Raw genomic sequence first — 62,752 nt, 5'->3', positions numbered from 1 at the left:
ACCTCCTCCTGCCTCTCACTGTAGGGCTGGGCACTGGCTGGCAGGATGCCTGCCCTGATATCTGCATGAGCCCCCTTGGCTCCCATTGTTTCATCTCCTTCTGGAGCAGCCTGGCTCCTGCTGCTCCCTGACAGCCGGTACTCTGTAAGGCAAGATGATCACGGTGATGTGCCTTTTCTAGTGCTTCCAGTAGCATTCAAAATGCTACCAGGACGTGGGGGCCTGGGTGAGAATAGGGGCCAGCAAATCATGGGGGTAGTGGCCCAGGACGTACAGGAAGGAGTGGTGGAAGAAGTGGAGACCAACTTCAGGTGAGACCCCTGGGTTTGGTTTTGAGATATATGACAGAAAAGTGGAGGATGTGCATCTGCTTGGAAAGGCAAACTTGCTTATTAAAAATAATTTGGGAGTTCATGTTATACAAAACTGAGGCTGCTGCTCAGATTGTCTTTTTGTGGGTTTGGGTTGTTTTTTGGTTTGTTTTTTTTTGTGGTTGTTGGGTTTTTTTCCTGCCATCTATCTCATTGACATAACTGACACTTCCTTCACTGAAAGTTTGCACAGTTCAGAGAAAATAAAGTTTGGAAATAATCTGATCTGCATCATCTTGATGAGTAGCACAGATTTGCTTCTGACCTCAAGCTTTCTATTGATCTCTCTCAAAGCCCAAATGATCTTCACTGGCCTGGTTTTCCTTGTCCGAGGCATGTGATGTCTCCCACATTCCTCACTGTTCCCATGTCTTTTGGGAGATCTCCTTCAGCATGTAGTTGCAGTTCCTGCAGAGCACAAGTAGTGCAGCAGAACAAGAGCCATCATGCTGCTTCTTGTGCAGCCATCTTCAGTGGAGTTGTCTGGACAATCTCGATAAAAATAAACGGTGTAGCCCTGACTTGAAAGATTCTTTGCAATTCTCTATCTCACAGTCCTGTTAAATCTGCTCTAAACTTAGACATGAGGATAAAAACAGCGATGAAACACCTCCATGCATTTCCAAATCGCTGGAAAACGTTGCTTCTTTTTCTCAGTCTCACTACTTTTTTCATCCTCTGGTTAGGTAATGTAAGGCTGTTCAGCTCCAAAGGAGGTAGCTCTTGTTTAGGCTTAAATATTTGACTTAGCTGATTATGTTTGTCAGTGGTAGAACTGCTGTCAGGTAAGGTCAGATTAAATTGCTCCTGCATCTCCCTGGTGTCTGGTTTCTCAGAGGGTTAAAAAATGCTGGCACAGTTTAATCTTCTGGAGGCTCAAATCTAGTGAAAACAGTTTGGTTTATGTTTGTGAACCGCTTGCTAAATTTGCTGTTAAACATACAGGAGGAGTCAATCACATTGCTAGAAACGTATAAAATTGTGATGTAACCTCGATGAAAACAGGTAAGCATTTTTAGAGTTACTTTTACTGCTGTGGAAATAATTTATATTCAGGTCTAGTTCCGGCTACATTAAATGGTAAAGCTCTGAGGAGAGACTGCAAGAAATGACTTGTATCTTGTAAATATAAACATCTGCACAGAGTCTAGTTTTTTTCAGGCGGAAAGGCAAGTATTTACTGTTATATTACTGTAAGAGTTGTTGCTAGGAGTGCATCTGTGCACTTGTGTTTTCTTTTTCTTTGCATCATTTTCTTTTCTCTCGTGTGCAGCTTTGGGACCCACCCTTTAGCAGCCCTTCCTTTTAAAGAAATTCAGATAATGTGTTCATCAACTGTTTGAAAAACACAAGGCTCCAGTAATAGCTCTCCTAGGGCTAGAGGTGTGGTTGGAAAATAAAATTCATAAGCAGCAGAGAGAGAAAGGATTTTCCTATGTGGGTTGTGGAGACAGAGAAAAGAACAGGGAACAGATCATCTCCAGAGCACCATGTCATCAGTATTCTCCCGCAGAGCCCTGAGGAGAGCCCAGTGCTTCTGATAAAACTCATGTTTTAACTCTTCAATTGTCTGCTGTTTAACTTAGCTGGCAAAGGAGCTCTGTGGACCATTTACACTGATTTGTAAATAACTAATTTGTAGCACTGAGGCCATTCCAGCAGATGACAGCAAGTGTTGTGCCAGTATTTATATATTGCTTTTTTTTTTTTTTTGGCACTTAATTCAATTAAGTAATGTGCCAACACTTCAGGTCCTAGGTACCTGGCCTTGGAAACACAGCTCCAGAATTTAAAAATCACTGTAAATGGTCCAGAGAATTCATTTGCCAGCCTGTGCTTTTCCATCAGTGCATGGAGTTTGCCACAGGTCTGTGACAGCTCAAAATAGGGTCTGTGTACCCTAGTACTTTGTTGGCAGAAGAACTATCTGGAACTTTTCTGCCAGTAATGTATATTCATTCATTCAGGATTCACAGCTATAATCTTTCCAAGGTATGTCTTGCAGTTGTTTGTCAGAAAGAATGAGCAAAGTTATTCTAAAAAACATTGCAGTGACCACATCTGTTCTTACCCACTTGCCTGCTGGTCTGGGGCCATGTCACCCTCCCACAGAGTGAAATATTTGGTGTTTATGTTAGAGGAGTCAGGCCAGATCCATCAGCCCAAGAGAGGTGAGGCGGGTGCAACTCCACCCTCCCAGGTCCAACTGAAGGGAGGTCAAGTATGTAATCCCAGCCTAACCCAGCTCCTCCTGTTGTTTTGCCATTAGGGATGAACCATCCACTCCCCTCTCCCTGGCTCCCTGGGCACACCACCCTCTCACCTAGTACAGCTGATGACATTTAAGTCAGGACCTCCTCCTGTCTTTCCAGCCACTGTCACCCAGGCATGTGGACTCTCCAAGCCATGGCTTGACTAGAGGCTGGCACAGATGCCCCCACACATGCATACATGCAAAATAGGGAGTCCTTCTCTCAGAAAAAAAAGTTATAAAGGAATTCAATAAGAAGAAGGGAACGGGCTGTGCATGACAGATAAGCACATTGCCCAGCAAACTCTTCACACACACAACTGGGTCTTTCTATCCCCTTATCCATTTCTTTCTATTTCTTGTTCCTTCCCAAATCATCTACATCTCTCTCTTTGCCTTTGATTCCTCCCCTAAGCATCCCATAAGAAGCCCTATGCAATTCTGAAATGCTCTTCCATTGCATCCTGTAGCAAGTCCTATATCCGTAGGCTGCAACCTAAAGTTGCTGTGCTGTTGACTCATCTTGATAGGCTTCAAGTCTGCACCCTGGAGCTGAGGCTTCCCCGGGACGGCCCTGGGAGGGGCTTGGACAGGTTTTCCTTTATTCTGAGTTCCTATCTGAGCGTTCTTTCTTGTCTGCCATTGTGTCCCTGTGCGCCTTTGGACTTGTGGAAATGGACTGTTGATGGGCTTTTGAGACAGGTGTGGGAGGAGCCAAGGCAGGATGTTTGCTGGGCTACTCCCATGGCATTGTCTCTCTGCACTCCTCTCTGTGTGTGAAGACAAGTTTCTGTCACAGCTGATGTCTTTCTCAGCCTGGTTATGGAGGTTTTAAACCTACAGAAGAATTTGTAGGTTTAAAAGAGTTTGTCTCTTTGGAGACAAACAAAGTGGAAACTTTGCCTCTCTGGTCCAGTAACTATATTGTTTCATATGTAATGCATAGACATTTCAGGGATCAGAATCTGCAGGTTTCCTCTTCCCCAGGTGAATGATTTAACCAGTATGCTACAGCTGCCAGCTTTCTCTAAGTCCCACTCCCTTTGACCTAGTGAATCTTTGAATCTTGGGTTTCTTTTTTTTAACAGTGCCACAACTGCAAAAGGACTTCAGGGTGCCTTACACCTCAGCTATGTGCTTAAGGATGTAACTTAGATCAACTAGGAGTCAGGAGGCCTTTTCACAAAAGGTAAGCCATATCACCCTGTCTTTGCAGGGCTTTGCTGAGTGTTAGACCCATTGTGAATGTCCTGGACCAGGCCTCAGATGTGGTATCAGCATCTTTTCTCCAGGTTTCACAGGGAACTCTAGTGAGAGCTGATATGCTTCTGTCTGCTCTCCAGAAACAGTAGCATTTGTGCTGGGAGCTGCAGTGCAGCAGGTCATGGAGTTGTGGGATGCATGGGACTTGCTGGGTGAGTGCTGTGACCCTGCTGAGCACCACCTTCCAGAACCACTGAAGCTGATACAAGCCACAGGGTAACCAGCTGCCCAGGTGTGGTACAGCTGCATCCCCTCTATGCCATAATTTTCAAATATCCTTAAAGCCATGCCTCCAGGGAAACCATCACATTGTTCCAGTATCCTGGACAAATACTGGGAAATCCTTAATATCTGATAAGAGAAGGAACAACCTAAACATATGCAAGCCTTGGCTTGAGTGTTTGTTAGACATCTGTGTGCTCAGTACTATCTGGGTATGCAGAGAAGGAGAACTGTAAGCGTGTACTTTGACAGTACATGTGTGCTTTCATTCTCAAACTGCTTCTCAGTGAGGGTTTTTTTAGATTGCAGTTCTAAATGTTAGGTACCAAAATTTTTCCAAAGTCTTGTTTTAGATCTGGCCCCAAGTAGGATGCCCTGAGTAATTACAGACCTGTCAGAGTGACAGGGATCCCAGGCAAAAGAATGGAACCGCTGACACAGGAGTTGCTTCAATAATGAATTAAAGAAAAGTAACGTAATTAATGCCAATCAGCGTGGGTTTGCAGCAAATAGATTCTGTCACATTGGTCTGTAATTGCATCAAAAAGATATTAAGTGTGGTTACTAAAGGTAATGCATTCAGACACGTGAGGCATGTGACTTGACCACACAACATTGAATCNTTCTGAGTTCCTATCTGAGCGTTCTTTCTTGTCTGCCATTGTGTCCCTGTGCGCCTTTGGACTTGTGGAAATGGGCTGTTGATGGGCTTTTGAGACAGGTGTGGGAGGAGCCAAGGCAGGGTGTTTGCTGGGCTACTCCCATGGCATTGTCTCTCTGCACTCCTCTCTGTGTGTGAAGACAAGTTTCTGTCACAGCTGATGTCTTTCTCAGCCTGGTTATGGAGGTTTTAAACCTACAGAAGAATTTGTAGGTTTAAAAGAGTTTGTCTCTTTGGAGACAAACAAAGTGGAAACTTTGCCTCTCTGGTCCAGTAACTATATTGTTTCATATGTAATGCATAGACATTTCAGGGATCAGAATCTGCAGGTTTCCTCTTCCCCAGGTGAATGATTTAACCAGTATGCTACAGCTGCCAGCTTTCTCTAAGTCCCACTCCCTTTGACCTAGTGAATCTTTGAATCTTGGGTTTCTTTTTTTTAACAGTGCCACAACTGCAAAAGGACTTCAGGGTGCCTTACACCTCAGCTATGTGCTTAAGGATGTAACTTAGATCAACTAGGAGTCAGGAGGCCTTTTCACAAAAGGTAAGCCATATCACCCTGTATTTGCAGGGCTTTGCTGAGTGTTAGACCCATTGTGAATGTCCTGGACCAGGCCTCAGACGTGGTATCAGCATCTTTTCTCCAGGTTTCACAGGGAACTCTAGTGAGAGCTGATATGCTTCTGTCTGCTCTCCAGAAACAGTAGCATTTGTGCTGGGAGCTGCAGTGCAGCAGGTCATGGAGTTGTGGGATGCATGGGACTTGCTGGGTGAGTGCTGTGACCCTGCTGAGCACCACCCTCCAGAACCACTGAAGCTGATACAAGCCACAGGGTAACCAGCTGCCCAGGTGTGGTACAGCTGCATCCCCTCTATGCCATAAATTTCAAATATCCTTAAAGCCATGCCTCCAGGGAAACCATCACATTGTTCCAGTATCCTGGACAAATACTGGGAAATCCTTAATATCTGATAAGAGAAGGAACAACCCAAATATATGCAAGCCTTGGCTTGAGTGTTTGTTAGACATCTGTGTGCTCAGTACTATCTGGGTGTGCGGAGAAGGAGAACTGTAAGCGTGTACTTTGACAGTACATGTGTGCTTTCATTCTCAAACTGCTTCTCAGTGAGGGTTTTTTTAGACTGCAGTTCTAAATGTTAGGTACCAAAATGTTTCCAAAGTCTTGTTTTAGATCTGGCCCCAAGTAGGATGCCCTGAGTAATTACAGACCTGTCAGAGTGACAGGGATCCCAGGCAAAAGAATGGAACCGCTGACACAGGAGTTGCTTCAATAATGAATTAAAGAAAAGTAACGTAATTAATGCCAATCAGCGTGGGTTTGCAGCAAATAGATTCTGTCACATTGGTCTGTAATTGCATCAAAAAGATATTAAGTGTGGTTACTAAAGGTAATGCATTCAGACACGTGAGGCATGTGACTTGACCACACAACATTGAATCAAGGATATAGATTTATGATACAGAGACCATCCAGTCTCCAGATAATGCATTTGCTTAGGATGTCTCAAAATGTAATTTTAAATGAGGAATTGCAATCCCACTTTTTCACGAGATCTTTCTTAGGTCATTTCTTGGCTGCATACTACTAAATATTTGTTGGTACCTTTGAAGGAAACATACAGTCATCACAGTTACTTGCAAATAATACAAAGATTGAGGGAATAGTGAATAACGTAGGTGATAGAGTGGGATCCCCACCAAAGAGGAGATCCCTATGTGATGCTGTGTCAAGAGGACTAACAAACAGCATGATCCTTGGAAGGAGAAACAAAGAAGTATTAAGCAGGGATGATGCTGATGCTGTAGTACTTCTGCTTTCATCCTTTTAGCAACTGAGCCTGAGATGGTCTCTCTATTTCTGGTGTTAGCTCAAGAATATAGAAAAATAACAGTCTGTTGAACTTCCAGAGAGGATGTTAAGGGTGCTTTGATCATAGTCTGTCATTACCTCTGTTCAGAAATTGCCTTAAGAGTGCCCTGTCTTTGAGCTTGGCAGTACTAGAAGGTGAAGTTAGATGAAATTAGGGGCAGGGTGAGGTCCCTTCCATCCCAAAGTAATCTGTGATTCTTTTTGTAACAAAACAGGGTGCAGTTCAAACTACATGGATGTAGTGTGGCAAAGTGATGTGGCCTGTTTTATTAAAAAAGCTGGATTAGACAGTCACAGCAGTCTGGGTTATGAACTCCAGGTCCCTGAAGGTATTTTTGCTGCCCACGGTTTCTCTACAGCCAAAACCTTAGAGGGTTTAACAACTTGTTATCTCCTTGGTTATCTGTAGATTCGCAAGCAGAGTTTTCTTATTCCTATACTGTGTATTTTTGCTTATAGTGACACAGAGGATTGTGAGCTGGGATGATTCACTTGTGATCGTGGTGTGCCTATATAATAACTTCACAAAACATTATTGCTGACATGTCCTTAGTGTTTGACTTAAATAAAATTTCAGGTTCCCCCTGAAGTGTAGGAAAGTTATGCTGTGATTTTTGGAATCTAAAAAAAGGATCAGGAGCAACACAGGAAATTTAGACAGAGAAGTAAATACTATAGAAAGATGCTGTTCTCTTGGTTTCTTTCTAATGCTGAATTTGTATTACAGAACTGAAGGCTCATTGCAATGAGAAAGTCAAATTTCTCCATTAAATATTCTAAACACTTCTTGGTGCAAACACCATGGTTAAAAACAAAAGCAGTTTGTATATCCATATCCCTCACTCCTGACGTTAAGGGAAGTAAAAGCTCTGTATTACTGTGCTATCAAATGTGGCAAGGCAGCTCGAAAAAAACCCAGCATATCCAGAGTGCATATATTTCAGTGATGTCTTGCTGTGAAGCTATCAACGATTAAAAAGAGATTCCAGTGTGACAAAGCAAACGAGGAAAAGTTTTAGTTAGTAGCTATGCTGAAGAGACTCACTAAATGCTGTGAATTGATGGTGTGTCACCTAATAACTTCTGTAGTGTGCTGGTCTCAGTACTAAATCAAGAAAAGCAGTGTCTACTGGCTGAATGTAGTATGACATCCCAGAAAGCTGCTGAAATCACTGTTTCTATGGAAATTTCTACAGGGGAAATCCAGGGGGCTGAATGGCAAGAAAATCTTCATGCGGCACAGTGGGTTTTCAGGGATGTTTCTGAGATGGGTCATTCTGAGTGAGGTGCTGGTGTAAATCATTCCACGTGCTGGTAATTTAAAAAGCTGACTCTGCTTATCAACAGAGGAAATGACCACAAAAGACTGGTACTGGAAGATGAAAGGAGGGAGGGAGGAATGAAGTACTTGGCAAAGAGAGAAAAAAGCCAGCAGCTGCTACAGCCTGAATAAAAAAGCGAGTTTGTTTGTTTCCCTATTGTTCGACCGAATTTGTTCCCGATCCCATTGCTTAGAGAACTCCTTCGGGTGGAATCAAGGTATGTGATGTCAAACAGTGTTGAGGTGTGGTATTCTTCAGATTCAATCTGGGGCTAAATTATGCAGGACAAGCAGGGAGAAGTTACTGAGGGAGGTGAAGGTTTAAGTCTACCGGTATGTTGTTTTTCAAGGGACAGAGAATCCCTGCTGGGCCGTGGCTCGAAGCCATCTGGCTAATTGCATAGGAATTTCCCCACCGTTTGAGGGTGAACTGGGGCTAACTGCAGTCATACAGCCTTCTGTCTCCAAGAACCGGCTAAAAGGAAAGACAACATCCCAACATTAACTATTAAGCCAGCTCAGATGTTGCAATACTCAGATCAAAGGTCCTCAGAGATCTGGAACATCTATTCCGGGCTTGGGCATCCATCACACGTGGATGTATACAAATGACAGCTCACATTAAATGAAAAAGGACCGTACAGTGAGTTTATGAGAATTTCAAAGCAGATATAAATCCAACGTTACATGCAAAACAATGGTGCTTCCGTGTATTGAAAATCTTTCCTTCCTTTGTCGTGAGTCAAAAGTTTAGCACAACTGATGTATGCCAAACTTATTTGCAAAAGCTGGAGGGGATTAAAAAAAAACCCAACAAAGCAGCAAAAAAAACCCCTAGGAGTAGCTAACAATAGTGACGCATAAGGGATTGTACTGCTCCCAGAGTTAAACAGATGAGATAATATCCACATCAACATTGTCTCAGGAAACTCTGGATCAGACTCCTGACCAGTTAAGTCACAAAAAGGCAACGAATCAGGATTTTGAGGGTTATCAGGAAAAATGGCTAAGGGAGGGAGAGAAAAATAACGTTATATTCACATTTTAGGAGTCTTAATTCAGCCCATACAGACCTTCATGGATTGTATCCTACAGATATATAGCAATGGCGAGGCAGGCCCTCAGCTGATGCAGAGTATCCACCTGAGTTTTCTGGAACCACAGGTATTTCTGGAGGCTGAAGTGGCCTGAGTGAGAGTTTCTACTTTGTCTTCCACCTGCAAGTATGGACAAAGGCAGTGGGGTGTCAGATTTCCTGTGTGCTAAAGGAAAACAGCACTGTTGGCTGTTGCACATATACATGATTTAGTGTTAACAGGGGCTTACTTCTTAATAGTGACTTTTAGCTAGTACTGCAAAACAGTTAAATTCATAATGTATCAGGTCAGAGGAACATCAGAACAGTGATTGGGGTGGGTGTGTATTTTTTTTTAATGCAATGTTGAATAAAAATAAGCTTCCATGTGAAAAATATTTTTCAATAACATTGAATAGCTCTGAATAAAACACTTAAAAACAGATTGGCTGCCTAGGGATTGTCTCCTTGCTTAATTCTACTTTAACTATGCTAACAGAGGGACTACATCTGTTTAAAAACAGCCAAGGATGTTTCAACACACCTTTTATCACAGCAAACATGCTTTTTCACTCAGAAATTATTGATCTTCTTCCATTCACACTTGTTAAAATAAGCTTATCTTGCCTGTAGAGAAGTTCAGTCTGAAAGGCAAAATTATAAGGGATCTACAAGCACCTGGAAAATACCTGCTAGAAAGAAAATAGCTTGTACAGTTTTACTGCAGGCACCCCTGTGCACTCTTTTAGCAGTGCTTTGCGTTAGGAAAATCAGAATTGTTCGTGTTCTTTGGCAGATTCCAGATGAGATGAAGACTACTCCCATCTCCCATGTGCATCGCTGATATCTGCATCATCCCAGCTTTGGTTACAAAGACCAGCCAAGCCCCTGCAAGAAAAATGCCTGAGGGTTAACAACAAATGTGCTGGATGCTGTGAGTGGTGAGTGCCATGTTGGAAGGTGCTGAGCCACCAAAGGAAGCATGATGCTATTTTAGCCAGCTCTAGGCCTATGAATAATTCCACTGACTTATTAAGTTTTCACAGAAACTGTAAAAGTTTTAAGTACAGTGAGTGTGTATCCATGTGGCTTCACTGTGGCCAGGACCATTTAATTTCCAAGCAACGTCCATATTCTAAAATGTCATTTTTAGCTGTATATCTAGTTGGCTGTCCCCTTCCTCACAAAAAAATTTCCATCCCCTCCCAGTATCACATTTGCACAACAACTTAACACCCCATTACTCAGCTGCCCGTTGCTAACAGCCAGAACACCTCTTCCTCATCTAAAATTATATTCCATCTAAAATTATATCCCTTCTTCATCTAAAAATTACAGTAATTAGTTGCAGTGCCCATGCTGGAAGTGGAAACCCCGGGGAAATTTCGAACAGGAACCGTCTACACTTATTTCCCAAGGTACACGTTAAGGTTAACTTGGGGAGGACAGACGATCGGCGGGGACATTTTTAAGCGCTTACTAGAAGTTGTAAGAACCCCGCTAAGAAGCGGAGGGATGCCGGGGGGGGGGGGGGGGGGATGAAGGATTTGCGGAGGAACGTGCCGGGGTGCCCGTAGGCTGAGGAGCGGCACCTGGCAACCGAAACGCGCCTTCGCCGGAGGGAGGGAGGCAGGGAAGCAGTTTCGGGAAGCCGTTTCGGTAAGCCGCATCCCCTCCCGCGGCCCGGACGACCGCGGGCGGCCGCGTCGTCGCGGCGCGAAGATATGAAGCCTGCCAGCCCGGCGGGTCGAGGGCACCGGCGGCGGGGGAGGAGGGGAAGCAGGAGAGAGCGCGATCTTCACCATCGGCGCCGGCCCGCTCCAGCCAGCCCGGCGGCTTGCGCGGGAGGCGGCTGCCCGAGCGGGGCCGCCCCCGCGCCTCTCCGCCCTCCTCCCTCAACCGCCCCGCGCCGCCTGTGACCATGGGATAAGACCATGTTTATGGGCACGTCCTGGGATGGATTGTCCTGCTGTGCGCTAAAGACAGGTAGGGCCACGGGCGCCCCGGGCGGCCCCGACGTAGCCCGTTTCCGTTGCCAGCCCGCGGGCCTCCGCTTCGGCTTCTCTTTAGGGAGAAATGGGGGGGTTTGGGAGATTGCACCGGCGCCGAGGGCAGCGGCGGAGGGAGCTGGACAATATCTGTTCGTGGGTGAGGGCTGCTGCGGGCGTTCCCGGGGGGGCCCCGGTTGGCCCCCAAGGTTTTGCGGGGGAGGACTTTCGGGCCGGATAGGGGGCTGGGGACGGGGGGGGAGCGGCGGCCTCCGCCCCTCCCGGGGTCCCCGGGGGCGAGTCGAGGGGTCCCCGGGGCAGTTCCGAGGGTTCCCCGGGCGCTTCGTTTTCCGCGCTGGCCCGCGGGGCGCTGGGTCCCTGTTTCGCCGCAGGGGCTCGGGCGGGAGAGAGGCGCGCGGTTCGGCGGGGGAATGTGGGGAGCACGGACCGGGAAGGCAGCTGGAAAGCGGGAGAGCTGGAGTGTCCTTGGCCGCGGTGGGGAGGGATGGCGACAAACCCTCGGCTCCCCCCAGGCCGGGGACAATCGCAGGAACTTCTCCTTTACCCGGTGTCCTGACCGCACACGCCGTCCTAACAGAGGTGTGAGAGGAGGGGGCTGCCCTGCCTCTGCCCCGGCCTCCAGGGGGGCCTTCCCAGTGGCGGTGCAGTTGTGCCCAGGCCTTTGTGACCGCAGGAGGGGATTGCCTCCCCCCCAGCCCAGCTCGCCCACCACCTCTTGCCCGTCGGGCGAGCCCTCCCTCCTTAAACCAGGGGGAGGGGAGCCGGAGAGGAGAGCGGAGAGGGGGAGAGGGCAGGGGGAACAAGCTGAAAAGGGGCTGGGTCTGAGAGCTGGACAACGAGGAAAAGAGAAGGATTAAAACAGAATGAGAACGGCGGGGCAGCCGGGAATCAGGGAGGAAAGAGGGAGCCCTCTTTGAGGGACAAGATCTGGCTCCTGTGAGCCGGTGCAGCAGCCAGGCACAGGCAGGAGCAGCAGGCTTTAGGAAAAGCTGCAGCAGGATGACTTAGCCAGGCAGGCTGGTTACAGGCTGAAAGAAACAGACACACTTGGTTTAAGTGGCACATATTTCCCACCGCCACCGATGTATCCCACAAAGAAGACCTCAGCCTCTTCCCTCTTCCTATTCAGATTTAGGATTCACAAGCAGTAAATTCGGCTTTTAGTCATAACACTTCTCTCCCACTACCCACCCACCCCTTTCCTTGCTTTTTCGCTCTGAGTCATCTTCAACACCGGTGCCTGCCTACTGCTCCCTTCCAGGGTTTCACGGCTTCATCTGGGGCTTCAGCAGCTTCCAGCTCATCCTCCCTCCCTCCCTGCCATTTGGCTGCTTCCAAATGTATCCTGCCTCACCGAGTTGGTCTGGAGTGCCAGCATACCCACAACTACCGCTCCTTTCCCACTAGCCATAGTAATGAGCTGATAAAACAGCATCCAGGGACTGGGAAAGGAGTACGGGGTGCAGATAAACGTGTCATTACGTTCCTCCCTCTTTTTAAAGAGCTCCTTTATCTGGACATGTGCGGATAGATCAGGACTTTTCCATCAGGCTAAAAGACTGGGTTGCTGACACTTTCCTCCCTCCACCGAAGGTAGTTCAGGATTCCTGGCAGCGACCGCTGTTCGGAGCATGCAGGGTCAATGCAGAGAGAGAGAGGTGCCGCAGTAGTAGGAAGACCTTCCCGTTTCCTCTAGCCCCGGGGTTTTGAGGCAGGACTGCGTGCTGCTGGTGCTAGTCGAGAGCCAGTGGGCACAGGCTTCCGGAGGCAACAGGTTATCCACAGCTGCGTGCTGAGAGATGGAGGCAGCCGGAGCCCGCCCGCTCCCCTCCACCTCTGGCCGCTGCTGCCCAGCAATAAATCAGGTGCTGCTGTCCTTTTTCATGACCGAGAGAAAGCAAATAAGCCAAGGTGTGCGACTGTGAGCGTGTGTGTGCACAGAAAGGGAGGAGAGGCTAGCAAACATGGATTCAAGATTTTCCTCTCCCCAGTGGCTGTGCGAAGGAATGAAAGGTCTGCATCAAGGTAAGGAACCCTAATCCAGCCTGAGTGGTGCACTCTGCTCTCTGAAAGAGAAGTGGGGGCTGGGAGGTAGAGGGGCCAGGGTAGGAGGCAGAGTGCAAGATGGGGGGGAGGAAGCAGGGAGACAAAAGAGAGCACGAAAAAGAAGGCTCTCGTCCCCTTCTCGAACCCTCCTCCCTCCTCGAGGTGGGCTGAGAAATTTCTAATCAGCACTTGCAGTTCCTTTCCTCCCAGCAGTAATTCCTCTCTGTCCTTTGTTTGTCTTTAATTTTTGGCTCTTGCATTTATCTTTTGTTTGGTTTTGCGCATTGTGAGTTCTTACTGCAATTTCAAAAAATCCTGTGTGAGGTACAAAGGGTTTGGTTTGGCTTCTCCTCCTATCCTGCTCTCCCACGTTTCTAAAGCTAGTGTTTTAATAACAACAGCAAATGGATGAAGAACAGGTCATCCTTTATTCCTTCCTGTGAGGTCACACAGGTTAAGATATGTGTGGGACTGTGTTCTCATTCTATAGAAAGAAGATACATTTGCCAAGTATTCTTAAGTCACTGTGTAAAGCTGGTTTTTGTAAACTACCAAGTGCAGCTTGATTCTGGAATGAATCCTCTCCTCGTGCTTACCATTATTCTTAATAGTGCTGTAATTTGTAATGCAATTAAAACTAGAGAGAAGTGTTATACTGGAGACTGAGCTCCAGTTTTACGCACAGAACAAGCAGAGCAATATTTTTCTGCCTCGCAACTTGGACTAAGCTTGGAAAGATTACAATTAGAAGACTGCCCATGTTGAAATGGGGTCTTTTCTCCCTCCTAAGTAATTTTTTACCACTAATTTAGGGCTTGGTTCCTGTTTATTCTCCCTGTGCAGAAGAGCCACTGCAGTGCAATAGTGTAGTAGAGAGGTGGGTGTATTTACTGCCTCAGCTTCCCCAGCCACAGTTCAGGAGAGCAGGCTGAGGGGGGCATGCTGGAGCACAGCTGTGCTTTGCTGTCTCCCGGCCAACTGAGCACACTTCTTGGGAAGGCAGGGAAATGGATGGACTGTCTCATCTGTCTTGACACAAAATGTTCATCTGACTTCCCTTGCCTGGCTTCACAGAGCATACGTGCAGCATAACTGGGAAGAAATCTCACATTTTTTCTTACTTTCTAGTCCTGCAAGGTCACCTTGAGTGGGACTGGCACCAGTGGAAATCCCAATGCTATCCCAAGGACAGGTGTTAATGCTTGGTGTTGTAAAGCTCGGAGAGACTCTTCCCATTTATTTTCCTTTGTTCTCAGGTGTGATGGTGATCAGTTGCTGAGTGATAGTTCTGAGCATGAATTCTAGGATGCTGAACCAATGCTGTAAATCATGAGGCATCTGACAATCATAACAACTTTCAGGCAGTAATAAGACAGGGTGGATTTGATCTGGTGGCCAGTAATTTGCCTGAGAACATCTGGGGTGACTTTTGTCAATATGTGAAAGGGGCAGGTCATAAGGGAGTGTAAGGAGCATGGGGAAAGTGATGAAGAGAGACCAAAGTCAGGAGCACAGGGTACCTGGGAACACCACCACAGAGAATGGGGAAGAGCATGGAATGGTCCAGTCTGTTTGCACAGCCTGGGCTGTCCTACATGGATTGTTTTTTCTTTTATTGAGGTACTGTGCTGGGTGTGCAAGGCCATGCTTTTCTGCAGCTGCTGTGGGCTTTCCCCTTTCCAGGTTAAACAGTCAAAGAGCTGAAATTCTTGGTTTTGCTATGGAGCTGCAAAAAATCAGATCCATGCTTTCACCTCAGTTGCACCTGACCTGTTCAGGAGTTGGTTTCTTGCTTCTGAAAAAGCTGACAATTAGTGGTCACGTAGCTAAGAACACAAGTCTGATAGGAACCAGACCAAGCCATCCAATTCATTTCCCAAAAGGCACTCAACACAATCTGATGGTGATGGCTTTTGCTGATAAATTGCATGGATTGGATTTAGTCCAGCATGAGTAGGCAAGAATCTACAACACAATCCTAGTGATCCCATTGGCTCTCCATTCATCAGTTTACACATCTGTTTATCATCTCTAACTTTCTGACCTCAAAGTCAAGGTGCAATAAACAAAGATCCTTTTGCCCAACAGTTTATTTTGTTCAGAGAGGTGTTATAAACTATGCCCTAAGGGCACTGTCTCTTACCAATGAGTGTATGCTTTTCTGCTGAAGCCCTTAGGTATAGTCTGGGAGTAGTTTTCCTGAGGTGCCTGTTTCAGGGCCCAACTGTGTGCAACAACTTCTGTCAATAAAGGTGTGTAAAACTGGGAGGATGTAATTTTTGTAGCTTTATAGCATCAGCTGTGCTACCTCGGGCAAGTGGTAGTGTGAGCCAAATAATAGCAAAGAAAGAGATGAGATGCATGTACAGGTAGGGAGACTCACGCTGACCTGAAGAATAATGTGTCCTGCCTTCTCTTGGACTCAAATCTTGTGTGCCAGAAGGATGCAGCCTGAGACCCATCAGGCTGAACTACACTGTGTGGCTTTGCCATTATGGGGATTGGTGCTTTAGATCAATTTTATTCTGACTAGATGATCTTTGAGGTCCCCCCCAGCCCAAACCATTCTGTGATTCTATTATTAGAGGCTAACTTAAGGCTGTGTGGTGGAGGTAAATCTTCCTGGGATTCATTTCACCTCAGGGAGGCATAGACTTCTCTGGAGGGCAAGGGCAAAGCAAAAGGCTCAGTTATCACCCCTCAACTGCTTTCCCTCTTTTGCTCAAGGAAGGCGCTTATGGGGATCAGACTCACAAGGCTCAAAGGCGCCCTTACAAATATCCCCTCTGTAATCACTTCCTGGAATTTGCTTTAATCACCAGTGAAATGTATTAGTGATAGCTTGTGTGTAGTGTTGATTGCATAGTTTGAATGCATAATCTGAGGATAGTTTAGGAAAAGAAACAGAGAGAGGAGAGGAATGCACATTGCCAGTTGAAGCAGACAGACCCCATACAATCATATTTCTGAAGTGTGATTATTTTTAAGCTTTTTCTCTGGGACTGTGTATATACATATGTACAGGCACACGAAACCATGGATTCTTTTTATTTTCTAAGACTAAGGATATCTGTTTTTTTAAGGTGCACTTGATTAATATTTTCAGACCTTTTTCTGAGGGTTTACAAGAACAAGAAGGATGGAAAGCAAAATGGTTAGAGTACTCCCACGAGCTAGATCTTTTTTTCTTGTGAAACTTCAAATGTTGTGAAATTCACAATGAACAGGTTGCTTCTCTGGAGTGCAGGAATTGCACTTCTATGATGATTTTGAAGTAAAGGCTAATCTTGCTCTGTCTGCATTAATCAAAACATAGCACAACACAACTCAGTTTCTTTTTAGTCCTACTTGTATTGAACTAGACAAAGCTACTGTGGTGCTGTCACTCGGCTTGTCATTGTTTTTCACGTATTTCAAGTTTTTTCTCTGCTACATTAACAACCCAGAGTTCTGCCCTGTGATACATCTGAGGCTTTTCTTATCTTGGCTAGTCTCTTGAAGTTTTTTGAGGTCACGGTTTCTTCTTAAAGGTGAGGAGGTCCTAAGCAGACCACTATAATTCCTGTGCATGGACATAACTGATCCTTGTAAAAGTTACCATCTTGTCTTCAGGCTGTCAGACATCCTGTTGGCCTTTTTGATGGACACTGTTACAGCAGGGATGTGCTACATGAATCAATTCCAACCTTTTTTTTTTTTTTTTTTTTTTTTGGCAGGGGAAATAACAGGTGTATAATTTCCCAGTTCAGCCATATATAATTATATATAATTTGACTTAAATAGATCTAAAGTTTCCACTGCTCCAGTCTCTCAGTCTGAGGCGCTGTGTTGCTCTTAAATGCTATTCCTGGAAAGAATCCGAAAATAATACTTCAGAAGTTAATAAAGAGCTTGGGATAGGATATAGAAAATGCCAGATAATTTTCTGCACATCTCCAAAAAGCTAGAAAAAGAATAATCTAGAAAAAAAATTCCTATGTGTTCCCAAAAGCTGCGTTTCTTTTCTTGATATAGACATTCACATGGGGGTATGGTGGGGAAAGTTAGTCAGATGAGAATTTGCTAAAGCTCAGCTAATCATTTATTAAAGCAGTCCCTGGCTTGCCAAACTCATTAATCTCATTAACAGGGAAGGAGGGCTACAGTGCATGGTTAGCTGAAAGCACAGTGTTTACTAAGCAGAGTACTTGGTTCACAAGGGAAAGATTTAAATATTCAGTGTGTCACTGTTTTATCCCTGAAGCTGAGGTAACGTGATGAGTCACTTGATCAGCTCATGTCACATGCTGGCTTTGGCCTCAGACTGCGAGCGGTCAGGCACAGAGTTGCCAGACACAGGTCTGACCTGGACCCATTTGTTTTTCAAGGTGTTTGTCATGTCTGTTGCATCCAGATGCAACCCAGAAAGCACTAATCTCTGGAGAGGAGAGAATAAGACATCGACGCTCGGTTCACCTTGAGAAGCAAGTGCTGTCGTTCCCTTAGTGCCGCACGGCCCCTGCGTTTGGTCGCTGGGAAAAAGAGGCCTGGCAGAAACGTCCCAGTGGCTGCTTCCTGAATTGTCTCTTTGCCTGTGCCTTGGGAAAGTACAGGAACGGCCTCATGGCACTGCCCCTCCTGTGGGAGACCTCAGCTGTGTTTGGTGGCGCTCTGGAGATCACCCACACTTCGGCGTTTGGATTTGTGTCCAGGCGCTTCTGTCAGGACTAATATCTCTTGTGCAGCTTCCATGTGGCACAAGCATTATATCCATGATGTCATGCATTTGTTTTATGCATAATATGGCATTTATGTGCAAATGCCACAGCACCCCTGTGCACTTCAGGCCTTCACATAATAGTCCCCAGCGTCAAGTCGTGCCTAGATCAGTAACTCTTTTTTTAGTGTCAGGGACCATCTTGCCTATCTGAAATAAGCTTTCCCCTAGGCTCTGTCCATGCAGTCTTTTTATCCTCTGAGTGGTATTTGTAGGCTTGGTTGTGATTAGTAGTTTGGACATAGATAACGTGTTGAATTTAATATTCACTGTTGTTCCAACCTCTTCGCTTTCCTTTGGTTCTGAATCCTGGTTGTGCAATCTCTCCTTGCTTTTGCTTTTCAGGTCTGCAGCTGTCTCCAACTCGACCTTGTCTCTTCATGCCTGCTGTTGTCATACTGTTGATGCGTTTATTGCTCTCTGTCTGCTTCAAGCTCCAGTGCTTTAGTCTATGCCTTTTTTTCCCCCATTCTAAAGATACCTCCTGTCATTTCATTTTCTTTGGCCAGCTTCCATCTCCTTTTCATCTCCACTTTCTGGAGTGGGTGGGTTATTTTTGCTGACTCCTTTTCCTCTCTTCTCTACATCGTTTCTTAATCTCCTGCAACTCCAGTCCTTTGAAATTATTTTGTCCTGGGCTGAGACACCTTCTTCAGTTTCTTCCAGCTGAATGCAAGCTTCCATGATTGTCATCCTGCTTATCCTTCTGCTTCCTATACTTACCCTGATACGCTATCCTTACTCTGTCTGTTTTCTTCTTTCTTGGCGTTTTCCCTTCTCTTCTACTGCTTCCTGACATCAGGAAACCTTTATTTGTCCTCAGTCTTTTGTTCCTCCCTAAGCTTCCCTAAGTCCATCAGTCCATTCTCCAGATGTTGTGTAAACTTTCTCTTCTGCTCTATTCTCTTGAATGTCTTTTGTGTCTTGTCCTCTTTTTCATCATGCACTGCTCTGGGATGTGTGTAAACTGTGAGTAGGGAGTCATCACCAATATTTTCAATACTGACTCTGATTCCTTTTTCTCCAGTGTTGTGTAAGTGCTCTCAGGCATTGCTGCCTGCAGCACAAGGAGGGAAGCAGTGAAGGGCGTGCGGGGAAGGTTTTGGCCTTTCCCCTGTGGGTAGATAGAGTACCTCACTCTCCCAAGGGCTCTGCTGACACTGCTCACTGACTCTCTTCTCCCTAAGCTACATAAGGATGTGGCAGCAGTCCCATGCGTCTTCTCTGGGGCCTTAATACATCAGAGCTCCAGGCTGCAGCTCTCCTGTCAGCTGGTAGATAAACATTACATATTGAGATCCCTCTCCTCCCTGGGAATGTGAAAAACTTGAGTGTTTGGGCCATTTTTCTCCACACCTCCCACATGGAGCAATTTCTCTCAGCGCTACTTGCCAACCCTGGGATGAGCTGTCTGATTTGGATCCACTCCTTCATGCATCTCTAGAGGTTGGCAGAGCAAGCAGCACTAACTGGGCACCAGTGCACAACAGGCTGGGCCAGGCGCTGTGTGTTGCTTGGCTTACAAAGAGGAAGTGTGATGCCACTGAAATTGGGAGGAGGGGGACTTATTCTGCAGTAGGGTTGTTATGAACTTGGGATCTGACCCCTTGGCTGACCTGCTGTAGAAGTGCAGCATGGCCATCCCTAAAATACCTCTTCCTTATCTTGTGAACCTGCCACAGAAGCTGTGAATCATCACACCACTGTGTTAGGGCCTGTGCAGCATGAGGGTGCTACATCTGAGCCTTCAGCCCCATCATGGTGTATTTTTATTTGTGGCTGTAGGCTAGGAAAAAAGCAAACTTACTTCTGCTGCCAACATCCGTCCTTACAGCATACATTGAGGAATATTGCACCCTAGCACCTGAAACAGAGGGACAGTTTTATGTGTGGGGGGAGAATGATGCTGTGATAAAATGCAGTAGGTCCCTCTTCAAGCAGTGCCAAGGCATATGATACTCATGTTTTTGTCTTTTAGCTGAGGTGGAAGGGTTGCAGGTCACTGTGCCTGAGAAGAAGAAGGTGGCCATGCTGTTTCAGCCTGCTCTGCTTCGCTGCCATTTCTCTACTTCTTCCACCCAACCAGCTGTGGTGCAGTGGAGGTACAAATCTTACTGCCAGGACCGGATGGGAGAAGCTTTGGGAATGGTGACCTCTGGGTTACAAACAATGAGCAAGAGGAACCTGGACTGGGATCCCTACCTGGACTGTGTGGACAGCAGAAGGACAGTCCGTGTCGTGGCCTCCAAACAGGGATCTGCCATCACTATAGGGGACTTCTATAAGGAAAGAGATGTCAGCATTGTCCACGGTAACTCTCCTACCCCAGTCATGCTTGGTGGGGGCTGGAATGGACCCTTAGCAATTTGGGATACTGGAGTCTGACAGTAATTGTCTGGTTAACTCCCTTAGAAGGGGCTGTGGGATGGGGTTGTATGTCAGACATTCAGGATTCAGCCAGCCAACCAACCCTAGACCCAAACATAATTTCCTTTGGCACTTCCTTTTATTTGTCTCCATGTAGGTCTCCAACCCAGATACAGAATTCTTTTTTTTCCTTTCAGTGAAGTGGAATGTTTTCATTCCTGGCTTCTGCATATTGCTCTGTATATAGATTTTCCTTAACAAAGGAAATCTAGATTTCCAGCAAGAGAGATATGAATTCAGCCTCTGCCAGCTAGGTTTTTCTTCCTTACAAATCCCACTGATTTTTTTCCCAGTTCCAAAATCCTCAAATTATCCCATGCCTTATGTTTGCTCAGCCCTGGACTTTAGCTATAATGAATCTAAAGCCACACAGCCTTGGGCAGTGAGAAGAGATTTCTGTGGGGTGAAGTCCTGTTGGGTGGAGAAGAGGGGTGTCAGGGTCCTGATACATTTTTTTCTGGAAGGCTGTGTGAGAAACCTTGTCCCTCCAAAGTAAAAGGTTTCTGCTTGGCTCAAGACACCTCCTCGCCAGAAGTGGAGACTCCTTGGAGTGGAGAGTGTGTGATCAGCCTCAGCAAGGAGGAGTGTTTTCCTTTGTCTCCCTGTAACCTCTGGCAGATGACTGAGGTGCTGTAGGGGAGACAATGCCTAAGCCCTTCTTTAATGATGTAAATATTTTGGGTCCCCAGGCCATGGAGGAGGATAGAAAATGACATTAGTTACCCCTTCTTGCTCTTGGCACTTGCAGAGTTGCCTCTGCAGCATTATCTGTCTTCCCACCTGCAGCTCCAAGTCCCGAGCCTGTTGTTTTTTTTCCTGAATACTGTGATGTTCAGGATGAGATTAACCCCTCTTTTTAGTAAGGAAATGAAGTGGATTTGGGACACAGAGGTGGACACAGTGCATTCAACGCTTCATTCTTCCTTTAGGTGTTGGAGGGGAAGCTTGACTTTTCTTTTTTGCCTTCCAGATGCAGACCTGCAGATTGGGAAGTTGATGTGGGGAGACAGTGGGCTCTACTACTGCCTTATTATCACGCCAGATGACGTGGAGGGCAAGAATGAAGAATCAGTGGAGCTGCTTGTGCTGGGTGAGCCCTCTTGTCAGATTGCTTTTTCGGCAGATACCTGATGCACCTTTCCTTCTGCCCTCTCCCTCTCTCCACATATCTGTGCACCATATTACTATAGGGTGTAGGAGCTGTGTAAAACAGCACCTTCACCATTGCCTTGCACCTTGTGCAGTCATTCACACCTTGGCAAAGTGGGTGGCAAATGCTACCAAACCAGAATAGGAGTGTTTACACCCACACCGCTCACATATTACACAGGCGTCAGTGACTGCAGAGAGTGCAGGGCTGTGGAAAGTCAGAACCCTTGTTTTTAAGGTGCAAAACAATAAACTTGCGGCAAAATGAACACTTGAGACAGAGTCTTTTAAAAATAGACACCCAGAAGACAGCAAATCTTACGATTTTTGCTGTCTTTTTAACATTCCCTTCGTCCCGCTCTTCTGACCTGTGAGGATGTCAAGAAGTACTGTGTTAGGTGTGTCAGTCTGGGAGGTTGTTTTGTCTGCCTAATGCTACTTGTCCAGTTAGAGGTGCAGTTTCATAGTCACCCCAGTCAGGTCTGAGCTGGTGCTGCCACTGAAAGGAGCTGTACCCTCTGTGTGATCTGCATGCTTGGCTTAAGCTCCCCTGAGCAGTGTGGTGAGCAGTTTCTTCCCTATTTGCAGGGTTAGCTTTCAGTGATGGCTTCCATGATCCAGCTCACTGTAAAGGTCAGAAAAGCACCCATCCCAGCCAGAGGAGAAAAGCAGGGTGGAATGGGCCTTTCAGGGACATTCATTGATGTGCCTTGAGCCAGCTGTAGTAGTTGAACTCTAGATGCCTCAGATGAGTTTTTCCCAACTCCCCTTAAGACCTGCTGATAGCAACATTTGTGTAGTTCTTGGGTGTACAGGTTCTGTACATCCTAGGAAGGAAATGTTAAAAAGCTTGGGCCAATAGTGTCTAGGTGATATATGGAAGCATGATAGAATAAGTCTGTCAAGTACCCTTGCCCTTCTGCCTAAGGCCAGAGTTTAATCAACATTTGTATTTGGAGCTGTAGTTATCATCACAAAGTAAACCAGGTTGAATGGGTGAGGCACTGTAACAGTACCACCACCTCTCCTCAGCCCTTCATAGGATGGTCAAGCAATGGACAATTGGAGTGGAAGGTCAGAAGGTGGAAGGTCAGCCTGGTCCCTCCAGAAAAGTGTCATTTGCCTGTCCAAACCCACGGTGTGACTGTGTATCATATACCGGTTAATAAGAGGCCCAGGACTGACCTGTGTGGGCTCAGGTGACATTATATCTGCCAGATGGCAATGGTAGCTGTTACATACCCTCTCCAGAGGACCTGTCTGGGGCTGTGTGGTGATGAGCTGCTGAATTTTTGTCCTTTCTCCACCTTCCTGTTCAGGATTTGGTGTCTTCCTCTTGTGTCTACAACTGTGCTCAGACACCAGTGATGAAACAGTGCCATGGTAACAGGAAGAATCTGGTTTTTGGTGTGTACAGAAGATTATGTGGGGAGAAAACATAGAAATCCCCTCCTCTGGAGCTGGCTTGGTGTCCCTGTTCCCAGTTTGTTGTGGTTATGTTGGGAGGAAACACGTAGCTTTGTGTTACCCTCGGCCACATCTGCTTTTCTGTTCAGCTTGTGGGTCTGACCTTGCGCTGTGTGCAGCACTCGTGCCAAGTTTGGCAGCAGCATGAAGCAGACTTGTTGTGGGCATACTTTGTTCTGCCTCATGCTGTTAGGCGCAGCTTGTGAATATTTCTTTTCCTGGGTAGCGTGTACGGAGGCAACATTCCAGCTTTTGGTGCAATTCCAGGGTTACTTCCCTCCCTGCCTCTCTCCCCCTTCCCACCTTGTCCTTTTCCTTCTGCCTTTGCCGTTACTTTTCCTTCTTTTTCCTTTATCTCTCCCCTTCGATGGCTAAATGATAAAGCAGCCAGCGGTGAAAATACCATTTCTTAATACTCTGGCATCTTGTGGGGCATTTTTCATTCCATGCCACTGCTTGGAGGGAGACACTGGGTACAGATGTAGATTGGAGCGATTCCACAGTCCTAGGAAACGTGTGGTAAAAGGGTTTTGTTTGCTGTTTTTCTGGTTTCTGCTCTTTGGGTGGAACCCAGATTCCCTGTTAGGTTGGAGCAGTGGAGGGATGGTGTGTGAGAGACACTATGATTCCCACAGCACATTGCTGCTTGTTACCTGCTGAGACTGGGCTTTCAGATATAATTTACATTGCTTATTTTGGGGTTGCTGCATGATTTAAGCTTAAATTAGAATTTTGACTAGGGCGTTGTCACGTTATCATTTGGGGTGATAGGAAAACCAGAACGTTTGAGTTAGAGAGAGATACTGGTGGACAGGGCAGTTTTACAGCATGTAGGAACCATGAAAGGTGTGAGAGGCAAAAATGGTAGATACCTAATAGCACTAATAAATTAATGGAAGTTTGTTTAGCCAAAAGTGGAGGGTCCTGCTTTTATACAGTGAATCACACCTTTAAAAATTGGTCAAAAGCTGCTTTATCACAAATTGGAGCAAAATCCAAAACCTGAGCAGGTTACAGCATTTCTTTTTTCTTAGGGAAGCAATCACTGAGACTACCAGTGAACTCTTAAACCAGTCTGAGCCATGATGGGTTTGCATGTTGGGTTTTGTCTCCTGGATGTGTCGTGTTGGCACACAGAGCTGCTGGTCAGCTCTGGGTAGCATCAGAGAATCCCTTGTGCTGCCTTCATTTCAGGCCTATTTCAGAAGAGCATAAAAGCATTTATTTCTATCCATTTGTGCTCAGCAAAGCTGATAGGATTTGTAAAGCATACCTGATGTTAAGCATGTGCTTATTATGTGCTTTGCTGAGAAGACCAGTGTCTTTTTGCTTAGTCAGGGTCTTTACTCTCTGATGGAATCAGTACAGGTGAGGGAAGAGGGAGAGTAACCTCTGTGCCTCAGAAACACAAGAGGAGATTGACTGGTAGTGAACTTCCTGTAGAGTAAGGGAAGAATTTAAATAAAAAGTACTATTACACACTTATTATATATAAAATACATATTTTAGACCTTATTGCTCTCTAAAACTACCTGAAAGGAGGTTGTAGGAAGGTGGGGGTCAGTCTCTTCTCTCAGGCAACAAGTGGCAGGACAAGAGGACGTGGCCTCAAACTGTGCTGGGGGGTTCAGGTTGGACATCAGAAGGAACTTCTTCACAGAAAGGGTTGTTAAATATTAGAATGGGCTGCCCAGGGAGGTGGTGAAGTCACCATCCCTGAAGGTGTTGAAGTAAAGACTGGACATGGCACTCAGTGCCATGGTCTGGTTGACCTCGTGGTGTTCGGTCACAGGTTGGACTTAACGGTCTCAAGAGTTCTTTTCGAACCTAAATGATTCTGTGATTCTCTGATATATGTGTATTTTGATGGTGTTTGGAATCTCCAGATGGGGTGTAGTGTGCTGGAAGCTGTATGAGCTCTGCTTCTGCTGCAGCAGGAGTGGACAGAGCTTAGCAATTCCACAGCAGGAGCCAAGTGATGCTCTCTGCACTCATGTGCTTTACTAGAAATGCAGAACCTTTGCTGACATTACAGCTGGGCTAGTGAATCCATTTGCAACTTTGTATGTTTTTATTTTTTAGAACTAATGCGATTGAATCTAAAAGGCTGAATGCAACAGTTTAAAAAGTGCGTTTCTGTCATAGTAGCTATCAGCTAGTGTCCTGCTTCTTGAAACACAGTGCTATTAATCATGTTGTTATTCGTAGCCTCTGTGTACTGCTTTTTATATGAGAATGTCAGTGGGCTTCAGTAAAGTAATTCATTGCAGCCTTTCTGAAGGAACTGCACATGTACCAGTGCAGTGGGTGCAGGGTGCCTGCCTGCAGTACCCTTCACACTGGAAGTACAGGGCAGTGTCAGGGGATACCCCATTCTTCATGTGACCTTCTCACATCAGGAGGCTGTCCAGCTTAGTTGCATGGGATTGTGTATAACCCAGTAAGCCTTCCCAAGAGCCAGAATTTACTAACCAGGTGCAGGGTCCTGTGGGAGCTCCTTGCCAGGCTGGTGCAGCTGTAGAGCAGTGGCTGTAGGTACAGCTCAGCTCAGCTGGGTACCCTGAGATGTGTAGGTCTGTGCAGGCTCAGCAGTGTTTGCATTCTGAGAGTTTACGTAGCTTAGACATGCTTCATGAAACAGTGGCTTCATTTCCAAGGACCTGTCAAGTTCTTGGAAGAGGCAGGAAAGGGCTCCACTGATCCCAGTTGTTGGTTTGATACTTTGGGTAGTGATCCCTATGCTTTGCTAGACAGCCATTGGCTGTGCTCTTTTCCCCTTCGTTTGGGCAGCAAATACTATATAAACTATATATTAGTGAAATGCTACTTTATAATTAATCACAGAATCATTAAGGTTGGAAAAAAACATCAAGTCCAACCTTTGACCAATCACCACCTTGTCAACCAAACTACATCAGCAAGTGCCACATACAGTCATTTCTTGAACACCTGCAGGGATGTTGACTCCACAACTTCCCTGGGTGGCCTATTCTAATGCCTGACCATCCTTTCAGTGAATAAATTCTTCCTGATGTCCAACCTGAACCTCCTTTGGTGCAGTTTGAGGCCGTTGCCTCTTGTCCTGTCACTAGTTGCCTGCGAGAAGAGGCTTCCTGTCTACAGCCTCCTTTCAGGTAGTTGCAGAGAGTGGTAAGGTCACCTCTGAGCCTCCTTTTCTCCAGGCTGAACAGCCCCAGCTCCCTCAGCTACTCCTCCTAACACTTGTGCTCCAGACCCTTCCCCAGCTCTGTTGCCCCTCTCTGGACTCGCTCCAGCACCTCAATGTCTTCCTTGTAGTGAGGGGCCCAGAAGTGGACACTCTCTGGGCTGGACCATCCAGCCAGTTCTTAACTCAGCAGATAGTGCCCCTGTCCAAGCTGTGGGCTGCCAGCTTCTCTGGGAGAATGCTGTGGGAGACAGTATCAAAGGCTTTGCTGAAGTCCAGGTAGGGTACAGCCTTACCCTCATCCTCCCAAGTGGGTCACCTGGTCGTAGAAGGTGATAAGGTTGGTCAGACAGGACCTGCTGGGTTTTTGTAAATCCGTGCTGGCCAGATCTGATCCTCTGGTTGTCCTGTAACCACCATGTCCACCCACCAAGGTCAGGCTGACAGTTTATCAGTTTTTTCATCAGTTCCCCCGATAAACCTTTTAGAACCTTTAGCTTCTCCCATTGTTGTCCTTTAAACAACAACAATTAACACTTGAGGTTTTTGTTAGTTTCCGAAGAGGGCACTTAACAAGGGTAAACTGCCAACTTCGGTAGTTTGTATTACCAGCCAATATCTATACAGGCTAACCCCAAAATTTATCAAAGTCTTAACACCTATAGGTAGGAAAGAATGTAGATACATACATACACAGCAAATTGTGCTGTAATTAATGTACTAATAGAGACATGTGTTGGCTTTCAGAGAGGACAAATCTCTACTGGGACACGTGTGTACGATGTGCAATGCTAATAAGGCAGTTCTTACTCAGCAAAGTGACTCAAAAGCTGGTATAAATATAGCCAGGTTTGGAGTCTCTTCTGTGCCAGGAGGGACTGTATTATAGAAGTCGACATGATTTTGGAGATTGAAAAGTTCTTGGCAAAACTCTCCCTTACAAGACGTTGGTTTTAGGATTTTGCTCTGATTTGCTGAAAAACTGCCAGTAGCATCTGAGCCAGTGCTCGGTCACAGGAGCTGGCAGAGATATCGGTGCTGTTGGCCACGTGCTGGGGATGAGAGGGCCAGATCTCAGCCGGGGAGATGCCTGTAAGGAACTTCAACGGAGAGGGCTTTGTCGACCTTGAGCTGCACTTTGTGGGTGGTGCCAGCAGGCGAAGGAAGTGATTGGCACAGGAGCCTTCCACTTAAAAATCCAGGAAAGTTGCTGATGCCAGGAAGGCCTGCTCGTGCCCTCCTACCCCCAGAGTGCTCATCCTGTCCTCATTGGGCACTGCCCCAGACCACTGTGCTGCCGTCTTTGTGATCTGGTTCCAGGACCCCTAGCCCAGCCTACTCCTAGTTAGTTATTTCACACCGTTTAGAAGTGCTACTTGTTGCCAAGGTTTTTTACCCCTCTTTTCCTCCTTATTTGTCAGCGACAGCCGCACGCTGCTCACAAAGGAGACTGGTGTGATTAAAAGACCTCTGTTACTAAGGTAGCCATGGCAACAGCCTCCTTGGAGGTCTTTGTTGCCTGCTAAAACTTTGATCTCCAAAAGGGGCTGCTGCTGTTTCTCCCTCCAATTCAAGAGAAGGATGGGAAGAAAGGATAAAGTTTACTCCAAGCAGAGGGAGCACAGAGGAACTCATTGCAGAGCCATGCTCTCCCAATAAATCTCACAGCAGCCTCCTTGGAAAAATGTCTGATTTACAAGGGCCACACTTCCTATCTTATGCTTTCCAGCCTCCCCTCAGGGCAGTGTCCCATGCCAGGGGCCTCTTGCTGTGGCATGGCTTGGCACATTTTTCCACCACTGAGAAGGAAATAGTTCTCTCTGTAGCTGCTGCATCCCGTGGTTCCACTGCAGCAGGTAGGGCTACAGAAGCAGCCTTCAAAGAGGAAAACAGCTCAAAAGTTATCCCCACAGTTACCCAATATTTATCACATTTATGCAATTGACAGCATTTACCACGTTCCCATATTTACCCAATTGCCGTGTTCCTGACTGCACCTGTGCCTACTTTATTCATGCCATCATTTCTTTTCAGCTGCACCACTTACCCTAATAATTTTTGTGTCTCTTCTCTGCAGACTCTCTGCTAATTGTCTGCTTGACTCCAGGTCTTCCCTGATCTGCTGCTATTTGCTCTCCCGCTCTGTCGCCTGCCTGCCTCCTGTGTATTAACTCCTGTCCTCGCTCGCCTCCGCTGTGTCTCTGCACCTCCTGGAGCCGCTCTGCGTCATCCCCTCAGCTTTTCCTCTCCCATTCCTCCTCCTGTGCTCTACTGCTGTGCTCTGCACAGAGCAGACGGGGGGCTCATGGGCTCCCTGGCACTTCAAGGCTGGCTGGGGCCTGGGGCGCATGAGGTGCCTGGTGAGAGGCCACTTCGGGCAGGTAAAGCCCCACAGCAGCGTGGTGGGAATAGAGATGGCACGTGTCCCAGATCCTTTCTGGAATGAGGACAAGCTCCTAGCTCTGACACAGTCACCTGGGACAACCCTGGTAAACGGGGCCGTTTTCTATTCACTCTTTTCTGCCAGGAGTGTCGAGGTGGTGGGAGCTTGCACAGAGGACATGTAGCTCTTGGGGGTGGGAGCACAGAGCTGTGACTCAGCAGCGGTGCCCAGCCACGTCTTGGAGTGCCTGCAGCCTTTACTCAGCTGGGCAGAGCTGCTGTGCAGACGTGGTGTGGCCAGGTGGTCTCTTGGCAGGACGTTCTACTAAATTGTTTCCTCCCCACCGATTGCTATCTAGCCCCAGCCTCCACCTTAAAGTTTCCTAAAAAAAAAAAAAATGAGAGAAGTGAGGTGAGCTTAACACCCATGGAAGGAGCATCCTTGGCACGGAGAGCTGGATGGGTGCTGTGACCATGTCCTGGCTGGTTTTACAGCTATGGGTCCAAAAGGAGACCCTGCTCCCTGTGTTTTGGGCACTGTGCAACCCACTGGGGTGCTGTCCCAGGATCCCCTCTGCTGGCCACTGCCTGGCTCTGGGGTGTGCCCATGTGTAGGCCAGGTTTGCACAGGCTAGGAGGCAAAAGCCACTGGCAGCCCTTGCCCCCTGGCGCTGCCCTGTCCCTGTGCCTGCTGGCAGCCGGGGTGGGGGTTTTGCTCCACTTGTTGCTGGCTGCAGCAGCAGCAGCAGAGTGAGGAAAGCTGCCTTCAGTGAGGGACAATGGCAGGAGCCTCCCGTTGCTGAGGCAACCACGGGTGGCCTCAGCCTGTTGGCTTCCCTGAACGAATAGTGTGGGGAAGGTTTATCAGAGAATTAGTTCAGCCCAGGGTGGGGAGGGGTCGGGGCTGTGGAAGGCTGCTGGGGGCACGCAGTCCAGAGGCAGCATTGTGCTCACTGGCTGTCAGCTGGGGTAGTCGAGGCAGCAGAGCTCAGGCTGAGCTGTGGTGGTGCTTGCTGCTGCCTCAGGTCCTCCCAGGCTTTGTGCATCCCTGCTGGTGGCTCTGGGGCCCCCAGGGCTGTGTGAGCCCTGCTGCCAGGGCAGGGATCCAAATTCCCCAGGCAATGCTCTGATGAACCAAGTTGGGCTGCACGAGCAGGGAAATACTTGGCTGCTTGTAGGTAGCACAGAGGAACCACTTTGGTTGTCTTTGTAATGACTTAGCAAGTTCTCAGGCACTGTTTTTTTGAGGGATGCTTCTGCCCCTTGGTCGTGTAGTTCCTCTTGGGGATCAGAAGGTACCATAAGACCCAGCACTAGCAGGGTTCAAGGCTCTTCAGGTAGGTTCAAAGTAAAGCAGGCACCTATTTGGTGACGGCCATTTGAGATGGAGTTTTTGCTCCTTATAGGTGTCACTCCTTTACCTTTGTTAACACGGATTCAAGCCCTAAATTAGCTGTATACCTCCAGCTGTTTATCCATTGACATCTACTCTCAAACTGGGGCTGCATGTGAGCTTGTGCAGAGATGATAACACATGGGAGGCAAACTACATGCTCATGTCTGCCCATACGTTCTGCATGCATGTGGTTCATGCGTGTGCTCTTCACATACACACACACACAGAGGCCTGTGAAAGAACTGCTTGGGGTTTTTTTTGTGAAAATAAGGAATATATTTAATGTGCATGTGGAACATACTGTAAATCTAGGACGCTGTCATACAAGGCATGCATTTGGTGCACGTGTCTGGATCCCACCTGTGGCACCCAAGATTTAAGCCACACATATGTTGTATACGTGTCCATATGTTTTGTGAGCAGAAGGCATACAGGAGCACGTTCCCACAACACACTAGTCATGAGTGGTTTGGACACTTGATCCCTGCAGAAAATGGACTGCAAAGAACATCATGAAACCCTTTGTAAATGTAGATGAAAACGTTGCAGTGGACTGATGGCGAGAGCCCTCCCTCAAAGTGGTAAATGGGGAACAAATGTGTGGAACATCACCATACTGTCTTTTGCTAAGAGTTCAGGACCACCTCATCATGATGGGCCTTACTGTGAGTACTAGTCAGCTTTGATGAGTTGCAACTGGCTGCAAAGCACTGCCTGCACTCAAGAGTATGTTCATTATGGCTTCAGTAGGCTTCCTTGTGGATTTTTGATCTCTACAGAGCCTCTGCTGAAGCACTGAGAAAAAAAACGGACAGTGGGAATTTGACTGTAATGTGCTTCAAGGACAGACTAGAGGCCAAGGAACTTGGGATCCAGTTCATCAATCATTGTGTCTGAGTGCTGCTTAGTGCAGGACCTGCAGGGCCTGTGGGGAGGTTAAAGGTAGCTTTCTACCACTTTTGCATTGGCTTACCCTTAGCTGCGCCTGTTATGTTACACCCACAGTGTGTGTCCCTCCTCAGAGTGCGGCTCTCCTGCCTTGTGCATGTCTTTAAAAATCCCAGCATGATCCTGGTGCCCTGTAGAAGAGTTCACAGCACAGCTGCACGGCTGTTCTGCCCATGCAGGTGTGTGTAAATTATAGCTGAACACTGGGCAGGATGTTTGCTGTGCGTTGGAAATATCCCAGACATTCAGTGCCAAAACAAATAGGCACCAGGCTGCCTTTGGGCTTGGATTTTGTTTGTTTGTATTTGGCTTCAAATTTTGAAGTTGACTTTGTGGAGTTTTTTCCCCCTTTTGCAGAATGACTCCACACAAATTTCCACACAAATCCTCCCCTGGCTGGTTTGCTTCGCTTGGGAGCTGGGCTTTATGACACAGTCTCACCAAGTTCCTCGTGCATCTCCAAATAATTAGCACATAGGCACAGTCATGCTTCAAGCCTCCTTTCGTGGAGCTGTCTGTGCACTTGCAGAGCCCCACATGGAGAGCACCACCCACGGGTTTTGGATGCATGTGTCTGATTTATCAATGGCCTTGGGCTAAAGATGTTTCACATCCACAGAAACTACATCAGTGCATTTCAAAAGTAAACAAAGTCCTTCTGTTTGAGGACTGCTGTGTATTTCCAGGAGCTTTTTGCATGCATAGAGCATATCCCAGAAAGATGTTACCATGTAACCATGCTAAAGGGACTCCTTTTTCTTGTCATTTTGTGCCTAGATTGGAGAAGCTCTGTTCCAGATTCTTTCCCCCCAGCTCTGCTGATAAAGATAAAATGCAAGGACACAGAAATGGCAGAAGTGCAGAGGCAGACACCAGGCATCGAGCAGGATGGCATCTCTGGTTGATAGGAATTCACATAACACGAGAGTGCAAGTGGGCTGATGAGGAAGGGAACTGGAGGCTAAGGCAGGGGCTGGGGAGTGTGTTTTTCTTGCAGTAACCTCTCTCCTTGTTCTCCTCCTTCTGTCTTTTCTAGGCAGGACAGGGCTGCTTGCTGATCTCTTGCCCAGTTTTGCTGTGGAGATTATGCCAGGTATTCAGTCATTTCACCCTTCAATACCCATTCCTCTGTCACCTTGTCTGTTTATCCTCCTGCAACATCTCTATGTGTGTACGTTTCACTCATGTGTGGGGATAAAGAGAGAAAAGCCTGTCACTCAGTGGGAAAGTGTGTTGGGTTCAGATCTGAGAGAGCTGATGCTGGGCCGTGCTGGGAGCCAGTACAGAGATGGTTGATGTCGTGCCAGGATCAGTGTGAGAGCAGAAATGCCAGTGCTGTTTTGGGGACGTTTTGTGTCAGGCTCTCTGCCCTCCCCCAGCACAAAGCTAACGCTGCTCCAGCCCACGAGACCTCGACAGCCCCGTGCAGCTCTACCCCTCAGCTGCTCCTGTGCAGTGACCTCAGCTCCCCAGACCCTGGCTTGTGGCACTGCTACAGCCATTGCCACAGTTGGTGGCACAGGAGGTGCTAGAAATAGAACACTGGCTAGCAGCCCATCAGTGGCACAGCCTCCCTTGTGCTGCATGGCCAGGGCACCATCTTGGTAACACCAGGTGGTTGGAGCAGACGTGAGAGCTCCGTGCCCGTGATGGATCCCTTGTTAGCCAAACTAGCAAGGGCCACCAGTTCTGGCACTGCTTGCAGAGGAAACAGAGACTGTGCAACAGATTGTCCTTGAAAGGGAAAAGCTGTGAGAACATTTAGCCCTTGAGTCATCTGATCATTCCCTGATGGTGCCCAAGGAGCATTTCTTTCACACGTTTGGGCAAAAATGCGACTTCACAGAAATGTGTGAAGCTATTTTCGAGTCTGTCCCAGAGATGCAAACGGAGAGAAGGCAGACACTCACCCACCTCCAGTGTAACCCAAACCTCCCTAGAATTTCTGCATAGCAGAAGAGGGATTGGTCTTTTCAGCATAGACAGCAGTTGATTCTCTATTGCCTAACACTTTTTCCGCCATTATTTACAATTTTATTGAATGGGTATAAAATTCTTGTGTGTTAGCCAGGTAGTTTTCTGATACCCCTACTGCACGGGTAAACAAGAAAGTGTAAGATGCAGGAGCAAAACACTTTTCAGCTGTTAGCATTGCCTGTTACCTGAACAAACAAAAACAGATACTTCTGCAAGCACAAACCAGTAGTTTCCAGACAGCAAGGACACACAGCACTTCAGCTTGGTAGTCATTTGAGTCCCAGCGTTGCACAGTTGTGTCAGGAACTGGTTGAACCCCAGTTTCGTGCATACAGGAGGAGCCAGCAGGCTCTTCTGCTGTTTTCTTAACGTCATCAGAGAAGCAAAAGGTCTGACTTCCTGTGGAGTAAAATTGCTCCTGACTCCTAGGTCCCAGTGGTTGTGGCACTGATTTCAAACATCCACTTCTGGTGCTGAGTATCTGGCACCGTGCAAGGTACACACTAACCCAACGCCCTTTTGTACTCTCAGGATGTCTTCAGGCAGACCACAGATACTCTTGCAATGGACTTAATGTGTCTGTTTTTTTCTTCTACTGGGCTTTTATCCTTTATGGAGTGGTTGTGAACTGTTCACTAACAGCTCTGGAGATCTGACATCTGAGCTCCATTGTGTAGCTGTGGCTGGCCACTTGTGTCACACCACCTTCTGTTTCGCCACCTTCTCTGTGTCCATGATGGTTGTAGAGGACAAGATGAGAACACGACAAAAGGAAAAAACACTGAGCTGTTGCCCTGCTCAGATTGGCATAGGTTAGGAAGTACAGGACTGGAAAGCATAGTCTGGCTTGCTGTCTTGCTTGCCAGCCATGTAGTTTCATCCTTTCCATAAGCTTAGCCGGGTAGTCTGGGTTTGGCCTTTCCCATTGGATCGCTTTCTTTGATCTGCTTCTTTCAGCTTCTCTCTACATTCCTGATAGCCTGTTCATGCCCATTTATGTAAGACCTTTAACTATAATTCCTGCTTTTCCTCCTGCATTTGTCCTCCTAACATATTTATGGGCAGCAGCCACGTCTGCCCTCAGCCTTCTTTTAAATGGACTAACACAGGGAGCTCCAGCTCCCCTGCTGCAAGGCAGGCTCCCGAGTCCCTTCATCCCCTCAGATCCCTGCTTGGCATCAGCTCCAACTCGAATTCATCTTTTCTTCTACAAAGGTGACCAGATGAAGTTACCTGGAGGGGAGACCTTGTGTGATGGCATTAATACTTAGTGCTACTGGAAATTCCTCCCTTATTGGGCATAAGATTGTGTCTGCCATTTTTTGTGGCTGTATTGCATAACTGGTGGCAGTTATCTTGTGATGGAATAGTATACTGGATCATTTCTCTTGTTTTTCGATTGTTTTCAGCTAGTGAAGTCCTGATCAGAACAGAAGTTGTTCTTAATCTTTGAACCTCTGACCTTGAAAGTATTGCTGCGTACCTTGAAATTCAGGATATTGCTGCATTTCACATTTCTTATTGTAGGTCCCAGGACAACTGGCCCTTTCTGTAGCACATCCCAGTCTTCATTTTTATTGACAATGCATCCCTACTACTTCCTGTCAAGATATATTAACATCTTCTTATATTCTGTGTCAAGGTAAATAATGAAAATATTAAGAAAAATAGCTGCAAGAACCGGCACTTGAGGAACTGTGTCAGTAATCTTTCAGCTCCTGCTTTTCCATTCATGAATGCTTTTCTTCTGCCATTTCCTTACTCGTAGCAGAATTATTCTCGGCGTGTAGTAAGTTCACTGAAAAAAAAATAATTCCACGGAGACCAAAATTAACTGCAAAGTTAAATGAAATTCGTCTGTTTCAGCCAAAAAAGAAATAAAATATTCAAAAAAAATAGAAAACATTTCACTTCACACTTCTGAAATGAAGTGTTTTGATTTGTAGATGCCAGATCTTTGACTGACATTTTTTAAAGGAAATTTTAAATTCTAGATTTAAAATGGCATTAAAAAAAGAGGAATTCTTTGTAAAAGAGTTAAGGAAAACTCCAGCTAAGCAAAGAAACATACTTTTGTTCAAACACAATTCTGTGGATGGATCAAAAATGTCTCCTTCTTATTTTTGTGTTTTATTAAGAACTAGAAAAAATTCTGTTTTGATTGGTCCAAGTGGAACATTTCTCCTTGACTTGTCAGCCTAGGCGTGCAGGTGAGGGGTGCACTGTTTTTCCAGTGTGATTCTGTGTGCACATTGCAATCCTTGTATCAATACTTCTTCATCTTGGATAGTGATGTGCCAGGAGATCCCTTAGAGAGCTCTGGACATCTTTTGGAAATAGTGGTCTGCTGCTTTTTTTGTCTGGGGTGGGGATAAACCCTACCCCACTGCAAAGCAGCCCCACCACGTCTTTATCTGTTTCTTTTACCATTTCTCCAAGGTGGTTGAATAACACCTGGAGTCTTTCCCCACCGGTGATCTGGCTTCTGGATAGGTCTGTGTATCTCTCTGACATAAAACCAACTCTAGGCTTCCTGTATGTTTAGAATCTTGAAATTTCTCAGCCCAGATGTGTTCACTGATCATTCCCTTAGTCTGTGGAATTCCCACATGGAAGTAGGTGCAGCCCTGTGCTCGCAATCCCCTGCAAAGTGCAGAGTGTTCAGATGCAGAGCTGGGAGCTGCCCTGGCACAGGCTGGGTTCCTCTTCCAACCCCATCCTGGTTTTTGTGGACCAGCTCTTCTGTGTCTTCATTTGTAGGGTGTTTTTCAGCTGCTCCCTTTTGGGGCTTGGCTCAGACATCATCTGAGGCTTCAGTGGGGGGAAAAAAAGTGGTTGTTGTGTTTCCTGGCTGGCTGCAGCGCCTGAATAGGATGTTCGCTCGGCACATTCAAAAGAATAATTGCATGCGTGGGCCTTGCTGCAAAGGGGCAGGCCTGGCTCATTTACTGGGCTATTTATAGTGTGCTTTTCACCATCTAGTTTGTCCCATTAAAACCAGAATGTGGGTAGGGAACAAACACATAAGCAGGGCATGAACATGGCCGAGAAGAATGAGTCTTTGATGAGATCCAAATGCTAATGGAGCACGTCCTGTGGCATTCTCATGAGTCTGCTGAGGGGTGACAGGTTTCTGGGCTGGGGAAGGGGAGCTCCTGCCTCTGTGCTGCTTGTTTCTCAGCCAGCCAGAGGTGGTGCCAGAAGGGACCACATTTCTGTAGCTCCATTTCTCACTGTCATGTGCCATTTGGACACAGAGGAGGACCTAGTCCTGGACCCACAGGGAGCCAGTCCACTTCTGTTATTCACCTGTCTGTTTTGTCCCCGTGCTCTCCGTTGGGAGGATGTTGTTGACGTCCCTTCCACAGCAGTGTGCAATCCTGTAAGTATCTTCTTTTCTCCCCTTGTTTTCCAGAGTGGGTCTTTGTGGGCCTGGTGATCCTGGGGGCGTTCCTGTTCTTCCTCCTGGTGGGGATCTGCTGGTGCCAGTGCTGCCCACACAGCTGCTGCTGTTACGTCCGCTGCCCCTGCTGTCCTGAGTCCTGCTGCTGTCCCCGGGCACGTGAGTGACCCTGCCCAAGCCTGGTGCAAATCTTCTGCTGTACTGCTTCAGCTCCGTGGCAGAACAGGAGGAGAATCTGCTAATAATGCTTCCCTTGCCCTGAGCACTTTGCTTGGCTAAAGAACTCGTTCTTAGGGAGTGAAGCATCTGACCTATTACTCAATGGTTGAGCGCTCAAAGTTAATTACAAATGTAATTCCCCGAGCCCTCCCTGCCTTGGCAGCTGTGCCTGCTTCTCCAAAGTGTCATGCTCCCATTCCAAAGTTGTTGTTGTGTCAGTGAATGTTGTGGGTCAGAGCTAAGAGCATCCTGGGAGGCTTCCTCCTGGCAATGCAAAGCAGCTGCCCTCTACAACAGTGCAAAATCCTTGCAACCCAGCAAGGTTCCTGGTCAGACTCAGTCAGATCTGTCAAGTTCCATGAGCCTCATCCCTGCTGCTTAGGTCATCAGCTGTTTTTAAAGCTGAACTGCCACTAAATCATGGCAGTGGTAGTGGTGGGTGTAACACTCTTGAGTGTCTTTCTGGGCATCTTGCAGTGCTCGTTCAACCTGCTGTGTGACTTTATTTTAAACTCCCCTCAATGCCCTTTGAGGCTCAGAGAAATTCAGGTTGGTTCTTTTTAAATTCATTTGTCTGGTTGTCTCCTGCTGTGTTGTCACCTGTGATGTGTGCAGGTTTCGGCCACGTGCTGTGAGGGTCTGTGGGGGCTGCTGTGACACTGACTCTTGTTCTTTTTCTTTTTCAGTGTACGTAGCAGGCAAAGCAGCAAAAGCTGGGTACCCTCCTCCAGTCTCTGCCATGCCAGGTCCATACTACATCCCCAGTGTTCCTGTAGCTGGTGTGCCATCTCCTGCTGTGCTGATGGATAAGTCGCACCCCCCTCCCTTAGCCCCAAGTGACGCCAGTGGAGGAAGCCAGAATGGTAATTTGCAGTGCCAGGCACAGCATTCAGTCCCCTTTACTGGGAGCAGGGCTGGGAAAAGGAAGAATGATTGTCACTGGTCGGGTGGTGTGAACGGAAGAAACACAGAGAAACTGCATTTTAATCTTGTCTCTGACAATGACATTTGCATCCCTCAGGGCCACACGGTCCAACTTTTCTAGTGCCATCAGCACAGTGTCAGTCTGTGGATCCCCAGTTACATCAGCAGGGAATGGGAGGCCAAGTTCCTGTACAGGACCCCTCTCGTTACTGCTGCTGATATTTACTTGCAGAGGACAAAAGGATGATTTCAGGGGAACAGAGGCAGTGGCCATTTTCCCCTTAGAGCTGATGCCTTGCAAGCTGCTTTCTCTTTGTATACTCTTCTTCCTACCCTCTGTAGGGGACTGCTTGGTAGCAGTTTTTGCTGCAGCATGTTTTACTGTTCCCATCGCCTTTTGGGCAAAGGAACCTACTCCCTTGGTGTTTCTGCCCAAGAGCATTTGGGGCTGGACCTCGTCCTTTGCCTTACAGAAGTCAGTAGGGCACTTTTTTCTTCAGCCTTTGCATTTGTGCAGTGTGAGAGATGAAAGGCTTCTAACTAGAAAGGAGTTGTGGATCAGTGTCAGACACAGACTGTCACTATGATGACTCTGTCTCGTTGAGGGTCACTTCTGCTGCCATCAAGGAAGAAGAGGGCAGCTATTTAGCCACACAAATTTCAGGATTGGAGTGGTGGTCTGAAGTCAAACAAGCTGCTGCAGAAATGGGTTTTACCCGTGTAGAGTCACCACTGATCCAGCTACATGTCTGATTTCAAAGCACCACACTAATTATCAATTGTGAAATTTGCTCATGACAGTGTGTTGATAAAACACATATGAAAAGACAAGATTAAGTAGCATAATCAATTAATTAAGTTTTTGGAACAACTCTCCATGTCCTTCTGCTGCCCCAGTCAGTATATTAACCTTTCTAGAATTACAAAAAGTATTTTCCTTCAACGATCATAATTTATTTTGCCACTGAAATCAAAACAGCTCTGGAATGGAGCACTTTAAAATAGGAAATAAATCAATCATTGATCCAAAGCAGAATGTATCTGATTCAAAAACCTTTGTCAGAAAATGATGAATGACACCCCAGTGCTTAATTTTTTTTCTCCTGTGAAAAATGTCACTGCATGTAGAGCGTGGTGGTGGCTGTGGGAACTTGAGGGATTTTTTAAGAGTCAGATCACAGCCCCAGTCTATTCTCTGCTAACAGAGCACAAGTGCAGAATGAAAAACTGTGGATGTGTTTGGTAACCAAACAGAATAGCTCTTAAATTTGCATGATCATTACACAGAAGGATGCATTTATTATATGATCCAAATCAGGTGTCTGGACTCAATCCCTCACCTCAGGACTTGACGTGAAATACTATGTATTGCAAATAAAAACATTATCACAGAATTTTAACCTTTGTGGCAAGACAACAGAGGTTCTTAATTTCTTTTTTATTATTATTATTTTAATTAATTTATTTTGCAAGAATGTGGACGAACCCTTAGTCTTGATCATGCACCTGTTGTTCCTTGAACTGTGGAGCTAAGGAAGGGTTATAGCATGTATCCTGTTCCTTGTCCCTTAAGTTCCTTCACAAAGCCAGAATATCCCCTAATGACAGGCTGTGGAAGAGAAAACATTATGTGGCTTTTCCATGCTACTTATTTGCTGGTTGGCCAGACAGCAAGCTAAACAAAACAGGTAATGGTTGAGTTTATAGTAAGGACCTTTTCTCAGAAGGAGCAGTAATCATGGTCTTTGTGTCCTCCACACAGCCAGTGGAGGTCTGAAGTGAAACCTTTTATCTTTGAGAGTTCAACCTTTCTGTCAAGTCCGTTTAGAAAAACAGGATCAGAAGTGCTGGGGGACAGAGGATGGAGCCTAAAAAGGTTAAAAACTACAGCCTTTGCCCTAGATAGATTCTGTGCTTAAAAACGACCCCTGTGAGGGGATCTAGTGAGCAAACTCAGGCATGAGGATATTTAGAAAATTTGTCCAGGGTTACAGAAAAGCCATATGACAAAGCTCTGATTAAGCCTAGGAACTCCATGCTAAACTTAGGGCTGAATAAGGAAAAAAAATCCCAAAACCTTTAGCTCTCTTATTTAGAAGTGTTGGCAACACATGATTTAGAATTCATGCTCTATCTTAAATCCAGTGGTTACCTGGAGACTCTTGCATATATCCCTTAAACCCTGCACACAGGGAAGCTCTTGATCCTAGAGCTGGGCTGCAGACCTTTAACATTTAAAGTGTTTAAGGATGAGGCATCATTTATTTCCTAACCATACTTGTCTGAAAAAAATAGTAGTGCTGTCCTTTCTGGGGAGGGAAACAGCTTACAGTTTTGGCTGACTTGGTTCCACCCACAGAAGAATAAAAATAATGTCTAGTTAAACACAATTTAAACATTAGAAATCAGTGAACTGTTCAGGAGAAAAAAATATGGTCTAACAGGGAAGAACACTCTCTTCTCTTTGACTTCAGTGAATGGTTCTGGACATGTGGTCAACATCTCTGCATCTTTATTTCCTTATAATTAAGATGGGCCTAAAATTATTCAGACCTGATTAAAGGATTATGGCAATTACAGATGAAGAAAGGTTTGAGGAGGAAGCAGTAATATCTTTGGTTCTCAGATGAAGGGATAGTGAAGAGATTTAATAAGTTGAACATTATTAATATCATTATGAGAAGTTTTTAATAAATAAACATAGAGACAAAAAATGCTTCATCGGTAATGGAAAATACTTTTTATGAGCAGTTCACAGTCATCTTTGCAGATTTAAATCCAAAATTAATTTCTAGATGCTTGCAGAATTAACCAAGAAATTCATTTGCCTTTTGATACACAGCTGCAACTGCAAGTCAAGCATGAAGCCTAGCTAATTCTCCATCAGTTCCAGGAGCTATAGATGTTGCCCAAATAGATATTTGGCGCAGCTTCAGTGTGAGTAGTGGCTCCGGGGAGACAGCCTGGAAGCTGCCTGTTCGAGTTCCCCAAAGGTTATTAGTAGGTCAGAGTCATTTCCAGCTGATGGTTGTTTGCTGGCCTGTGTGTAAATGAGGTGGCAGCTTAGCTGAGCTCCTGGTAGAGACATTAGAAGAAAGAATAGTGAGAGGCCTCTTTCCTGGCAAGGTACCAGGCAGAGGCCAGCCGTGATGGGGAGGTGCAGAACTGGCTTTGCTGCTCGTGCAGTGCAGCAGGAGCTATCTCTTCTGAGGCCACTCAGTCCAGCCCCTCTTTATAGTAGAAATTTCACTTGAGGAGATGTGCTGTGCTGCTCATTTTGGAAGGCAGAGACAGGATTCCTTCCCAGGGTTCTGTAAACCACTGTGTGCATTTTGCAGCCATTGTGCACACACTCATGGGGATAATAAAGCACAGCAGAACTCTAGACTGCAGTCAGCTAAGCTATCTGGAGCCACATTAAAAGAAGGACCCTGATAGACCCATACTGTGTTTTTACATCTAATACCTTTCCCAAGTGCAGACACACAAGGTAATATTTCAAGATGTAGTCACTTAACTTACATGTGCGCAGTGAAAACCCACAGTAAAGCACTTTGCTCCTGAAGCAACCTGTGGGATTGTGACAGGGATTGTTCTACCCATTTCTATGGCACAGCCATTCCTGAAGCAGAGCATGGTAATTTGATAGTGCACAGACACAGGCACAGCTGTGTTGGACAGAAGGTGCCTAAGAATACCTCTGCCAAGTCCTTGCTCAGCCCACACAGTGCCTAGTATGCAACGTACTACCAAACCCATATGTTAGTAGCTTGATATATTGCAGTGAGGGATAAAACAGAAGGAACAGGTTGGCTCAAAACCACTCTCCAAGTGTTTAAATTGTTCCACCAGAGGAGCACTCATGCACCACTGCAGTATTCACACAAAGGAACACATTAACCCCATGCAAGGCAGACAGGTTCCATTCTATAGTGCTAAGTGAATTGTCCTTATCACAGTTCTGTAGTGAGGCTGAATTTGAGGGTTGTAGTCCTCTTTTGTACCTAGACCTGAGTTTGTGTTGGGCCTGAAATAGTCCCAGGCTGAGACCTTTCTTAAATGATCTGCTATAAAAGCCTTATTTTCTTCAAAGCCCTGACAGGTGGAGTTCTCTGCTTGCTGACTTGGGGTAGTCAGGCTGTTCATAGCTGTTGTTAGCAGGTAAGGTGTGCATGGACCCAGCCTCCCAGAGTTAGAGCTGCTGTGGCTCCAGATGTGTAGGGGCTTCTTTTCTGCACACAGGAGTGTGGAAAACCCCCCAAAAAGCTGTCCAGACTTCCCCTGTGAATGGAGTAATCCCAGGAGTCAAGCACTTATTGTATGTGTAAGACGTACCTTTTCTGTAGAGTGAAGCACATAAAGAATGCCAGAGCAGGCAGTTTCACAGCTACCAGTGGCCTCATCATGGGATTGGGTATAAATCTTAAAACAGTGTGATGTGCTTTGTGGGATTTGGTGTTCCCTTCTGTATTCTCTGGAGCTTCTGCTGCCACAGGCTCTTCAACCTGTGTCAGCAGAATTTGTGGTGCCGGGAGGGTGGAGTGGTCCTGCAGAGTGACAGCTCCCAAATGCTCAGCCACCTGCTGCTCCTGCAGACTGGGAGCTTTAGGGGAAGCCTGGTCTTCCGGGACTGCTTCTCCTGTACCATGACGAATCCTTTCTGTGGTGCTGGGGAAGGAGAAAGGAGTTCTGCTTTTCTCCTCGCAGTCGTCTGTGGGAGTTGGAATCGCTCTGTGGCAGTGACACCACTTGATGCATTTGGCTGTACAAATTGGGCATTTCCAAAACCATTTTTGCTGTTAACTGCAAACTTTCAGAATGATGCAACTGCTACAACTTCACATCCCACATTTTAGACGAATTTCCTCTGAAGCGGCGACTGACTCAGTCTGTTTTGACGCAGCCTACCTGCCTGCAGACATGAGCTCAATTACAGAAGCAATGTTGCTGGAATGTCTTGTTCTTAAATTGTTTCAAAATCTTAAATGTGTGTTTTCCTCCTGTGCTTTTTTTCTTTCTCCCTAGCAGTGCGCAAAGGGTACAGGATCCAGACTGACAAGGACAGGGACTCCATGAAGGTGCTGTACTATGTCGAGAAAGAACTGGCTCAGTTTGACCCAGCCAGGAGGATGCGAGAACGATGTAAGAAAGAAGCATAGTTTGTTTTTTTCCTTCCCACTGACTGGAAAAAGACTGCAAATTCATAGTTCAGAGTTGGCTGTCTTTGCCTCAGGGTCAGCCTTTAAGGTATGATGTCCAGGATATGGGAAATGGGGCAGATAAAGCCTAGATTTTAGGTATCTACAGGTACGTTCTGATTTTGAAGATCTGATGTTTACCTAATCATTCTTAATTAGAGCAGACAAAGTGAGGGATACTGAAAAGCTCATGAAAATTGTGCACTCAGGTAATTAAACTTTTGGATCATCAGCACCTTATCATACTTACACCTTCTACAGCCTGTGGTGCGATAGTAGCTGGGATATTGTTTTCACAATTTCTGTACGTCTTACAGTGTAAATTGCAGTCTGTAAATTCCCAGGATGGCAAAATAGGAGAGGGATGGTTTTACTGAAAACAAGTTTTGTGGGCTGCAGTGACCACAGTGTGGTTTGAAGGGTGCAGAAGGTTTGTTTGGAGTGGCTGCTACAGAAGGAGCAGGGACTACAAGAAACATTCAAGAAGCCAGATATTGTGACACTGAGCTAACCCATGTTAGGCACCAATAGAGACTCATTTAAAAGAGACATGTGGGATGCTGCAAATCAATGAAGGTAAGGCAATGGGAATGACACTACATCAAAGCACTTGTACAGATTAGGCATAACGAACAAATGATATATTCTTCTTAAACAGTCGTTGCTGAGCACGCTGTCTTCTCCACCCACAAACTTTACTATAAAAAGACCTCTGCAGATTGGTATGTCAGGCCTCCAGATGTCAGTGCGCTTGATGGGGTAGAGACTGACAGTGATTCAGACAGACACTTACTTTTCTCTTAATCTTTTTTTGTGGGTGTTGCTTTTGTTTTAGATGGGCAAGTCAGGGCAAATCCAGAGCCAGCCTGTCTCTCACCAGGAAAGGGGGAGGTGGCACAACTGCTGTGCTGTGCTGATGTCCCACCACGCTCAGTGCCCACCTCCCAAGGCAGGGAGCTCACATGTGTTACTGAAGCAGGGCTGAGGGGAATTTCTGGAGCGCAGGAACCTCATGCCATTTACGGTATCCTTGGAATATCCCACCTGGCTGCCAGCGACAAGTTCAGAAGACCTTTAGGTCTAACAGCAGCTCTTGTGTCCAGACAGAGCTCCAGCAGTGCTGGGCAGGATTGATCAAGGGTGCGAAGGCCTCTCATTCCACTTCGATTGTTTTTTAACAGAGGGCAGCTCAGCTTTTCTGCTGAGAAAGCTGCAGCTGAGCGCATCACAGCCTGTCCTCTCCTCCCCTCTCCCACATGCTGTCAGGTGAGGATGCCCATCTCATTTCTTTTCTGCAGATAACAACACCGTGTCTGAGCTCAGCTCGTTGCACGAGGAGGACCTGAACTTCCGCCAGCCCTACCGGCAGTCGCGGAGGAAACCCCTGCCTCCCGCGGGGGACATGGACGGGGACGCGGAATACTGGGCGGGAGTCATCGGCGGGGGCAGCACGTCCAGGTCTCAGGCTGTCTCTGATTACAGAGATGACAGGGACAGTTACTGGCACAGGTGAGGAATCACCATGTTGGGAGGCAGCTATATCTGGTAAAGAGAGGAGAAGGGACAGATGGACTGACTGGTAGCTCTTCCCCGTTTCCTGCTGCTCTGGTTCTGCTTAGCAGGAGAGAGGGGTTAGACAGAAATAGGAAATCTGGACGTGTCGTTAGATGAGGTCAGAATGAATCTGATTCCCACATGCCTGCTGAAGCCTACCCAGCTGGGTAAGGCTAGGTACCATCCCCATTCCCAGTGGGATATAAAAGTGAGATTAACAGGGAACCAAGACACCCTTCCTCAAGTGGGAAGGTACAGTTACAAATCTCTCTCCTGAGATTTGCACCTGATACCTCCAGCGCTTCCCAGTGCTGGTTCGCTTTATTTGGAGTCGCACCCTGGTGCTTTGGTGCAGCAAGACTTGTACTCCAGGCCTAAAGGACTGGCACTCTGGTACCTGGAAGAGAGATAGCACATCCTTCCTGCACGTACCAACAGCCCAGTCTCCAAAAGCAATGGCAGGGATTTCCTTCCTTCAGTATTGTGCTATCTTGCCAGTTCACTGCTTCGAAATTGCCCTACTGTGAGCTTCCGAGGCTGGGTTCTTGGGTTTTCCCAGCAGGACATAAACCTAAAAGCTCTGGGGCCAAGAAGAAGCAAGTCCAGCCCTGCACACTGGAGGTCAAGGGAGGTGCACTCTGGGGTTAATCTCGGGTAACCTTAGATATGCAGAGCCTGAGCTGTCTACACCGAGTTGCCTTTACAGTCAGCAGAGAGAACCCGGGTCTCAAGGATGTGACACATCTCTTCCTATGGAAGATGATGGAAACAGTCCAGATGATTCACGCTCCCAGGAGTGCCTGTTTCCCTCCATTGTCTGTGCAGGCAGCCCGAGGGGACGAGCGCAGCCGGATCTTGCCCTCTAACTCTACCTCTTCCCTCCTGCAGCCAGCAGAGATCCAAGTCCGAGATGCTGTCCCGTAAGAGCTTCTCCGTGGGAGTGCCGGCTGTCTCCATGGACGAGCTGGCAGCCTTTGCAGAGTCCTACAGCCAGCGGCCCCGGCGGGCGGACAGCCAGGAGACGCGGCGCTTCGAGCGGTCGGAGTCGCACGGCGGCCGCAGCGGGGGGCTGCCCCACCAGGACAGCTCCATGGAGGAGTACTACTCCAAGCGCAGCAGAGGGAATAGGGAGCCGCTGACGGACTCAGATCGGGGCTGGTCGTACACCCCGCCCCGGAGACGGGCCCACGAGGAGAAGCACCTTCCCAGGCTGGTGAGCCGGACGCCCGGAGGGAGCCAGAAATACGACCACTCCTACCTCAGCAGCGTCTTGGAGAGGAAATCTCGGAGCTACGATGAGAGCGGTGACCATTGTGCCACCCCTTCGAAGCTGAGCTCGCAGCCCAGCCAGAGAGGAGGGGGAACATACTATGCCTGGTCACCACCCTCCACCTACAAAGCCGAGAAGTCGCAGCAGCAGCCACAGCAGCCGCCGTCGTCTCAGGAGGAGGATGAGGAGGAGGACAGCCTGCCCCCCTACAGCGAGAGGGAGCTGAGCCGGGGTCCCTCGTACAGGGCCAGGGAACAGGCCTACCTCAATGCCTCTGACAAGAAGAGGAAAAAGGACCCCAAGAAAACAGTGAGGCCATGTCTGGTGGTCCTGGTCCAAATAGGCTGAGCGGAGAGTCACCAGGCAGGGGTTACTAACCAGGGTTGACGGGCAAGGGGGTTTTCCAGGAGGGTAGAGCTTGGGGTCTGGGTGTGACTGCCTGTGGGAAGGGGGAGGTCACTGTGGGTGTAGGGTACCAGAATGGGAAATAGCTCCTACATGGAAGTTCATAATGGAGGGGAAAGCCAGATGGGCCTGGGACTAGGGAGGTAAGGGATATCTTTGGCATCTGTAGCCTGGTGATCCAATATGGTGGGAGTTTATCTGGAGTTTAGAAGGATCATGATAGGGAAGTAACCTGAGGCTTACAGAAATTACAGGGCTTTGGCATTGATCCTTGTTAAGGAAGGGTTGAGAGGCTCTTGTTCTTCAGACTCGGTCAGGGCTGGTAGGAAGGTATGGTGTAAGAGACATCTTTCTGAAAGGGGTGATTGTTGACCCACTCCTCTGGGCTTGTGTAGGGCCTTCTATGCCAAAGGCATTCCTCACCCAGGCTACCAGCAGATGCAAAACATCCTGCCACAGTCCCAGCTAGTGAGGACTGATGAGTTCATGGCTGGTGGGGATAGGGATCTGGCTGAAGTCTGCTCCACGAGGGAGACCTTGTCGCTAGAGTAGCTTGGCTGTTAGGCCTGAGCTTAAGTGGCATGTGTGAGAGAGGAATGGGTTGTGAGTGGACAAAGCTGTTGCTGTTTTGTTGTGTCTCTGTCAAAGCTTTGTCTATCTATTTGTTCTGTGGGTGCTTTCCTGTTGACTTCAATCTTTCGTTGACTTCTGTCTTCTCCCTCTCTTCTCAGAATGATTTCCCAACGAGGATGTCCCTTGTGGTTTGAAGTTGTGGACATCTCATGTTGATGGGCTGGATATCACAAGGTGACTGCAGTGGAGAAGATACAGAGCAACAAGCAAGACTCTGTGACCCTTTGCAGCCATCACCTGTGGACTGTTTCAATTGTTTGTTTCATCAGGGGAGCAGAGCCTTTTGTAAGAGACAGACACCCATGAACAGCACTCGGTCTCAGAGGCTCTGGGAATCTGCCAAGAAAATGAGGCCAGGGCTCTCTTTGGCACCCTGTTTCCCAGTGCCCTCCATTCTGCACTGGAAGGCAGCCACATCCCTACTGTCCCTGCAGCCCTGAACTACAAGTGGGGATGGCTTTGTGCCTCCTGCCCTGTCTTATGTGCAAAGGGAGGCCTGTGCATACCTCTTGCTGTCTGCCTCCTCAGTTCTCTGGATCAAAATTGTCATCAATACTTAGAGCCATCTGTGTCATCCCCATGATGGGAGGAGGCCTTGTTCTTACAGCTGCAGACTGCCTCCAGCTGATGGGGCCCTAAATGGGAAAGAAAACTCACATCCTCTAAGAAAAGGACTGATGAGGTGTTAACTTTGATAAGGGCTGAATGGAGAAAGACAATTATGAGCTGGTTTGTTCAATATTTAGTTCTGTTCATTGTGTGATGAGAGTTTCAGGTGAGATTGATGTATTGTTTTGAAAGTGGGTCAAAGTAGCTTTTATTGTGATGAGAGCATGATGTGTTTTCCCCCTGTCCGCAACTGTGTTTTGTTTTGATGCAGCTGCATTTCCTTGCAGCTGAGCTATGACCCTGTAGAGCTTCAAGCTAGAGTACCTACTCCACTGTACCATAAGCAGTGCTCTAGCCTTGCTGGTGTTCTGCTTCCAGCACCACCAGACATCCCTGCAGAGTGAGTGGCCTTTTTATTTTAAAGAAGCAAAAAGAGGACAGTCTCAGTGAGAAGGCAGCTGCAGACCTTCAGTCCGTGCTACTGGTATCTCTACATTCTGGGAATTGTTTCCAGACACTGAAGAGAGCAGTAACAGCAGTGGAAAAAGAATTAAGCTCTGTGGATGGACACAAGCTTTGAAAGTCACCCTTTTAACTTACAACCATTTCAGTCACCTTGACTGGGACAGGGTTTTAGTGGCTGTTGTCTCAGGAATAGCTGAATTTAGAAGTGAGTGCTTCACACCATTTGGAAGCCTAACATTCTTTTTTTCATAGGGTATTATGCAGTCATTTAGCTGCCAAAATCATCATGTGAAGGAAGATGATGGGATTATTTCAAGGGTCGGTATCTTGCCCCTTATTATGCCTAGAAACAACTTAGTGCCCTGTTGTGTTATGGACATTGTCAGCCTCTGAAATTACATCTTTGTTGTTACTCTGGGAATTTGGGAACCTGTCTGGCCTCAGGTGCTGATACTGGTAGTACTGTTTTGAACACAAGGTTTATTAAATCACTGCAGTTCTCCATAAAAAATGATAGATTAATTTCTGTATTACTCCTTTGCCAGGTCAGTTCACCCACCAGGAATGGTCAGGGGAGAGAAAGAATAATCTCCATAGGTCTGATGACAGCGCAGTTTTCATGTGAGAAGGTGAATTGGTGAAAGGATGGCTTTCTTCCTTATTCCCATATTCCTCTGTAGTTTTGGAAATCATAGTCCTGGGTCTTCCTGGCAGAGAAGCATTAGCCTGCAGGGACATAAAATCATGGAACTACAGAATTGTTTGTGCAGGAAGTGGTTGTTAAAGAACATCTAGTTCCAACCCTCTGCCATGGGTAGGGATATCTTCCACTGTATCAGGTTGCTCAAAGCCCTGTCCAACTGGACCTTGAACACTTCCAGTGATGGTACATCTGCAGCTTCTCTGGGCAGCCTGTTCCAGTGCCTCACCACCCTAATAGTAAAGAATTTCTCTCTTGTATCTCCTAAATTACCGTCTTTTAGTTGCAAGTCAGTGCCCCTCTCCATTGAGGGTAAAAAGTCAAGATGGATGACATCAGATTCACTTTCCTTATTCCCCAGTGCAGTCTGGGGAATAAGGAAATCACAGAAGACCTCCAAGGGAGCAGGCATGATTTGCCCTTGGTGGAATCATGCTGGCTGTCTCTCATCACTTCCCTGCCATCATACGCCCTGACACAGCTTCCAGGAGGATCTCTTCCATGATCCTAGAGGTGAGGCTGAGTGATCAATAGTTCCTAGGGTTCTCTTTTTTTTACCCCTCTTAAAAATGAGTGTGATGTTTCCCTTTTACCAGCCACGGGGAACCTGACTGCCATGACTTTTCAAACAGGGAGAGCAGCTTAGCAACTATGTTTGCCAGCTCCGTGCTTGTATTGTGGTTGGAGAGTCTAAATGTTGAGTATTTTCATCTCTTCTCATCACTCATGTGTGTTCCTAGGAAAATCCCAGTACAGTTAACAAGAAGTAGGGAGGTGGCTGCCATCTGAGACCCCTGGGGCCTTGAGGAGTCTACGGAGCCACACTACATGCTGTTTTAAATTAACATTTCATCCCTGACGTATGATGGTACTGGCATGGTGATGTTTTGTTAGTCTGAAAACCTTGGGAACCCCTATGCCATGAATTTCAAGGGAGCTCAGCCTTCTATCCTTTCCATGAGACATCAGTTTACATAGAAATTTGAAAGTGCATCTGCAACAATGACTATGTCAGAAAGGGGCCAAAAAACTGATTTTACAGTCTCTGAATACCTCTGTGTTTTAATCACACTGAAAGCCTGAGCATCACAATCTCCTTTTCATATCAGTTATGTTCTGTCCCTTATCTCAGTCACTGCAGTTTATTTGATCAAGCCCTCAGCAATGAGTTGTGTGTATTAAAAATACAAGCCTTCCCCTCATTTATTTGAGTTGGTTTTGTTTGCTCAGTGCTGGTACTTTAGGGCTTCTGTACACTGTGTGTAAGAAGTTGCCATTTGTGTATCTAGCTTATAAATAAGTAGTTGCAAACTAATTCTCTTAAGAGAACTCTTTTAATTATAGAAACAACTGTTTGTAAGAACTCCTCCACATATCTTGAATCCAAGTAGCTGGAAAAGTATTGAAGATTTTATAACTAGTGATTCCAGAAGTTTTACCAGATGATAAGAATTTCAGCCTTAAAAAAAAAAAAAAAAAAAAAGGAGCAGGTCTTAATTCCCTGAAGTCAGATCTGGGCAGCACCTTGCTCTAAAATTTCAGATTTCATATCTCCCCGTACAGATCTGAAGGCATTTTCATGGTTTCCATTTACTGATAGTGTCTGTGCTCAGGCCATCTTTTATTTTTCCAATTAGAAATGTGTCTGCAGCAGCAGCAGGAGCAAATGGACCAAATCAAGAAGTGAGGGGTGACGTAGAGTATTTGTACAGCTACACAACCCTAATGACCCGTGACTCCTGAACGGGGGAGCAGGGGGCCAGAGGCTGCTGGAGAGCCTGAGAGGAGCCTCCTGTTTCAGGAGAGAAGCAATGGTTTGTGTCTGCACCATCCTTCAGAACACCGGCAGAATGCTGGCACTGGAAAAGAACAAGCCTGGTTATTATGTGGTCTCAAATTATTATAAGTTTTCCAGTTATCGGTTTTTATTGCTGACATAAAATTAAAATCCTTTTCGTACCAGATATGGATGTCTGGGTCATGTCAAGGACACAGATAGTTTTGTGATCTTGAAATCACAACAACACAACAGTGGCTTGCTAAGAAGACAACCGAGGTCATTAATGAATCCTTTAAAAATAAAAGAGCCCTTAGAGCAACAGCAGGATCAAGCATCAGTGGTAGATTTGGCTGTGCTGTCAAGAAAAGTGATCTTGGCTAGTGAAAAAAAAGTTTTGACATAATGGAATGGGAAAATAAATACCAGTGGTAATGACTTCTCATCAATCCCATTATTCCTTTAGAGCACATTGTAAAAGTTCCAGTGGGTGGCTTCAATGTGAATATCCTCAGAACACTCCATTTCCAGTGAGATGGAAAATTAACAAAGCTAGCACTTTGAATATTTTAAACTTCTGAGAAACTCCAACATTTATAACCTGAAACAGCAAGCCAGAATGATTCAGGTCTTTGTGCTGGCATGTAATACAGGGCACTGTTGGGCATCCCTGCCTTTGTTCCTGCAGTCAGGTCAGAGATGGCCATCAGCCCTGTCCCCCAGGCTCACCTCTCCTCCCCTGCAGCCACCACTGGCAGCTCTGTGTGCCAGGTTTCCCTGTGGGGTCCCAACTTCTGCTCAGATGTCCTTCCACAGCTCACTGAATTGTGGTTTTCATTCTGGCTTGTGACTTTGGGTCCCTGCTGGCCACAGATCAGCAGTTACACTGCCTGCCTGACCTCTTCCAGGTGGGCAGCACCAGTTCACCTCCAACATAAGACAAGTGGTTTTGCAAGTTAACACTTTTACATTCCAGTCCTCTCCAGATTTACCTTAAACTGGCCATATAAATTTGTGTGTAAAGTAAGTATTGGGCACTGTAAGATGGAAGTGGCCCTTTGCAGGGAAGAGAGAAGAGGTTTCAGAGCTTTTTTTTCAGGGAGTGTCAGGAGGGTTAACCACACATGGATGCCACTACTGGACTGGGACCAGCTTCCTCCAATAACAGTGATCTGACATTGCACAGAAGACCTTTCCTTGGTCAAGTTGCTCCTACAGGTCTGGGTTGTCTTGAGCAAATCAACTGGAACTCTCCATACTCTTGAAGTGGAAGAGGACTCCTGTCTCTTTGAGTACCAAGGTTCCTCCCCAAGCTGCTTCTCTGAGAGATACAGGACAGCCACTGGGCTGTACAAATACAGATCCATGAGAAGGAACAATCACAAAATATTTCAGAAGTCAGACCTTGCCACAAACTATTACAGGTACATAAACACAACACCACAGTGTTTATGATGCCTGGGCTATTCTGAAAATAATTGTAATGACGTGGAGATTGTTGAGAAACCACATGGAGCTGTCTTCCTTTTTCTTCAGGGAACTTTCACACAAAAATGTGGGTGAGAATCTGTTCTTTGTCACTAAGTACAAGCTTTGGGACACAAGGAAATAAAAGCTAAAGGGGCTTTAGCTCATTTTTTGTCTGGATCCAGGAGCAAGGATACCCTTGGCATAAACCAGGTGCTGCAGATTTGACCCTATGATTCCCAAAATCCCTGTGGTGCAGCATCTCCATTGGGCTCCACTGGCTGTACGTGCTTTCTACAACAGCTGTGATGCTGAAACCACCTTCATCATCACCTGGGGCTCTTAAAGTCCCTTTCCCATTTCCTGGAAGATCAGAAAAGGGATCCGTTACATGATGTGACAGAACAGGAACCATTCTGATACGATCTCAGAAATGCCAGCTGGATTACCAGCATTAGAAGCAGAAAAAATCTGAAGAATAAACTTGGCTAATACTAAAGGAAGGAACCTGCCACGATTCCCATATGAGTTCTCTTGTGACCTTTATAATTGCTTTTTGACATTTCCCCCTGCCTGCAGGGGGGCCTTTGCCAGGGAGCCCATCACCTCCTCTCCCTTTTGCCTGTCATGTTTTGTCGTGCTTGTAGTGCCTCTGTGACCCCTCTGCTTTCCTTTGGCTGTTTCCAGTCAACCTTCAGCATTGTGCCTTGGGCTCCAGATCAGTTCAGATGTAGAATGAGTGGCATTTTGTAAAAAGACATTTTTACCCCCTATAAAAGCAAAAATTACAGAACACCCACAACAAAACCCCCAGCCCTCCAGATATTCTCTCAAGCCCAAGCAGGGATGTTACTGGAAACATTTTAAAAATTAAAGCTGAACATAATTTTAAGAAGAGTAAGAATTGTTTTCAGCCCCAGGGCAGCTGCAGTCAGAGCTCTGAAGTGCAAACAGCAGGAGCAAATGCACTCAGGTTTCACTGTCCTTGGTGAGAGCAGTGGCAGAGAGAAGCAGCACGTAATGAGTCAGAAGGCAAGCGGAGTTCCAAGATGCTCCCAGTTACGTGTGAGTTAGAAGTGTGGACTAAAAGTCGACAGGCTCAGTTTAAAAGCAAAATTCAGTCCAAGGAAACTTGAGCCCCAGCTCAGAGGTACAGTTCTCTTGCTGTTTACCAACAAGCTGGGCTTTCTCCCTGCTGCTGTTGCTGCCTGCCACAGCCATTTCCCAGCCATCACACAGTGAGTGGCTTTCTTTGCTGTACTTGGCTGTCATTATTTCACTTATATTTTCCTTCTCCTCTGTAATGAACTTATTTTCAGTGTGAGGGGAAGAAGGACATAACAATACTCTATAATGAAAATGTAATAGTTTTATAGCTTCTTGAGACACATCCTCATCCCCAATTACCAAGCATTATACATTTGCCATGCTTGCAGTATCTAAGTTGTTGTCTTTGAGTTGTCACCATGGAGAATAAATGCAGGAAAAGCTACCACCAATCTGCCTTTTTATTATCCTGCAGGCAAACAATTTTCCCACTTTTTGCTAAGAAATGAGAAGTTTACACGAGTGGTTTTTGACCCATTTTTTGATTAAAAGACAATAAAACAAACATTTTCAAGTGGAGCAGGAGACCCTTCATAAATTTCATACCATTCACAGGATAACATATAGGAACCCATTTTTCCCATCCTCCTTTCATTCACGAAATCCCTGCAAGTACCCTGTGGAGCCACACTACTTCACAGAAAGGACAAACTCTCCCCTGGTTTTGCAGACCTAAAAGCTTTTTTCCTGTGGATTTTAGAGGGAAACTTCTATCTTTTCCCTGTAGAAATCTTATTTGCTTTTAGCAGTATGACCTCACTGTCCTGGAGCCTGCACTACTCTTGACTGATGTTTTTGACTCTCATAAACAAGCAACTTCCTTCAGATCCCGTCTCCACGTTATAAATAATGGATTCACACTCACACTGTTTGTAGGTGTAATCTGAACAGCATTTACATGTTTAGATCCGTGTCTGAGAGGTGTTACCAGCACTCAGGTGAGAAGTGCACACAGCTCTGCTCTGTATTTCCCTGTGCAAGGGAAATTCCTTGGCTCTCCAGTTTCCTCACTGGAAAGGGAAGCTATCCAGGGACACCTGTTTCCTTGGACAATGCCAGTCAGGCCGAGCAAGCTCGGCCCCTCTCTGGCTGCCTCTCCCAAATCGTACAATAGTTTGTGTGAAAAGAGGTCTTTAAAGGTCATCTAATCCAATCCCTGTGCAATCAGCAGGGGAATCTTCAACTAGATCAGGTTGCTCAGAGCCCCATCCAGCCTGACCTTAAATGTTTTCAGGGACTGGGCATCAGCCACCTCTCTGGGAAGCCTGTTCCCGTGTTTCTCCACCCACATTGTAAAAAAATCTTCCTTATATCTAATCTGAATCGACCTTTCTTCAGTTTATACCATTACTTCTTGTCCTATCACAAAGGCCCTGCTAAAAAGATTGTCCCCATCTTTCTCTAGGCCCCCTTCAAATACTGGAAGGCTGCAATGAGGTCTCCCCAGAGCCTTCTCTTCTTTGGTCTAACAGCCCCAACTCTCTCAGCCCATCTTCATAGGAGACATGATCAGCCCTCTGATCATCTTTGTCTCCTCCTCTGGACTTAATCCAACAGATCCAGATCCTTCTTATTTTGGGGGCCCAGAGCTGACCACCTGGCCATGTTTTGGCTGCTCCTGGGGGTGGGTGAGAGGAGCTCCTGCCGGGGTGGTGGGAGGCAGAGGGCTGGCAAGAGGCTGATGCAGTGGGGAGGGTGGTGGTAAAGGCCTCTAAGCTTAACACTTGTATTGAAAATTGTCTGTCATCCTTTATTTGACCCCATGTGAACGTGCTCAGTGTTCCTTTGGCCAGCTTTATTCCTCCTCCGTCCCTCAACGCTCCCCCCCCTGCTCCCATGGGAATCTCCAACGTGGAGCAGGAAAGGTTGTACCTTGAAGACTAATGGGTGTGAGAAAGACCTGACAACAGAGGTACTGAGAGGTCACCCAGCTCAGAACTCTGTGGGAGAGCACTTCTGGCTGGGGAGGTGTTTGTGCCAGCAAGGCAGAAGCCAGAGGTGCCCCTGGAGCTCCCACTGTAAGCTCCTGGTTACCCCTCACACAGGTAAGGCTCTTCTGTGCCCAGACACAGCTGGTCCAGAGCTCTTGGCTGTAGATACAGGTTTGTGATTTCAGGGCCATTTCTGAATTAGAGAAACGAGCCTGAAAAAATAGCCTGAAGTGGCACAGGACCACTTAATTACAGCAGGTGTGGTGTTTTCGTTTAGTCCTCGCTGTGTGACAGAAATCCTTTCTGCTTACATGTCAAGTTGGTTTCCATCAGCCTCTCCAGAGCAGGTGTGGGTGATTTTCATGTCCCAGTTATCACATCTTCTCTTTGAGCAACAGATCACTCGGTGCACTTGTCTCTGAATAGGTACTCCAGAGTAGGGAGAGGCAGAGCTCCAACTGGTCGCATTTTGCACTCAAGAGCCTGCTAAATGATTAATTAATTCAGTCTCTCAAAGTTCCCTGCTTCCTGGCAAAGCCAGAGCGTGTGTTGCTACAGGCCTCAGTCCTGCTCACCTTGGAATCACAAGTTTTGGCAAGGGCTTTGACATCCAGTAAGGATGTGCATACAGAAAGGACGTGTGGGGCTGGTACCTAGAACAGTTTTCTTTAGACCTCAGAGTCCCAGCTCCTTGAGGTGGAACCACTAGCCCAGCCAAGTGCTCAGGATTCCTGAGAAAGTACAACTACTTAAATTAGTAAACCCACAGTGCACATGCAGTCTAGTGCAGCTGCTTTACAGAGACTGCAGTGTGCATCCCTGACAGCCAGAACCACCTGATGCTACTTGGAACCTGCATCTCTGCAGAACTGAGCTGCCAAGGCTTGGAGAGCACTTGATCTCATGCATAAATAGGCCTTCACCTGATGGACAGAGTGACAGAACTTGTGTGGGTAGCAAGCTCTGAGCCTAAGGTATGTTTTAAATAGTACTGGGGGAGTGAAATGGTGAAATGTGTTTGGGGTTTTTTTGTTATTTTTTTTTTCTTTTTTTTTCCCCTTTAGATAGAAATATATTTTCATATCTATATAAGTTTTTGTCCTTGCTTCTCAGAAGAGAGATCTAGGGCTGCCTTCTGCTCAAGTCAGTATGGTGCCTGAGTGCAAAATTTCACTCCCCAGTTTCAGTAAAATGCAACCTAGGCTGGTTCTTGTGAATAGCTGTAAAAGGAAAGCTTCTGCAGCAGAGCTCTGTAATCAAGATGTCTCCATGGACAGTCAGTCATCCTGACGAGAAACACTTCTTAATTAAGCAAAGATGCTGCATTGTAGCTGAAACAATTCCTAAGTGTCCCAACTTCCCTCATCACATCAATGAGCCTGGAGTTAAAAAGCTCCCAACAACAAGGGGCTTTAGAGGATTTCAAGAGAATTATAAGTCTAACAATTCAACACTTGAACATGTTCAGCATGCAGAGAACACATCTCAAAATGTGTTTGAAGAGCAGAAGCATAGTTTTGTACTACTTCAAAGATCTTTGAAAGGCAGAGTATGGATAGCATCCCAAGTATTGCTGTGGAGATCTGAGATCCACACACTTCTGTGAAAAGCTCAACTTCACTTGCAAGCAAATCAATTAAGAAGCAGCCCTTGCAGCCAAGCTTAACTGATTTCCCGTTTGAGCATCTCAATTACACCGATTTCATGATTAAGCTTGTTCAGATTAATGGGGAAACCAAAAAGAACCCACGGTCACAATATTGGAAAAACAGTTTAGGTTAATGAGCGAGGACGCCGGTGTTTGTGAAGCAGCTGGTAGGGAGAGCCTGGGAGGAGAAAAGGAAAACAGCTGCCTGCAGATAAGCACTAAATTCAAGCACAGGAGCAAAGTGAAGGGGAACATGCTGGTGTGCTTTTAACACATCAAGTGGCAACACAAAAGTGCTGCAGGAATATTGATCATCTCACTCAGCTGATTAGTACCTCTAGGTTATGTCAGGCTTTTCCAGGTCTAGCCTTTCCTAGAAACATAAAAAAAAAAGAAGAAGGAAAAGCAACAAACATCTTAAGTGGTGTGTTTCTTGGGAACTAACAGCAATACTGGCCACATTATTTCATTCTTTTTTTTTGGCCAGTCTGTTCTCTGACTCCAAGCTCTCAGTGGTACATACCCTGCTCCTTGTAAGGCTGTGGTCTAGACTGGACTAACAGATTTTAAAATGAAGTCTGTCATTTAAGAAGCGTGGATCCCCTTAAGGATCCTGGAGCATGAGAACACTCAGCACAGCTGTATTAATTCAGACTCTTGGGGAGAAGGTGGCAGTAGAGTGAGAACAAATGACTGAAACCAGATCTACTGCCAATGGAGCACGAAGCTGTGCCCTTTGTGGTAGCAGCTGGTGGCCAGGGGAGGTGTGGATGTATCCACATTGCTCAGCCAGCAATTCCAGGCATATTCTGGTCATACCTGCTCGCTTCCCTGGGATCCCGTGTTCTTCATGCTGGGCATTCTCCTTGCCCTAAGTGACCTCCCCCATTTGAGAGCTCACCTCAGTGTGAGAACTCATTGTTACCACCAGGCCTTATGTGAGGTGCTGAAAATAAAAACCCCGCAGCACAACAGATCTGATCTCTCCGTTTTCTTCCCTGAGGCACACTGTGGTTTCTTCCTGTTTGTCTCTGTGGGTGGAACAGGCATTTCAGTATACACTGCCACGTTCATTACAGGGAGTTCTTCCTGCTAGAGATATTAACATCTTTGTTATTACTGCCAGTTCTCTCCTCCCCCGTACCAAGTGGTTGCCTGAGCTAGAAATTCCTTTTAAGGACAGACTCCCAGTAGTAGTGTTCTCCTCATCAAAGTAGGGAAGATCTCTTCAGAGGTCAGTTCCTTCTGCTTTCTCAGAATCCTGCCTCCCTCACATTCCTTAGAAAGTCATTATTAAAATTGTCAAAACCCCTCATAAAAATATCACAGAAATTCTAGAAATCAGTTTCATGATTACCTCTTTGTAACCATGAACAACTCTTAACCATAGCGTTCAAATCAAAAAGTTTTATGCAAGAAAAAATGTTTAACATTTAATATAAAATCAAAGTTTGACATAGCTTATTTTTCCAAATGTCATCCTTTTTCTGTTCATCACCTGACAATTAAAAGACCGCAATTAAAAAAGTCATCTTAAATACTTTTAAAAGCCTTATAAAAACATTCATAAAGTGCCACCCACAAAAGCACCTAAACAAGAATTTGAGAGAAATACGTAATTAGGATGTTAATTTACTTAATTGCTGCTGAGGACTAAGCCATCAGACAGCAGTGTAATTTAACAATGACACAACCCAGCAACTCCATTCCATAGATGTGGCCCCAAAACAGCATCAGCTGGGCCCACAACACGTACACAGAGGCACCTAGCACAGTGTTGTGGGGGTTTCAAATAAATAAATCCTAACACCATCTAAACCCAAGTCTAGCAGCAAGTGGGAGATGTAGGTTCTGTGGGAAGCAGTCATCCCAGGCTGTGGCCTTACTGGGAGGGAAAACCCAGCTGGTTTGTACAGAAAAAATGGCACAAACTATAGGTGGGGTTGACTGGGATAAAAAATACTCCCCACTAGAAACAGCAGAAAGAGGGACTGATCCTTGGAATGTCTCTGTGTTCTCCTTGAATGGCCTTGAACACACCATACCATGTAAGTACCTTTCTGTTCCTCACCTCCAAAAGAGGGGCTTTAGGACAACCACCAACACCACAATGAACACGCACGAGTTCTTCACTCGAGCATCTGGGCAGTGCTCACTGCTCACAAACGGATTTATCCAGAAGCACAGGGGACAGGCCCCGAGGGTTCTCTCCCCCAAAATTCGCACCCCGTATGAGATGTCCAGGGAGCAGCTCTACACCTTCATAGAATCATAGAATCAGCTGGGTTGGAAGGGACCTCCGAGATCATCAAGTCCAACCCTTGATCCAACACCGCTGCAGTTCCAGACCATTGGCACGATGCAATTCGTCTCCATGTTAAAACCTCCAGGGACAGAGAATCCACCACTTCCCTGGGCAGCCCATTCCAATGCCTGATTACCCTCTCTGGAAAGAATTTCTTCCTAATATCCAACCTAAACCTCCCCTGGCACGACTTGAGACCATGCCCTCTTGTCTTGCTGAGAGTTGCCTGGGAGAAGAGACCAACCCCCACCTGGCTACAACCTCCTGTCAGGGAGTTGTAGGGAGTGATGAGGTCTCCTCTGAGCCTCCTCTTCTCCAGGCTGAACATCCCCAGCTCCCTCAACGTCTCCTCACAGGACTTGTGCTCCAGTCCCTTCACCAGCCTCGTTGCTCTCCTCTGGACCTGCTCCAGGACCTCAATGTCCTTCCTGAACTGAGGGGCCCAAAACTGGACACAGTACTCGAGGTGTACGGCTTGAGCCCAGTGTGGATGTGCTGGTGCTTCAGGAGGCTGGAGCTCTGGCTGAAGCTCTTCCTGCACTCGGGGCAGCTGTAGGGTTTCTGGCCCGTGTGGACTCGCTGGAGCTGGACGAGGTGGGAGCTCTGGCTGAAGCCCCTGCCACAGTCCCTGAAGAGGAAGGGGCGCTCCCCGCTGTGTGTCCGCTGGTGCTGGATGAGATGGATCTCCGAGTGAAGCCCTTGCCACACTCAGGGCAGATGGTGGGACGCTCCACATGAGGGACTCGCCGTGATGCTGCTGCTGCCACCACCCTTCCCTCCCGCCTTTTCACCAGGGTGATACCAGAACAAGTCAGCTCAACCTCCTCTTCCTCCTCATATCCGCCTTGCTGAGCCTCTGGGGAACCATGCTGACTTCCATGGCTGTCCCCAAACCGTTCCTCTCCTCCTCTGGTCCCCACTGCCAGTACATCCTGCAGATATGCGCTTGCAAGGGGATCTGGAAGGGGCCCTAGGTCACCACCTGGAAAAAAAGTATGACTCAGTGACTCCTGCTGGGAAGTGGCACAGCAGAAAACGTGTGCCAGCTGTTATCCTGGGGAGCCTGGTCTGCACTGTGGAGGAGAAGCAGTAAAGGGAAGATGGGGAGCAAATAGAAACCCAACTTCAGGAAAGGCTCCATGACCTTGCCATGCATCAGAGCAGAGGTGCCATGCACAGCAGAGCCAAGGGCAATGCTACTGGAGTCTCCTTGTCCCCAAGAACTCTTCACACGTTGTCTTCTTGATATTCTCTCTTCCTAAACACACCCTTAACCACAGGCTGGCAAAGGCAAGCAGGCTACCTGCCCCCAGGGGGAAACAACAAATCTCAATGTGAGCTGCATGAAATAAAGTGGCTTAAATAGCACTGAGGCATCTCAAAGAGTATTTCACTTGCTCTGTGTTTATAAACTTGCATAACTTGTTCCTCACCCATGTGTGTCTCCTCCAAGGCCTCATGGTCTTGTTCTTCTTCTTGGTCCATCTGTGCAGTTTACGTCAGGTTCATCAATCAGGAACCTTTCTTACAGGAGCAAACAAAAGCAATATTAGTTGAATATTCAGCAGGAGATTGTCATATGTCTTAAAATCGACTGCCCCTGCTGAATATTGGGATCCAGCAGAGTGGTTCCATAAAAGAATGGAGTCAACTAAGCACCAAACATTTATGGGCATCCTGTGCACTATTGAGGTATCTGATGTCAGATATTTTCCTTAAAGGGGATTCAGGGCTGCCCCTTTTCTAATAACTGATACACATTAGGACATGGACCAGACGTGCTGGACTCACAACTGGTTGACAGCAATCACAGATGCAAGTGTAAGCAAAGAGAAAAACCCAGCCATACTTACACTTCTTTAATAATGACAGCCAAAAGACTTATTATTCTCCTACGAGTATTTTAAATACGAAATTATTTTTTAGACACCAGAACCTGATTTTCTTACTTGCTACCTCACCTCTTCTTTCTCCTCTAAGATTTTCAGGTTTGGGCAGAAAGACTCAACAAAAAAGCAATTTGATGTCTTGTCTACTCTGGCTGGATTCTCTCAGTTGCCAGCCTGGCATCCCTGCTGAGCTCCAACAACCACCAGGAATGCAACTCTCGGGCAGGGTGCTCTTACAAATGCCATCAGCACCCAAGGCAAGAATTTTTTCATCAGTATTTACTATTTTGAGGCCAAACCCAGACAAACAGCAAGCAACAGCAGTTAGCAGTTGCTGCAGGAAAAAAAAGCAGAAGAACAGGGACAATACAATGGTAAGAAAAATCCCACTTTATTTTAAAAAGTATGAATCAAAAATGGCAGGGAAGGGATACCACAGGGATGAATCTATAACCAGAGAGCCACATGCACCCTGGGTAAAGCTGAGATCACATACAGGAATATTTTTAAAGCATTTAAGACATTACTTTCTTTCCCCCCTCTTTATGGATACTTACTACCAGTTTGAATCACTTCAAAGATGCTGTACTCTGCTTGAAGCTACCAGTCTCTCTGGACAACCAATACCTCTGGACAACTAGTCAAGCTCCAGATGGCATTGACTGAACTGGACAGATGAGTGCTGGTGCAAATAAACACAGCAAACTGATGGGTGCCTGGCCCTGGACTGCTTCATCCGCCAAAACCAGTTATTTAACACTGGGTAATAAGGGATTGGATTGTGTCAGAATCAAGGAGACAGCTCAGATGAATGGAACAGTTTTGGACTCTGAATGCCAGAGACCACAAAACCACCAGTCCTGAAGTCTTTTATGCTATGTGGCAAAGCCGGACAGAAAGAAAGGGAGCAAGCAAAAGAGACAGACTGCAGTCTTGACCTGAAGAACCATGAAGAAAAAAATAATCAGATAAGCAAAAAAGAAGCCTTATAAAAAAAAAAAACACAAACAAAACACTCCCCCAACCCCCAAAAAAAAAACCAAGAAAAAACCCCCAAACCTTCAAAGTTAATAATCTCAGGCCCTACTTAAAATATTTGCTGAATGCTGGAGTGGACCACCCCTGCAGATGGGTTGTTTCCAAGGCAATAGACAAAGGGAGGCTGCTTTCTGCAGCCCTGCAGCTCTCAGGATTTTGCCACTACCGAGAATTTCTGCTGCAGCAGTCTGGCAGAACAACCCAACCAAGCTATTTACATGCTGCAATGTGTACCAGATGGGCCACCCCCGCTCCAGAGCAGGAGGAGTCAGAACCATGTCCACACACACACCTTTCCCCCAGGCAACTCCCCACAAACAGAAGGGTTTTGCTCTGGAAGCTGTCAACAAACAGGAACTTTGGAGGAGCAAATCCACCAGCATTTCAGAGGTGGTACCAGCACCTGACAAATGCCCAATGATCACCACCCCGGGAAACATCTAAGCAGGCAGATAAAGTAGAAGGAAGAGTTCCCTTCCGACCCTGCAAAAACTTCCTAGCTTGGGTTGCCACTGAGACACTGCTGCTATGCTCAGATTTGCTATGGCAGCTCAGCAGAAAGCAGATAACCTTTGTACAATCAACAGGGTAGTCTGGAGAAAGATTCCCATGATCACAGTCATGTCTCTGTGAAAGGAGGGGACAAACCTCATCAACAGAGGGGAACTTCCATCAGGGATTTCATCTGTTACTAGCAAAGGCACAGCCTTGGGCGTATGGGGTTATTGCTTGAATGTGGAAACCGAAACAGGGGCGCGTGGATTTACTGCAGGCAACATCCACAGCTTTACTAAAATGAGACATGAAGGATACCCAATTTGGACCTCCATGAGGGGCTTTGCAACCACACCACACTGTTCCTGGGGCCTCAGCTTTAGCATAGTGATAGCTTATTTTTGTAGCTGGATCCTACAACGTACGTCCTTTGCCTCGGCTACTCATTTTCCCTTCTGAACACTCAGCTCTACTTTCCCCCCATGGCTGGTATTGAGGTGTGGGGGTTATGGGAGCTCCATCCTTTCAGCTTCTCGTGCTCCTGACGTGCTTCCAGCAGCCGAGCGCTCTCCGGGCGCGACAACAGCACCAATTCCAAATTCAGAAGGCAGCGCTCAAACCTTCCTCTCCCCAGCTATTTTTTTGGGCGGGGATAGATAACGCTCGCGGCAAAGCCAAAAGGTGAAGACTCTTTTATTTTATTTTTTTTTAAATCACAGAAAGCTGTTCACCATGCGGCTGCCCGCATTTCCCTCGGGAGCGATGGGAGCCCCCCCATCGCTGTCAGGTTTGTTCCCGAACACAACGCCCGCCCTCCTGCGCGGCTCCGTGCCCGGCTGGGGCGCGGGGGGACGGGACGGGGAGGACACCGGGAGGGGGAACGCAGGAGGGGGCGAGAGCGAGGCGGCTTCTGGCAACAAGGAACTGGCACGG

The 62,752-nt window shown here is 46.7% G+C and overlaps 1 protein-coding gene across 1 annotated transcript; it reads left to right on the top strand.

Moving 5' to 3' along the window:
- The first annotated feature begins 19,852 nt into the window (after positions 1 to 19,852).
- ILDR2 (immunoglobulin like domain containing receptor 2) lies at positions 19,853 to 47,973 on the top strand. The gene is made up of 9 exons (XM_029961505.1): positions 19,853 to 20,181; positions 21,268 to 21,387; positions 31,842 to 31,898; positions 36,198 to 36,344; positions 37,091 to 37,267; positions 42,354 to 42,470; positions 43,825 to 44,035; positions 44,969 to 45,659; positions 46,487 to 47,973. Exons 1-9 carry the CDS (start codon positions 19,899 to 19,901, stop codon positions 46,520 to 46,522), a joined length of 1,839 nt encoding a protein of 612 aa, XP_029817365.1. The 5' UTR covers positions 19,853 to 19,898; the 3' UTR covers positions 46,523 to 47,973.
- The last annotated feature ends 14,779 nt before the right edge of the window (positions 47,974 to 62,752 follow it).

The sequence above is a fragment of the Manacus vitellinus genome, unplaced genomic scaffold (assembly GCF_001715985.3).
Source record: "Manacus vitellinus isolate BGI_N305 unplaced genomic scaffold, ASM171598v3 scaffold_35_pilon, whole genome shotgun sequence".
NCBI lineage: Eukaryota > Metazoa > Chordata > Aves > Passeriformes > Pipridae > Manacus > Manacus vitellinus.
The sequence above is the reverse complement of the archived record's forward strand: the minus strand, read 5'-3'. Positions and strand labels throughout refer to the sequence as shown.

Excerpts from the sequence above, each read along its gene's own strand:
- ILDR2 (XM_029961505.1), top strand. The coding sequence starts at position 19,899 with ATGCTGTTTCAGCCTGCTCTGCTTCGCTGCCATTTCTCTACTTCTTCC. Across the intron at positions 37,268-42,353 it reads CAGTGGAGGAAGCCAGAATG|CAGTGCGCAAAGGGTACAGG; the intron begins GTAATTTGCAGT and ends CTTTCTCCCTAG. Across the intron at positions 45,660-46,486 it reads AAAAGGACCCCAAGAAAACA|AATGATTTCCCAACGAGGAT; the intron begins GTGAGGCCATGT and ends CTCTCTTCTCAG.